General features: G+C 40.8%; 4 protein-coding genes and 1 long non-coding RNA gene across 5 annotated transcripts in view; all 5 read right to left on the minus strand.

Annotated features, from left to right (window-relative positions):
* Positions 1 to 7,444: 7,444 nt before the first annotated feature.
* Positions 7,445 to 11,283, minus strand: LOC307007868 (uncharacterized protein). Its single transcript, XM_079630265.1, has 8 exons — positions 11,204 to 11,283; positions 11,008 to 11,074; positions 10,664 to 10,822; positions 10,463 to 10,550; positions 9,660 to 9,824; positions 8,069 to 8,231; positions 7,817 to 7,896; positions 7,445 to 7,683 (listed from the first exon to the last, which is right to left on the minus strand). The coding sequence occupies exons 1-8, from the start codon at positions 11,238 to 11,240 to the stop codon at positions 7,651 to 7,653; spliced, it is 792 nt and encodes a 263-aa protein (XP_079486391.1). The 5' UTR covers positions 11,241 to 11,283; the 3' UTR covers positions 7,445 to 7,650.
* A 3,472-nt stretch (positions 11,284 to 14,755) lies between these two features.
* On the minus strand, positions 14,756 to 18,160 carry LOC307007869. The gene is made up of 3 exons (XR_013799707.1): positions 17,351 to 18,160; positions 16,417 to 16,585; positions 14,756 to 14,884 (listed from the first exon to the last, which is right to left on the minus strand). It is a non-coding gene; the product is annotated as an uncharacterized lncRNA (long non-coding RNA).
* A 1,718-nt stretch (positions 18,161 to 19,878) lies between these two features.
* On the minus strand, positions 19,879 to 23,895 carry LOC307008379 (ladderlectin-like). The gene is made up of 6 exons (XM_079631131.1): positions 23,798 to 23,895; positions 23,605 to 23,687; positions 22,153 to 22,282; positions 21,624 to 21,743; positions 20,644 to 20,755; positions 19,879 to 20,484 (listed from the first exon to the last, which is right to left on the minus strand). Exons 2-6 carry the CDS (start codon positions 23,667 to 23,669, stop codon positions 20,417 to 20,419), a joined length of 495 nt encoding a protein of 164 aa, XP_079487257.1. The 5' UTR covers positions 23,670 to 23,687; positions 23,798 to 23,895; the 3' UTR covers positions 19,879 to 20,416.
* A 21,769-nt stretch (positions 23,896 to 45,664) lies between these two features.
* On the minus strand, positions 45,665 to 49,583 carry LOC307008360 (ladderlectin-like). Its single transcript, XM_079631108.1, has 6 exons — positions 49,505 to 49,583; positions 49,312 to 49,394; positions 47,862 to 47,991; positions 47,327 to 47,446; positions 46,344 to 46,455; positions 45,665 to 46,185 (listed from the first exon to the last, which is right to left on the minus strand). Exons 2-6 carry the CDS (start codon positions 49,374 to 49,376, stop codon positions 46,118 to 46,120), a joined length of 495 nt encoding a protein of 164 aa, XP_079487234.1. The 5' UTR covers positions 49,377 to 49,394; positions 49,505 to 49,583; the 3' UTR covers positions 45,665 to 46,117.
* A 22,302-nt stretch (positions 49,584 to 71,885) lies between these two features.
* The window catches only part of LOC307008488 (sterile alpha motif domain-containing protein 3-like), a 3,799-nt gene continuing 3,595 nt past the window's right edge, over positions 71,886 to 72,089 (minus strand). The window contains exon 8 of the mRNA XM_079631284.1: positions 71,886 to 72,089. This exon is cut by the window's right edge and continues 35 nt beyond it. The gene's annotated coding sequence lies outside the window, so the exon portion shown is untranslated.

The raw sequence follows: 72,089 nt of genomic DNA on the forward strand, positions 1-72,089 counted from the left end.
TTGCTTACTGCTCCGCGCTTTGCTCTATCGCTTTTATATTTTTTATATTTTTTATCTTCTTTTATCAACTAATTTTAACCTCAGCAAATCAGCACAGTGCTCAAACGCTTGGATTACTACAAAAAAAGCTGAATTATTTTATTCGACCAGCCTCCCACTGAAAGCTTACATTCCGGGGAAGAGAAAACACAACTGCATAAGGATAAGAGAAAATGCCTCTTCTGGAATCTACTTGCTGCAGTAACTGCCACAGACTTTTACAAAGGATTGCAGTTCTTGAAACAAAGTTATTTGCGGGACTACCAAACCAGACGGAACACACAACAGAGCTCCGTCATGGACGCCCTCAGCATACCGGTGAGTGCCATGAATCTACTGCTCCTCCACAGGCCATACTGAGTGTAGAGAAACAAGCCGATCGACTTACAAATCGATGGCACACACAGGGAGCGAGACCCAAAGGCACCCGAGACATCAGATTGTCACGAATATCACATATTGCCGCAGTAGCATCCTCTACCCCAGATATGGCTCTGACAAGGATTGCAAACACTGGTCTCCTACCACCGCCTATACATCTTGAGAACAGATTTGAAGTATTAATGAATGTAAATGAGGAATCTCCAAACGTGATGAATGTGATCGAACACAGACTGGATAAGCCAGTAGCTAACACTGATGCTAACTGGCGCTCAAGGTCGAGCAGACAGCGGCACACAGCTCAGAGCCTAGCCGGGCACACGACTCTGATAGTGGGCGACTCCATTATCCGAAACACTAGTAGCAGGGATACAACTACGTGCTGCCTTCCACAAGCAACAATTTCTGATGTAAACAGGGAACTTGAGAACATTCTGATGAAACATAAGACTGCAAATCGACTCATCATTCATGTGGGGAGAAATGATATTCATAAAGAGCAGTCAGAACTCCTCAAGAAGGATTTCAATGAAGTCTTTGAAACACTTAAAAGACTGAAAGTACAAACATTCATCAGTGGACCACTCCCAGCAAGAGGAACAAACAGGTTTTCACGGTTGCTTGGGCTTAATACATGGCTCCAAAAAACCTGCAATATAAAAGGAGTGAACTTCATTGACAACTTCAATCTTTTCTGGAGTCAGAGGCAACTGTTCCAACAGGACGGCCTCCACCCAAACAAACTTGGTTCAAGAGTGCTAAAGGACAATATCTACTTCTCCCTCAATCATCCTTCTGCAGTGTGTGCCAATCCACTCAACCTGAATGGCACACACACACCTGGACACAGTATGGATGACCACAGGACTTCACTCCAGCACCTGAATGGACATGCGGTTGACACGTCACCCAAGGACAATGATAACACCACTCAGCCACAACAACTTCTGCTCACGGACACAATCTCAGCTGAGCCCTGCCCACAGAGCTCAACACCACAAACAGACTGTGACATACTAGAACTGCTCCAAGATTCAGCACCCAAGGACGACTTCCTGGAAAACAGCCAGGGAAACCAGAACAGCATATTACAGCCTCCGATAACACCAGAGACCCTCTCACCAGACACGCTATCTCTATCTCCAGCATCTCCACTTCTGTGCTTCTCAGAGAGAATGGAAAAACTGGTCTATGCTGGAACCAAACTATCCCACTCTTTTGCAAGCCCACAGATATCAACCAAAAAACGGCAGGCCCCAAAACCACCAAAGCCTGCTGGCCCCGCTCGCCCTCCCCCTCCTCCTGCAAGAGTTCTTCGGGCTCTGCCACAACGACAGAGCTCACACCCTCATCCTTCTGCTCGAGGTGAACTAAAAACAACTGATACCAGCTCTCATTGATATGTGCCGGGTCCCCGCTATGATAACAGTAACTTTCTCAAATGTTTACAGAACAAGCGGGAACCCTGTGTGCCTGTATCTTTCTCTATTGCTGTTCAATTACATGATAGAAAGTCTAAGGCCTTCAAAAGCCGTACAGCAAACCCATCTAATCTGGTGCCTATTACACGCCAAACTAAGACTGCTGTGCGGACAAAAAGTAAGACTGTTAAGTTAGCACTCTTAAACATCTGCTCACTTAAAAATAAATCACTTCTAGTCAATGACTTAATAACCACATACAACCTGGATTTTATGTTTCTAAATGAAACTTGGCTAGAAGACAACTGCAGTGCAACTGTCCTCAATGAAACATCCCCTCCTAACTTTACTTTCATGAGTGTCTGCAGAGCGGGTAGGAGAGGAGGGGGAGTAGCTGCTCTTTTCAAAGATGTCTATCCATGTAAGCAAATATCATTTGGTAATTACCAGTCTTTCGAATATCTGGGTATTGTGTTAAAAGGTGCTCCACGCATTTTAATTATCAATGTTTACAGGCCTCCAAAATACTCTTCAGCTTTTGCTGAGGACTTTACAGAACTGTTATCAACCATTTCCTCAGAGTTTGACTGTTTTGCTATTGCTGGAGATTTCAACATCCACATAGACAATGCAGAAAACAATATGGCAAAAGAAATCAAAACTGTTTTAAAAACTTTTGATCTGACTCAGCATGTACATGGACCGACACACAATCGTGGACACACTCTAGATTTACTTATCAGTAAGGGTCTAAACATTTCATCGATTGTTATTAAGGATGTAGCACTGTCTGATCATTTCTGTATTTTCTTTGATATATTGATCTCTCCTGCCATTGAAGCTAGATCTGTGTCTGTCAAAAAGAGATGCTTAAATGAGAACACTAGTGTACTATTTATGAAGGCTATATCTTCAACACCAAGCATATCTGCTGACTCTGTTGATTTTCTCCTTGATTCTTTTAACTCAAAAGTTAAAAGTGTAATTGATGATATTGCTCCTGTGAAGGTCAGGAAGAGTGGTAGACAAAAGGCACCTTGGAGAAACTCAACAGCAGTGCAAAATATGAAAAGACAATGCAGAAAAGCAGAGCGCATGTGGCGGAAGTATGTGCATGCTTTCAATATGGAGCTAGGCAAAGCTAGACAGACTTTCTTCTCAAATATTATAAACAGCAACTTAAACAACACACGCACTCTTTTTGCTACTGTAGAGAGACTGACAAACCCCCCGAGCCAGATTCCCAGTGAAATGCTCTCAGACAGAAAGTGCAGTGAGTTCGCTTCTTTCTTCTCTGAGAAAATCAATAATATCAGAAAGGTGATCAGCACATCCTTGAGTTGCACTGGGGTCAGACAGATCAGACCACAACCTGAGAAAGTAGTTACTATGTCTGATTTCAAAGAAATTGATGGCAAAATTTTGGAAGAAACCGTACAGCACCTTAAAACATCAACCTGCGCCCTTGACGCTCTTCCCACATCTTTCTTCAAAAGTGTGTTAAACAGCTTAGAAGCAGATCTCCTAGAAGTGGTAAATGCCTCACTTCTCTCTGGAAGTTTTCCAAACTCCTTGAAAACTGCAGTTGTCAAACCCCTCCTAAATAAGAGTAATCTTGATAAGACTATATTAAGCAATTACAGACCGATCTCAAATCTTCCTTTCATTGGCAAGATCATTGAAAAAGTTGTTTTCAATCAGCTGAACAAATTCTTAAGCTCGAATGGATACTTTGACAATTTTCAATCTGGTTTCCGATCGCATCACAGCACAGAGACAGCGCTCATAAAGATAATTAACGATATTCGCTTAAATACTGATACAGGCAAATTATCAGTGTTGGTACTACTCGACCTCAGTGCTGCATTTGACACTGTCGATCACAACATACTTCTTGACAGGCTGGAAAACTGGGTGGGGCTTTCTGGGATAGTCCTAAAATGGTTCAGGTCATACTTAGAAGCGAGAGGTTATTATGTGAGTATAGGAGACCATAAGTCTGAGTGGACATCCATGACACGCGGAGTTCCTCAAGGCTCAATTCTTGCGCCACTCCTATTCAACCTGTACATGCTTCCAATGAGCCAAATAATGAGAAAGAACCAAATCTCTTACCACAGCTATGCAGACGACACACAGATCTACTTAGCCCTATCGCCTAACGATTACAGCCCCATTGACTCCCTGTTCCAATGCATTGATGAAGTCAACAGTTGGATGTGCCAAAACTTTCTTCAGTTAAACAAAGACAAAACTGAAGTCATTGCGTTTGGAAACAAAGATGAAGTTCTCAAGGTGAATGCATACCTTCACTCCAGAGGTCAAACAACTAAAAATCAAGTCAGGAATCTTGGTGTGTCTCTAGAGTCAGACCTTAGCTTCAGTAGTCATGTCAAATCAATAACTAAATCAGCATACTATCATCTAAAAAATATTGCAAGAATTAGATGCTTTGTTTCCAGTCAAGACTTAGAGAAAATTGTGCATGCTTTCATCACCAGCAGGGTGGATTATTGTAATGGACTCCTTACTGGCCTTCCCAAAAAGACCATAAGACAGTTGCAGCTCGTACAGAACGCTGCCGCCAGGATTCTGAGCAGAACCAGAAAATTTTAACACATCACACCAGTCCTCAGGTCTTTACACTGGCTTCCAGTCACATTTAGGATTGATTTTAAAGTATTATTACTGGTATATAAATCATTTAATGGCCTAGGACCTCAATACATTGCAGATATGCTCACTGAATATAAACCCAACAGATCACTCAGATCATTAGGATCACATCAACTAGAAATACCAAGGGTTCGCTCTAAGCAAGGAGAGTCCGCTTTTAGCTATTATGCCAGCCGCAGCTGGAACCAGCTTCCAGAAGAGATCAGGTGTGCTCCTACAGTAGCCACATTCAAATCCAGACTCAAAACACATCTGTTTAGCTTTGCATTTACTGAATGAGCACTGTGCTACTGTGCGTCCGACTGTTTGCACTGTATTTTATTTTTATTTTTTACTCTAAACTGTTTTAATTATTCTTATTTCTTTTGATTATTTTAATTTCTTCTATGTAAAGCACTTTGAATTACAATTGTGTATGAAATGTGCTATATAAATAAACTTGCCTTGCCTTGCCTTGCCACAGATTGTGGGGAATGGAGTTCATAATGTGGATGACACCGTGGGGAAGAGAACCTCTAGTGGACACCAGGAATATACAAACCAGACACTGTGACAGTCTGCACGTCTGTCACGATCTAAGTTTACAAAAGTTCATTGACTTGGAGCTAGGCTCTGCATTGGTTTTAGCCTGAAATTTATATTAACTGTGAACTTATTCCTCAAATCTAATTGGAATTTTACTCCATGATCAAAAAGGATGTTTATTCAGGGATGTTGCAGCCTACCTGATGAAATAATGTTCACCCATTTACCAAATCCCTTTGCACATAGTCTACTGTTTGCCCTTAATGTACTTTTGCAGTTTTTCTCAGTCACTTTGGTACATTTCTTGAATCATCCTTAATATATTCAAACCAGTAAATGCATTTCTCAAAATAATTCATACTAGCAGCACCACACAATGGAAGTAAGCCTGTAACCTGCTCAAAATCCTTAGTTCATCTCTCAAAAGTCAGTATTTATGTGAATGAACATACTAGTGCCATCAGAATTAATAGTACTTGTGTCATTGGTCACAACAGTCAAAATGATTAGTCATGTTGTCAATATAAAAGTGTAAAGTATTTTCAGATTTAAACTATGGCTTCGATTTATATTTATATTCTTTAAATCACAATGACATACATATACATTCATATACATATATATATAATATATATACAGTGTAAAATGCTAATTAGTACTGTATACAGTATGTATACAGTATTACAGTACAGAAAATAATGTCTGATTACACACCTGTTCTGTCTACAAACGTTTGAATGACTGAAGACACTGTTGTTCTCCCAACATCCGGCTGCACCTTTTCACCCACCTCAGTCATTGTAAGGTCATGATTGAGAACATGGTCTGCAATAGTGGCATTTCATTATAAACATGTCCACAATCTTGATCTCTTCCACTATTTTGCCTCCGTACCCTTCCACCACACATCCTTACTCCTCTTCTTCTCCCCGGCTGTTGACCCTGTTTGTTTCCGTCTTGTTCTTCCATTATATACAAGTGTAACACTGAGTTGTGCTCTGTAAATATATGCTTGTCAAATGAAGCTTCATGAGATGCACTCTACACTCTCAGAAATAAAGGTACAGAAAAGACAAAAAAAAGGTACAAATGCTCGTCGCTGGGGTAGTACCCCCAAGGGCAACAAACTTGTACCATATTAATGGGTACAAATAAGTACCCCTACAGTTTGTGCCTTTTAGGTACAAATATGTACCTTTGAGGGTGCAAATGGCTCGTCGCTGGGGTGGTACCCCCGAGGTACAGCAATGGTACCCTTACCATAGGTACAGAGTTGTACCCTTTTATACGGTACCTTTTGAGAGACAATTTGGTACCTAAGCAATACATTTGTACCTTAATCCACTGGTACAAAAAGGTACCCAATTAGATGGTACCAATTTGTTTTCGTTAGGGGTACCACCCCAGCGACGATGCCATTGTACCTATAAAGTGGCAAACATGTCCTTGATAAATAGAAAAGAATGAGAGCAAAAGAAAGCAATGTTTTGTTTTCCCACAATCAATGATTTAAAAGAAGTTAAACTGTACAAATGAAAATACTGGAAAGAGAATAACTACCACACATCAGTCTTCGTTTGCAATACATTTTAATGAACAAAGTTTTTCACATTTAAACAACTCACTTTATGAATGCATTACTTCCTGCAGAATCACTTTATGAATGCATTACTTTGCAGTGTAAGAACAGAACATAATGCTTTTTACAGACTAAAAGCTAAAACAGAGTGTTCATTGTATGCTTAAAGGATTAGTTCACCCCAAAATTAATTTCCTAATAAATGTACTCACCCCAATGCCATCCAAAATATCCATGTCTTTCTTTCCTCAGTGGGAGAGAAATAGTTTGAGGAAAACATTTCTGGATTTTTCGTCTAACAATGGACTTCATTGGTTACCATCGTTTTTTAAAGTCCAAATCAATGCAGTTTCAAAAGTCTTTGAAGTGTTTAAACGGGCTGTACGCGATCACAGCTGAAGAAGAGGTTGTTATCTAGCGAAGCGATAGCTCATTAAAAAAAAAGAAGATAATTTATACTTTTTACCTTCAATAGGTCGGATTGAGCTGATCAACAAACGGACAGGGAACTATATCACGTTGAAAGGTCAAGCCGGCAGAAGTACCGCCCCACTGTTCACAATGCGACCGTACGTTTTCTATTATATATATATTAGTAATAGTATTCAGTGAATATGAATAGTATATGAATAACATTCTGATGAATATGAATAGTAGTTTAAATAGTATTGCCGGTGTGACCTTTCAACGTGATGACATAGTTCCCTGTCCATTTGTTGATCAGCTCAATCCGAACTTTTTTTTTTTTTATGAGCTATCGTTTCGCTAGATAACAACCTCTTCTTCAGCAGTGATCGCGTACAGCCCGTTTAAACACTTCAAAGACTTTTGAAACCGCATTGATTTGGACTCAAAAACGATGGTAACCAATTAAGTCCATTGTTAGAAGAAAAATCCAGAAATGTTTTCCTCAAAAAACAATTTCTCTCCCACTGAGGAAAGAAATGCATGGATATCTTGGACCCTGTCTACCTTCAGGGAACAGGAGCTTCGTCCCTCAAATGTGGACTTCCAGTCTTCTTGGGTGACCTAGACAATTGGGTATGGTGTGTTGTGCTCACCCTGAAGAATACAGCAAAGTAGATAGGGATGAAAACATATGTTTGGTCCAAAAAAAAAAAAAGAGATAGTGGATGGACCCCCCCACCCCCACCAAAAAAATAAATAAAAACACTAGAGTGCTAGAGATGCATACCTCTCCCATCATAATGTGATGATCCACACTCTCTTTAAAAATGATTGGCAGGAGGATTAGCGCCGCTCTGAAGTCCATTCCTAGAAGGGAATCAAGAAAAATCGATACTTTATTCATCCTGAAGGAAATTGTAGGCATCCAGTAGCTTATACACACACACAGTCACACACAATCTGATTATCATCTCAGAATGCACTTTGAATTGTCTACTGATTTGTGCGAGTACACTCATAATAAGCTATTTGTAAGTACCTGGTAGATCCTCGGTGAGCGCTTCTTCTCTGGCCTCCAAGTACTGTTTGGCTAGTGGAGATTTTCCTTGAGCCAGGGCAAGCACTTTATGAACAATCTGGTTGAAGCCATCAGTGAAGCTAATGCTCGCTGTGGAGTGGATACGACCCACCTCCTCCAACAGCTGCAGAAAGACAAAGACAATTAAGCACCTGACCATGAGGGAAAGGGGATTACAGAGTATTTTAACACGCTATGGGGAGTTGTGAGAACGCAAAGTGGAGTATAGTTCTAGACTATACTAGCTCTGTTTAAACAAACCATGTTTACAAAATCCAGACTTATTTATTTGGTCTATATAAGGTCTAGTTGTTCAGCCCGATGTTGTTCTAGGGTACATCTAACTTTTAACACTTACTCCTGAGGGTGTCTTTAAGAAAGGATATTACTTCACAGTGTCCTCAACACTCATTCCTTCAGCGATCTCCTTTTGCCTCCATGCTAAAGTTCTCTGCATTAGGTCGCGTACAATCGCAGTGTCTGGCTGCGCCTTGCTGTATTGTGTTTGTAGAATTTTAACATGACCAGCAATTGAAAATGCATCTTCCCCAAGAACATCAAGTTCCTATTGACCAAAATAGTAACAGAACAGAAAAAAAAAAAAAAAAGGATCAGGCCAAGGGAGTGTAATGTGGGACAGAGACAGAGATTTGACTATTCTGTATTCTAAGAGAAAGAGGAATAAATGGCGATAAAACCGCATATCGCGCTATTGAGCCACTCAAAATTTGATTATGAATATGTAAAATATTGCAATGAGACATTTTAATTGTTTATTATTAATTAACAAGTGTTTTCGGTGTCGGCTGCCTGCAAAGATGAAGTTGACTATACTGACGTGACTTGCGATCTTCGCAGTAGTGAACGCGCCGGAGAGAAATGCACATTTCATACGGATTACATAGTTTAATTTTGTTTTGAATGGTTCTGTTTAAAAGTAGAGATTTCAAGCTTTCTGTAAATAATAGATATATTTCATATTTTTTTAAGTCTGTGAGGCGAGTATACATTATACGCTGAGTTTCTGTTCATAGATGAAAAGCTTAAGCTCCAGTTCAGGCGCAGGCGTCTCCGTGTTGTGATTATCTGCTATATTTACTTTGTATTTATTAAATCCAGGAAATTGGTTAATGAAACATTGATTAAAATTAAGATACAATTAATACAAAATGAAATAAAGACCTTAAAGAAAGGTTTTGTGCTTTCTGTTTGAGGTCACTGTGAAAGCTTTAGTCTTTTAGTGCCGCTTTCAGAGCGGTCACGTCCGTAATGGAGAACTGTCACGTCCATAACATTGTTTTTTCCACATAAACGCGAACACCAAAAATAAAAGACAAAATACTTTTTAAAAAAGACAAACCATAAGATTATGGAAAAAGTGGATGGATTTATAACGTTTTGAAAAAAAGAAGAATGGATTAAAAAAAGAAAAGAAATCCTTACCGACCTCAACTGACAACCAACCTTCTTTTTTTTTTAGGCCTAATCATCATCACCCTCCGCCCCGCCCGTTTGACAATCAAACAACAAAAATTGTTTAAATCCAACTCACTGATCGTGGCTTGGTTCTCAGAGAGTTGTTTGGACTCTCAGCGTCAGGTAGCTTGGACTTCGTTCCATGGGCAAACTTCTCTTTGATCAGTTTCACTTCATCATTTTGGACAAGCGGAGCACGTTCGGTCTTGAATTTACGTTTCAGTGACATGTGCCAGGTATGCTTATTTCAACAAAAAAAATCCAATTTACTCAAAACCACTCACTTTGGATGAACAAAGCTAGTCCCATGCTTCGTCCTTATTTATGTGTATTAGGTCTCAGGAGTTACAATGGAAGCATCCATACACCAAACGACCGTTTCACAGTTTATATGTGAAATATGACCACTCACCTGCAGCAGGTCGCGGAATTAAGGCACAAATGTGTGTCCATATACAGTAGCCTATAGGCTATATTCACCAGCTCCACTACTTCCTGAAAGTAAAACTGCATCTACCATTTACTGTCCTATACTATTGGATTAAGTGACCAGGGCAGACCTGATTAATCAATTGTACAATTGACTGGATATTAACTAATTAATTATCCCACCTCATTGGTGGAGGTCTGGAGGAAGCTTTGAGGTAAACATTTGTGCTTTCACTCAGTGACCTGCTGCAGGAAAGGGGTCACATTGTTCCAATAAACTGGGAAACGATTGGCATATGGACGCTTCCATTGTCACTCCTGAGACTTAATACACACCTATTAGGATGAAGGATAGGACTACAACAAAGCAAGCTAGAAAACAATGACAATCAAGGGCTCATTCACATGGTTTAATATTTATCATGTAGTAAATTAAGCAAAGCTACTTACATAGCCATTTCCCGTAACATCCTTCAGGAATGGGTATTTTCGGATTAATGCCTGGGCTACCTTGACATATTCTGCGTGAGTGGGATACCTACCATAGAACAGAAACAAGTAAAAGTAAATGCAGAATCGACACTGAACCTGTCGCCAATCATAATTACAAGCTATGGAAACAATACAAAGAATACAGCCAGTAGCACTTACATAGTATACATGGCAACAGTCTCATGCAATACTCTTATTATTTTGTGCCTGTATTGTGGCACTCTCTGGACCTCCTCTTTGGCATCTAGCTTTGCTTGAAGCTCTTTAGGGAATGATGGGAGGACATAAACATCGGGCAGTCTCCCAAAGGACTGAGAACTAGTTTTACAAGAAAAAATAGACAATTTACGTCTGTTAGTAAGTACTACGGTAGCCGAGAGGCCCTCACGGCCACCGTAAAGTACAATGATTTGTTTCGATTTCTTTAAAACAGGTAAGTATGAGAGCTTAATAAAAGGGAGTTGGTGTTGCAGTGTTACAGTTGAATGAAACTCAACACTTGCCTCGTAGCAGCATCAACATCTAGCACTTGGAATGTAATAGTGTGCATCTCCTCTGTGTCCATGTCCTCTGGAAGAATAAATAATAATATTTATAATAATTGCGGGGGGGAAGGGGGGGGGGGGAGAAGGGGGGGGGGGGGGGGAAGGGGGGGGGGGGGAGAACAAGATGGAAGGAAGGTGGGAGACCTAGGGCTACCTGTGCTGTGAGTAGCCGTTACACAGCCTCTACCCATTTTGGGTTGTGTGTTGCTTTGAGCGGGACAGGCCTCTCCGTGTCCAGGCCAGAGTATGTGAGCGGTGCGGAGTGGGAGCGGAGCGAGGAGCGGAGTTGCGTGATTTTGCCAGGAGCGAGGAGCGGATTTTTTTTTATGTCGGAGCGTTGATTTTCTCTCGCTCCGAAACCGCTCCACTATCGCTCAATTACGAATCACGAGCCAGGAGGACCATACCACTGTGAGGCAACGGAGGGGGAATCAAAATGTTTATAATCATATTTTGCATTTGTTTGCATTTGTATTGTTTTCCTAGTACTTTCACAAACATTTAAATAAAGTATTATCATGAAATTCATTTTACACATGCTTTTAATGATATTTTGATCGACCCCCTCGCAATTTTCGCCTGTGCAACTCCATTATATGATGGACGATTTTATAAGTTGTTAAGCACAGTAAAGAAAGACAGAAAGATGGAGTTTTTGAAATATTACCGTGACAAAGGAGAACGCGAGTGCGGGGAGGTGATTACAACATCAAAAAATACCTTGGAATGCCCAGATTGAACACCGATCACGTCCTTCGCTTCTGGAAAGACAACTCTAATGTACTGCCACAACTTTCACAAATTGCAAGACGCGTATTTAGCATTCCCAGTGGTTCGGCCAGCGTGGAAAGGGTGTTTTCTATTGCTGGTCTGATGTCCAGCAATAATCGCATGTGCTTGGCACCTGCCACTCTGCAAAAGCTAGTTTTTCTGAAAGTAAACGCAGCACTGGAGAAGATATAGCTAGCTTTGCTAATAAAAAATATGTTCAACCAGCCAGCATTTTTTCTGTTCATAGAATTAAAATTAATATAAAAATTGGCATAAAGAGATCTATATTTTTTCGTTTGGCAATTTGTTTAACTTCATATTTTAGTTTGTGATTTATTTATTTAATTGAATGTAATGTTTTTCGTTTGATAATTTATTTAATATAATGTTTTTCGTTTGATAATTTATTTAATTTAGCCTCATTCAACTCTTATTTTTTATTTTGCTTTGTTTAAAAGTGAGCTAAAGGAATTTATTGGTTTGGGGCTGTTCAAAAATCCAATAAAGCATGAATGTTCTTCTCTTAGTACTGCGTATTCGTTTTACAGTGAGTACATGCATGCATCTTCTGATCAGAAGTTGGTGTTATTTAAAAAAATATATATATAAATTTACCGTGGAGCGAAAACGGAGCGAGACATATTAAAGGGATACTCCACTTTTTTAGGAAATAGGCTCATTTTACAGCTCCCCCAGAGTTAAACAGTTGAGTTTTACCGTTTTCGAATCCATTCAGCCGATCTCCGGGTCTGACGGTACCAGTTTTAGCATAGCTTAGCATAGATCATTGATTCTGATGGGACCATTAGCATTTCTTTCCAAATGACCAACGAGTTTCAATATTTTTCCTATTTAAAACTTGACTCTTCTGTAGTTAAACCGTGTACTAAGATCGACGGAAAATGAAAAGTTGCGATTTTACAAGCCTATATGGCTAGGAACTACTCTCATTCCGGCGTAAGAATCAAGGAGCTGTGCGGCCGTACCATGGGTGCGGGCGTAATGATATGACGAAGCACCTGAAAATAGTCCCCAGCTCGGTAACTTCCAACATGACCGGGACTAAGTTTGTGTAGTTTTTAGGCGGCAAATTAGGTTTCCTGTGCGATTATTAGCCATGGTTCTGTGCGTAGTAAAGGGCTGTGATAGTAAGGCGAAGGTATATTCTACCGTAATGTTACACCGAATACCAACGAACAAAAATAAACTAAAAAAATCAATGGTGCTCTGAACATTGATCTAAAAACACTGATAGAATCTATCAAAAAATGGCGTGTTTGCTGAAAGCATTTTGGACCAGATGACTATAAAGAAAACACGGACAGTATGGTACAGCGTCTAAGGATACAGCCATCCCAACAATCTTCAATGTACAGACAGGTCCAAGTGCATCATCATTATCACCCATGGCTGTAAGTATACAGTGATGCGCGGGTCAATGTATAAACAACCCGCACCCGACCGACGTTTTCAACTAACCCGCCCGCAACTCGGACCGCAAAATAAAGAAAGAAAATATTGTACCTGACCCGCGTTTTTTTTTTAAGTAGCTAGTAAATGCTCATCGTAGCGTCATTGGGCCATAGACGGAAGGGTGCGCATTTGAATGCTGTATGATCGCCTAGTGTTTTTTAATAAAGGCTGATTTATTCATTTATTTCGTTTCATTTTCTTAACAATTAAGATGCTGCATGTGTTTATCCAGTCTAATCAAAGTGTGCGTCTCTCCCCCGACTTTCCCAACAAAAACCCCGCCCCCTCTCAGCAAATACATAAAACTGTCATTATATGCGTTTAAAAGTAGCCTATTAAAATGGCACAAAGGCATTGCTCAGTTCAACGCGTTGGGAAATCGGGCATTTTGTCCCGCGTCAGCTTTTATTCAAAAGTTAATAACGCGCTCAACATTCAGGTAAATAAGGATTTCCCACTGTCATCTCTGCTGCAGACTGAGCTCGTGCGTCATCCTCGCGCAGTTATTCAGCCAATAAAGTGTAGACCTGTGTATTTCATAGAACGTTGAGTCTAGTACTATATAAATTACAAAGGTTTAATTGGCATATTTCAAACGACCCGACCGACCGCGACCCGAATATCATTACAAATATTTTTGGATAACTCGTAACTCATTTTGGATCAACCCGCGCATCACTGGAAGTACTGTATAACAATTTAACTTTTTGTAAAAGCACTGCCGTTGTTATCTTCCTGTGAAATGCAATCAGTGAGTGCTAGGTTTCCTCGATCATTCGTCTTGTACAGTATATAACGTTAGTAGTTTTGTTGTAGAGTTCTGGTGAGGTAGCGTATACCCTTGTATGGTGTTCGGGTCTGTTTAGATGTTCTCTAAATCGTCTCTCACAAATGTCTCCATGCTACAAGGCACGCTCCCTGTGCAAGCAGGTTGTCACGTTGGTTTGTTGACGGCAAGTGCTTCGTCATATCATTACGCCCGCACCCATGGTACGGCCGCACAGTTCCTTGATTCTTACGCCGGAATGAGAGTAGTTCCTAGCCATATAGGCTTGTAAAATCGCAACTTTTCATTTTCCGTCGATCTTAGTACACGGTTTAACTACAGAAGAGTCAAGTTTTAAATAGGAAAAATATCGAAACTCGTTGGTCATTTGGAAAGAAATGCTAATGGTCCCATCAGAATCAATGATCTATGCTAAGCTATGCTAAAAGTGGTACCGTCAGAACCGGAGATCGGCTGAATGGATTCGAAAACGGTAAAACTCAACTGTTTAACTCTGGGGGAGCTGTAAAATGAGCCTATTTCCAAAAAAAGTGGAGTATCCCTTTAAGGACGGAGTGGGGAGCGAGCGAGGAGCGGGAAATTGTACACCCGGAGCGGAGCTTGAGCGGAGTAATTATGAAATGCTTTGAGCGTGGAGCGCAAATTCCTTCCGCTCCGCTCCGCTCACATACTCTGGTCCAGGCTCTTGCATCTGTCGTACTATTTGAAGGAACTTGGCCTGCTTTTTGAACGAGCCTTTAAATAGATGGTCTAGCATTGAGTCAGTTAAGCCCAAGTGTACCGTCTCTCCATCCACTTCATTTTCTACGGAATAAATAGCACATTTGAATTTGATCATTACTCATGCATGGGTATATACACAGTAACTGGTTGTCCACATTTCAGAAATACCCAGATTTCATTTGTACCGTAGAGCAGTGTTTCTCAAATATTGGTACATGTACCCCTAGGGATACTTTGGAGTATGTGAATATTTTGCAAAAAATACTAATTTAAAAATATATCATGCATAATACCTACAATAATTATACTATGATAATGAATTAAGTGATGGATTCTACATTTGAAATATAGCATTTAAATTTTTTTTGTTTAACCCTCTGGGCTTCTTCATTTATGTGTTACACTTGGCTATTCAATAATATTTTCTTATTATTATTTAGAATTTCTTAAAGATTATGATACTTTGCATTAATTATATAATTATGAGCTATATTTTCCATTAGAATTAATATATATATATATATATATATATATATATATATACAAACAGTTTTGTTACTCAATATTTGATAATTAAAAAAGCGAACAAAATAAGGGATGGATAGTGATAATTCAAAACACTTTATACAGACATTTAACAATTAATTGGTATTTTATTCATTTAAATTCTATAAATGGTAATAAATCTTCAAAAAACGTTTTGACTGGGGTTGGTGTGTTACTGCACTCTTGATGTTTTAGAGCGCCACCCCTTCATTGCTGTACACTTTTTTCGTATTTCCCATTCATTTCCTATGGTCGGTCATTTTTGCACGAAGGAAGCTAAGTGTGACTATTTTTTTACGACTCTTTAACATATCTGAATCATCTCCTTGATTTTTTTTGTGTTCACATAGGTAATATAACAAAAGTCACCAAGTTTCATCCCCCTCTGATGAAGCAAAAAAATAATTTCAAAACGTAAACGTTTTCGTGCACAAAGAAGCCCAGAGGGTTAAAAAAACTGTTTAGTAAATATTCTTCCTCTTTATATATATAAAAAAATTCTACCAAAAATGTTTTGCACTAGATATGGGGATACTTGGCTTAAAAAAGCAATTCAAAGGGGGTACAATGTTGAAAAAGGTTTGAGAAACACTGCTGTAGAGAAGACCCAGGAATTTTAACGTACACAACATAGCCGCCATCTTCTAATGTTAAACTGTGTTACACAGTTCCACGTGCACAAATGGAATCGAACATCATCCAACGTCTTCAACTTATAAATATACAATACCCGTACACTAAACACTTACATAATTGATTATCTACATAGCTGCATCACTATTTAACTTTTCAGTTGAGTTTGTTGGCTGTATGATGGACTCGAGCTAGCTAACGATAGCTGTAGCCAACTCTAAGCTAACTGGTATAGCTAAGGTCAGCTAACGTTATGCTTTTTTCTTTACAATATTTACAACTAGCTACATGTAACGAACGTTAGTGGTAACTTAGAAATAAGTCCCGATATAATGTTAGTTTGATCTAACTGTAGCTAACGTGCAGCCAACTTTAATCAGCGGGCCGCAAGTGTCACTTTCAAATGTACGTTAGCTAACGACAGTATTACTCACCTCTGAATTTCTGCACTTCAACTTCGGTCATAGTTAAGCCACCTTCTAATAATATTTGGATCAGCTCATCTGAGGATAAAGTTGGCAAGGCCATTGTTGAGCTGTCAAGCGTCAGCCTCCAGCGACTGCCGTGCCGAGTCGAGTGAAAGAAAGAGGCGTGACCACTGACCTAGAAGGCGCGAATAACGGCGCGAAAAAACACCCAGTCATAATATTAGACAGACCAACAACAGGACAATTTTAACTATTTTCGCCATCTTATTCATCACTAAATTCACTTATGAGAACATTTTAGTCGAGAAAATAACTGTTTAGATTTCGAATATAGGCAGTCTTGTGAAAATGTATGCCGAATTGACAATTTGCTTCAAAGTTTTCGGAGTTGAGAAGCTCCATGTGAGGCGACAGCCAGCAGGCACCTGCCCCGGCCGCTAGCTCGTCGCTCGGCCAGTCCTGCTCAGAGACCCCGCTGTGAGCTGGAGGTCTCTCAAACCGGTCTCGTAAATAAGAGGCTTTTATTTCGTTTGTTTCGCTTGTTTACATGCTGTTCATGTAAACACTCAAATTCCATTCATGCCATTGATGTACATCCAAGTTCACTCGACTATACTCATGACGTCACATACATAACGTACTCACTATCAGTGAAACAGCACGAAATAAACTCATAACACAGAATTAATGAATAAAGGAAAACAAAACATGCAGAATAACACTATACTCGGTACTTTATCTCCGCATTTTATCTCTGCATAACTCGCGGCGCGCTAATCACACCACCTTTGCTAACAATGTGCGCAGCACAGATCGTAACAGTAACACTATAAACAGTTTACAGACTCAACAGTCTCATATACATAGGAAACAATACAGTTAACAGTCCTTCTTATGAAGATCTAAAACAATGATGGTGTGCATGTTATACATTCGTTACCTGTAAAGGATGATAATGAAAAAGTTCAAGCGATGTGACGTGACTGAGCGTTGCTTTATCCTGAATGAAACGTATCGCGAGAACTCCTTCTCTAAAAGCACGCAATGACGCGCCCACGCCCGCACAACCAAGCACACACATCATCCATCTGAACTATAATACTTATTGAATTAATTCGAACCAATAGTGCTTATTATAGAACCCAAAATATATGCAACAATTATTTAAATGAAAACAATCATGATAATAATTATAACAATCGAGTAGAAATCTATAAATAATCCCTTAGCAGAAACAAATGAAAATACTAACTAAAACTGATAGTGATCATAATTATGCACTTATCACAGAGGATTATTCAGCATACCACATTTACAAATTAGGACAAAGGCTCTATCAGTCTTAGAAAAGGCACGCAAGTAGCTGCTACCCCAGAGGATTGTGTACCCTGTAAAGTACTTCTTAGTACCCCACAGGAAGTGTACCCTTTGACTTGAATAAGGTACTTTTTTGTACCCTACAGGATTTGTACCCGAAAGGTACTTCTAAGTACCCCATGGGAACACAATAGGACCTTTAATGGTACATTTGTGAATGTTGTACCTTAACTATTACTTTATATGACAATGTACCTTTTCAAATGGTACATATATGTACCTTTCACCATGCATATTTCATTGTGTACCCCTTTTCTTTGGAAAGGTACTTTTTGGTACTCAGCTGGATACATGTTTGTTCCTTTGCAGGCACATTTGTGAAATTTGTACCTTAAAGTACTTAATTGTACCGTCACTGTACCTTTATTTCCGAGAGTGTGTGTGAGTTTTTTCTAGTGATCATACACTATGTGTGCTCCGGGCGCGCGCCCTTGGGTCTCTGGTGTCGGATCTCAGCATGCACGGCGTTTTGCACTGGGTTCCCGTAGCGTCTTCGACGCAGTACGAGAGAACTCTCGTAAGAGAACGTACTCGGTTATTAACGTAACCTCGGTTCTCTCTAGAAGAGGAACGAGTACTGTGTCTCTGTGCCTTAAAGTCCTTGTGAACCGGAAGTTGCACGGCCGGATGAAAACGCTAAATTATCAAAATTGACAGAGTGTGTTAAAGATATAAAAGATTGGATGATGCGTAATTTTCTTCTATTAAATCCAGACTAGACAGGGGTACTACTTATCGGTTCAAAAAACCGCCCACAAAACCTCTCACAATACAACTTTAACATAGTAGGATGTCCTGCTACTTTATCCTCTACAGTAAAAGACCTGGGTGTCATACTAGACAGACACTGCAACCTGTCTTTTAAAAATCATATTTCATATGTTACAAAAACTGCCTTTTTCCACCGTAGAAACATTGCTAAGCTACGTAACATGCTATCAGTTTCTGATGCAGAAAAGTTAGTTCATGCATTTATGACCTCGAGACTAGATTACTGTAATGCTTTATTAGCTGGTTGTCCTGCATCCTCAATAAACAAGCTACAATTAGTCCAAAATGCAGCCGCTAGAGTTCTTACTAGATCAAGAAAATATGATCGTATAACACCGATCTTATCATCACTACATTGGTTACCTATAAAGTTCCGTATTAATTATAAGGTATTGTTATTGACTTATAAATCCCTTAACGGCTTAGCTCCAGTCTATTTAACGGATCTTCTATCGCCCTATAATCCATCGCGCTCTTTAAGATCGCTAAATTCGAGGCTTTTGGTTATACCTAGGATATCTAAGTCCACCAAAGGAGGGAGAGCATTTTCACATTTAGCTCCAAAACTCTGGAATAGCCTTCCTGATACTGTTCGTTGCTCAGACTCGCTCTCCCAGTTCAAAACTAGATTAAAAACGCATCTCTTCAGCCAGGCATTCATATAAATGTTTTAATCTTACAGTTAAATCCGGCCTCTAGTTCATAACCGCCAGAGGAGAACTGGCCCCCGACTGAGCCTGGGTTCTCCAAAGTTTTTTTTTTTCTCCATTAGGTCAGCTGATGGAGTTTTAGGTCACCATTAGGTCAGCTGATGGAGTTTTAGGTCACCATTGGGTCATCTGATGGAGTTTTAGGTCACCATTAGGTCACCTGATGGAGTTTTTAATTTCCTTGCCACTGTTGCCTTTGGCTTGCTCAGTTGGGGATATTCAATTTAATGAATCAATCAATAATACTATTGATTAGCATTACCAAACATGGACGTTTTATTATTATTTTAATTTAATACTGTGAAGCTGCTTTGGTACAATCTGTATTGTGAAAAGCGCTATTCAAATATTCTTGACTTGACTCAGTGTTGTGACGTATTTCCGAGAGAAACGGAATACTAAATGAGGAAAAATAGTGGGCGTGGCTTTTTTTTCCAACTAGCACCTGATTGGATCTAGAAAAGTAGGTTTCATTCAGCCTGTCTACTGTCAGTTGGAGGGGCATGGTTACGGATGTTAAGCAGACACCAAAACCGTCAAACCTACGTCATCAGGGAAGGTCCTCCAATGCAGAGGAGAGGCATTTTCAGATTTTGATTAAAGATTACGAAGCCAAAAAAAATTGTGGGGATTGACTTGCATGGATGAATTGTTCACCACAAAACGATAAATTTAGGCAAACAAAGTAAATATGGATAATTTTGATTTCATGTGGACTTTAAAAAAGATGACCCATTTTTTTATTTATTGGGAAAACGATCAGTTACTCGCCATAGGAACGCGTTAACACAAGCACATGTAGGCACGGGTTACATATGACTATGAAAATTATCAATTTAGTTTTGTCTCATTGTTTGTGGCAGACATGAAAAAAAAAAAAAAAAAAACTTAATTACAAATGATAGTATATTCAGCTACTAACCAAATCCTTAAACCTTGCTAAGCAATATACGTTTATTTGATTGTCCACAATGCACTTGCTTTGATTCAATGCTTTTATTCATTTGAGGACTGTTTCAGAAAAAGTATTGAGAAGAGATTCAAATTCAGAAGAGATTGGACTTCACAATAACATTTTTGTAAAGATAAGATCAGAAAGAGTAAATGTAGCACAAAGTTAATGTGGAGCAGGATGACAGAATATGATCTCACGCGTCCAAAACACAAATATAGTCCATTGAGGTTGAACAGGGTGCATCGTTCCAGCAATGGTTCGCTGTAGGGTGGAATAAAGAAATCAGTTACTCGGATCGTTACAGTGTTCAACTGAAGGCACTTGGTGAAATCCAAACAATTCATTTAACGTTACCGTATGATATGAAATTATAGGATTGCAAATTATAATAAAATTAAAAAAAAAAAAAAGTGCACTCACAGGTCCAGTTGATCTCCAAACAGTTCTCAGGAATACCAGCATTGTTCGGTTCTCCAGAGCACCAGTTGGTATAACCATACACAGTTCCATCACTCCACAACCAATCTCCGTCCTAATAAGTGAAGAGAATGAATCCAAAAAGCAGAGGTGGACAGTAACAAAATACAATAACTTGAGTACACTTTGAGTATCTGTACTTGAGTATTATTTTCTCTGGAAAATTTTACTTTAAAGTCACTACATTTGAAAGATAAATATATTTTTATCCACTACATTTCTGGTCAAGGAAATGGAGTAGAAATTATATAGTAACGACCAACTGATGTTGGATTCTGACAGCAACCGGATTTTCATTTTCAATGTTGGATTTTGTCTTCTAAATGTGAATTTTGTCATTGTTTTGGAGCACACTAGCTTATAGATAACAGTAAGGTTAACACTTAAAGCCAAAAAACCTTAAATAGGGCACTATTTGAGGGAACAGCCATTTGGGTGTCCGAAACCATTGTGGACGTTATCGAGTGCACTTATTCAATCTCACATTCAATCTCACGACTGGAACGGTGTTCTAGAAATAAATGTGATATTGATATGAGGGTAGGTAGGCAGGCAGAGATTCAGAGGCATAAGGTACTGGAAGTATTACATACAACAATAATAAAACAATGGATTGACATTTACTTTTGATACTCAAATAATTAAGTAAAAGTACATAAGTACTAATTTAAGTAAACATAAGTCTTTGCAACTTTTACTTGTAACAGTAATATTTGACCAGTAGTATCTGTACTTTCACTCAAGGAAGGATGTTGTGTACTTTGTCCACCTCTGCCAAAAAGTGCACTACTGTAGTCAGACTTAAGCTAATGAAGTTCATCTTTAAAGTCAAACTATCTTCATTAGAAACTTTGCCTTTGATTAAAGCAGATATTTCAGTTGAGACAAACAAATAGGTTCATTTAGGGCACCATTTAACTTACTATTTCACCATCATGAGCACCAACCCAAGATCTTGTGGAAGGCAACAGACTGAGCAGGAAATCATTCTCTTGTTGATCATGCACAGATGCGAGATTCGCCTCAAGACTTTGACAGTTTCTCTGAAGAGACAGATTTTTTGTCATTTCAAAATCTAATATTTTTTTAGGAGAAAGCATAAATGACTTTAAACAACATTTTAGTCATATGCAAACAAAGTCTGCTCTGATTGATTATTTGCAGAAGAGCATTTCACTTAAAAAAAAGCAACATTCCCACTTATTAAGGGTCTTTAATCTGTAGCCTACATAAAAAAAAAAAAAAAAAAAAGCCAAGAAATTACTAGAGGTGTAATTAGATCTAGGATTACTCTGTTGACCCAGTGTTAACCCACCCGTAAACCTAACCATAGCATCAAACCTGTCCCACACAAACACACAATAAATACATTGTACCAAACTATTTATTTAGATGTAAAGACACCTAATATAAAGTGTTGTCCAAATAACTTTGTTGTAACTAATACATTACCTCTGCTGTGATCCAGTTAACCGATTGAGAGAAGTACTTGTAGCACCGGAGTCCAAAACTTGTCCATCCATATGGACATCCTAAATCAAGTGTGGATCCGGTGGGGGTGGGTGCTCGAGCAGGCCCTGCCCTATTTCAAAATTAATCAAAAGTGCCGGTCTCAAACATATATTAAATGATAATATTGTGGTCAATAAAACAAAATGCATTTGCTTATAATTAACATGACAATGTGTACAAAACGAAAGTAGCCTACATTCACGTTAATTTTTACGTTTCTGTCAGTCTGAGGAGTTGTTGCTATAACGCGTTGCGTCACTTGTCAAGTTGTGCGTGTGTCTTGCTTCGGTCTTGACTGACGGTCTCCGTTTTCGAGGGTCTAAAACTCCGGAGTAGTGTGTGGACGGCAGGCATAACCGTAGCAAAAGTTAGACGTTTTAAAATGAAAATGCACTTGTGTAAACGTATCCCACAGTCTGCTCGGGAACCGATCGCTCTCGAGCCTCTTTTTAGTGAGTATATGGCTCGACGGCAGGAAAAAAATAAACCAAACAATTGTTACATTTTTTTATAATAAAAGGTTGTGTCGATTCAAATCCACATAACACATTTTAAAAGATTACTTAATTCACTGAAGCCTGTTTGTCATGTATAATACACCGACCAATCGTCATCTGGCACAAGAAGTTAATTTTATTGGACAATGTGAAGTGGAGCGTAATTTTTTCCGGTCATTTATAAATAAATCGTTTGAAAATTTCATGGACAGACCAATTTACATAGAAGCGATCTGAATCTCCGTCGTTGAACTAATGGATGTTAAAATGACTAAAGCACTGCACAAAACCAGCACCAAAAGCAGCATTAATGGTAAGTATTCAAGTCACTTGTAATGTATTTAGTCTATATTGATACACCGTATACCATTAGGAAACTATAATAGTTTGTTAAATGAAGCCCAGGCCTATTATGTGAAGTGTAGGCTGACAACAACACACAAAATGGTGACTATTAATGTTAGATTTTTGCACACACATTATTTTTTTTTTAAGTCTTATGCGCTTCAAGCTTGCATTTAGGCTATTTGATAATAAAAAAACAGAAAAAAATATTACAATTTAAAATAATGGTTTCCTATTTTAATATACTTCTATATATGCCCCTTTTTACATTTGAGCCCCTGCCCCTGAGGAACTCTCTGCACGTCCCGGATCCAGTAGGCCTACATAAATGTTATGGGGATTTTTAGTGTTTACAGCAAAAAAGGTTTTTTTTATTTTATATACATGTAGCTTATCTCAAGTTTGTGTGTTTATATGCCAAAAACTGTGTAGGCTACTTTGACACTGAAAATCCTTCATTAATCATGCAAATATTAGTAAACGGAATCTTGTACATTCCCAAAATGCATTTAAACTAGCAAGGGTTTTGACAATTAAATGTTTTGGTTACCGCCTGGCTGCATTCCCCATGGAGAAGATAACAGAAAGAAGCAGAAGACTTCTCAGCATTGCCATGATGATCCTTAAATGAACCTAAAAATGAATAAGAAAGTTAAATGTCTGCCCTCAAATGCTGTGGATTCTCGATGTATTTCAAAGACAAAGCAAATGTTATTCAGTAGGTTTCTGTTCCAAAAACTCACCTTGCTTTTCAGATTGTTGCCTTAGAATCTCAGAGGAAGTTTATGTGAAGTTCCAGAAAGATCCCTGCGTTTATAGCCTACTTTACTTAGATCCGAGCGCAGAAATCATCTTACGACAGGGTTCACGTGTGATTCATGAAACAATCGAATACAGCCAATCATCGTGCGAGTGATCGGACGTGGATAAATGTGGCGGCTGAAAACAATCGTCATTTGAATATCACCTAAAAATGCACGGGCCGTTTCTCAATACCAAGTACGCAAACTTCGGACTTGCGTCCTTGGTAGTTCAGACTTGCCAAGTTCGACTTAGGAGAACGAACTCCCGAGGACGAGAGGACGCAAGTCCGGTTATTCTGCAAATGGGACAGCGGCGTTCTTGATCGCGTCACTCAGCACGCTCTGGCTACGGTTATCTCTTTATGTATATTTAATCAACAATAAAACGAAATATGGTATAAAACAACACTCTGCCTCTTTTCATTTAAAAAAAAAAATCTTAAACACAAATGTGGTTCAGGCAACGTGTACATTGATTATCTTCACTGCATAACAACACGAAATAAAACGCAACCCTGCTTCTTTTTGCTTTCATTAAAAAAAATATTAAACATTATTGAACATTAAAACTGACATTTAAAAAACAGACGGGGTTGTGTCATTTTATTTTATTATACATGTACAGTGAAGAGAATGTATAATAAAATTAATATAAAAAATATTATATATATTTTAAAATATATAGCCTAAAATAAAATTACACAACCCTGACTCTTTTTGTTAAATGTCCGTTTTAATGATCTGATATCCAGTATAAAAGTATAAGTAAATAAAAATAAATAAAGTATAGATAGCTCAAGTTAAATAGCCTAAATATATAAAATTATGAAACTTCACTTTGCCCTCAGCCAAAACGATTTGCCATGGAACAAATTATAGATTAATGAGACCAAAGATCGCCCGTTAGATATACACAAGACAAATAATATCTCACGTTTAACCGCTAGACTAGAGACATCAGAGCCAGCGGCAAACATCAGAAGCACTAGCCGAGGAAAAGCTGGTCCAGTCGGGGTTATTGAGCGCTGAGCGCCCGGTGATTGCCTGGATCTCACAACTCCGAAAACGTCAGATACATTTTTCAAATAGGCGCTATCTTTATAAATAAACCACAGATTTGACCTTTAAACAACTACATTCTCGACTGAAACACTCTTAGATTTACATTTCGTGACACGATAACAGTAGTATTTTGATATTACGCGGGTTTTCTCCTCTGCCATTGACGCTTGCTGGTGGGACAAGATGCATTCTGGGATACCTGTCTGTCTCAAGTCTGCACAAGTCACCTCTACATGCATCCTCGGTAAAAGGGGCGGATCAAGAACACATCCGGGGATTTGAACTGGACTTGGCTAGATGTGAACTTTTGAATTGGGACAGTACTTGGGCAGCGACTGATGACGTTTCACAAGTCCACAAGAACACAAGTACAGACAAGAACGCATATTGAGAAACGGCCACGGTTTAGAAGCCGTAACTTCCTCATTATCTTCACCTGGATCATGTTCCCATGACAACGCAGCACGGTATCCATCAGCTGTTCTTAAGACAGAAATGTATTATTACTGCTGTTAACGCAACTGTTGCAAATAAATAATACATTTAATTTTTATATATAAAAAGTTTTTAAAATGTGCTTTATGGGCTTTGTGTGTGTGTGTGTGTGTGTGTTTAATAGTAAACACATCAAAATGATAGTATTGAGAAACACATCAACATGATAATAATGATGTTAAGAAGGTTTCATCCAATCAGAGCGTTGTTTAATAAATGACGTCAGTCAGTGCCTAGTCAGTCAGTATGAGACGAACAAATATGAATGCTCCGATGCAGAAGATTAATATCTTATCTTTCCTTCAGTAGTGGTCTTATGTGAGCGAGTTAGTGACAATAATGTAAGTTGTTTGTTTACTTTTATCCTGTGATGTTATATATGCGTGTAAAGCAGATTTGTGTACTTTATTGAGTTAACACGAGCTCGTTATGTTCGCCATCGCGGCAGATCGCGCTAGCGCCTAAGCGCCAAAGTTCACCCTTTATGTTGATATAAGTAATGCCTAAGTACGTTCATAGTGTGAGATATCTCTGGATGGTGATTTATATGGTCATTTGCCTATACTTGTGTGATATTGTGTTATGTGCTGTTTCCTATATCGGCTGTTACTGCCTGTAATGACACTATAATGGCGTCTCACATAACAACTAACTCCATGTGCGTCCCTTGAACGCCACCTTGTGGATTAACTAAGAACTGCAATAACTTTAATAATCTAACTGGTTTATTGCCTGTGTGAATGTTATTGATTTAGCTGTATATCTCTAATATTATTGTTATTCTTTACTATTTCAGACCACTCACTGTTACTATTCAACCTGAATCAAGAGTACACTACAAACTCTGAGTCTTATGTGTTCTTGCCGACACACCAGTGCGGATACAAATCCACCTGCTCCAGCAAATACAGTCCTTAATTAATCCTCCAAACAAATGATTTCTTAAAATATGATAATGACATTTTATTAATTGATAAAACATAAGCAAGACATATTTTTCTTTAGATCTAAAGAAAAACATATTTTTCTTTAGACCGCCAGGGCCTTACGCTGATTTCCTAAAAGAGTTTGCAGATTTTCTCTCAGATCTGTTGGTCAATGTCGATAAGGCAATAATTGTTGGAGATTTCAACATACACGTTGATAACACAAATGATGCGTTAGGGGCTGCGTTTACAGATTTATTAAACTCCTTTGGGGTCAAGCAAAACGTTAGTGGTCCCACTCATCGTCTTAAAGGATTAGTTCACTTTTTAAAAAACTTTTGCTGATATGTGCAGTAATATGTGTATATGTTCCTCCTTCCACACATTGGTAAACACTGACTCTGTACCGTTACTTCCGGCTACGTCAACCGTGACCTTTTGAACGTAATTGCGTATTACGTGACGTTACTAACGTGCATTACACAACAGAGCAAGGCGAGCATTTGTGCTTATAAAACTTAAACTTTTTTATTTATTTTTGAAATGAGCGATCGTTTCGCAAGATAAGACCCTTATGTATCGTCTGGTGTCGTTTAAAGCCATTTGAAGCTGCACTAAAACTGTCATTTTGACCTTGAACCGTTTGGTACCCAATACATTACATTGCATGGAGAAAAATCCTAGAATGTTTTCATCAAAAACCTTAATTTCTTTTCGACTGAAGAAAGAAAGACATGGACATCTTAGATGACATGGGGGTGAGTAAATTATCAGCAAAAGTTTTTTAAAAAGTGAACTAATCCTTTAATCATACTTTAGATTTAATTATATCATATGGAACCGATCCAACCGATATAGATATTATACCGCAAAGTGATGATGTCACTGATCATTACATGGTAACTTGCATACTACGTACGGCTGAAATGTGTCATGTTGCGCCGCGTTATCGACCAGGTAGAACAATCCTTCCAACCACTATAGATAGATTCTTGAATAGCTTACCTGATCTATCTCAGCTTCTCAGTGAACCCAAACTAACAGATGAGCTAGAGGAAATGACTAGCAGTATGAGCACCATTCTCTCTAGTACATTAGAAATTGTTGCACCAATTAGATTAAAAAAGGTTAGAGAGAAAACTAAAGCACCATGGTACAACAGTGCTACGCATGTTATCAAGAGAGAAACTCGTAACTTAGAGCGCAAATGGAAACAAACAAATTTAGAGGTCTTTAGAATCACGTGGAAAGACAGTATGTCACGTTATAAAAAGGCTCTAAAAGCGGCAAGGGCTGAGCATCTCCGCAAACTAATAGAAAATAACCAAAACAATCCAAGGTTTTTATTTAACACTGTGGCTAGATTAACAAATAAACAGACATCACCTGAACAAAATATTCCGTTACATTTTAATAGTAATGATTTCATGAATTTCTTCACTGAGAAAATAGAAAGCATCAGAAACACAATTGTAAATGTACAATCTTTGACAGCGTCTTATGATTCAGCCTCAATTATCGTCCCTCAAGAACAACTACAGCGCTTTACAACTATAGGACAGGAAGAGCTAAATAAACTTATCACTGCATCTAAACCAACAACATGTTTATTAGATCCAATACCCACTAAACTACTGAAAGAAGTGTTACCTGTAGTGGAAGAGCCTCTTCTCAATATCATTAACTCGTCTCTATCTTTAGGACATGTTCCAAAAACGTTCAAGCTGGCAGTTATAAAACCACTCATTAAGAAACCACAATTAGATCCAAATAACCTAGCAAATTACAGACCCATTTCAAATCTTCCATTTATGTCTAAAATACTAGAAAAAGTTGTGTCCGCTCAATTGTGCTCTTTCTTGCAAGAAAACGATATCTATGAAAAATTTCAGTCAGGATTCAGGCCACATCATAGCACAGAAACTGCACTGGTTAAAATTACAAATGATTTACTTTTAGCTTCTGACCAAGGCTGTATCTCAATACTAGTTTTACTCGATCTTAGTGCTGCGTTTGACACTATAGATCATAAAATACTCTTAGATCGACTTCAAAATTACACTGGTGTTCAGGGACAGGCATTAAGCTGGTTTAGATCGTACCTATCAGACCGTTACCATTTTGTCCATTTAAATGGGGAAAAATCAAAGATAACGTCAGTAAATTATGGAGTGCCGCAAGGATCTGTATTAGGCTCCCTGCTATTCTCAATTTATATGCTGCCACTTGGTAATATTATAAGAAAACATGGAATAAGTTTCCACTGTTATGCTGATGACACTCAATTATATATTTCATCAAGACCAGATGATAACACTAAATTATCTAAAATGACAGAGTGTGTTAAAGATATAAAATATTGGATGACGTGTAATTTTCTTCTATTAAATTAAGATAAAACGGAGGTATTACTGATTGGTCCAAAAAACTGCCCACAAAACCTCTTACAATACAACCTTAATCTAGATGGATGTCCTGTTACTTTATCCTCTACAGTAAAAGACCTGGGTGTTATTTCAAATGTCACAAGAACAGCCTTTTTCCACCTTAGAAACATTGCTAAGCTACGTAATATGCTATCAGTTTCTGATGCAGAAAAGTTAGTTCATGCATTCATGACCTCGAGACTAGATTACTGTAATGCTTTATTAGCTGGTTGTCCTGCATCCTCCGTAAACAAGCTACAGTTAGTCCAAAATGCAGCTGCTAGAGTTCTTACTAGGTCAAGAAAATATGATCATATAACGCCAATTTTATCATCTCTACACTGGTTACCTATTAAGTTCCGTAACAATTACAAAGTATTGTTACTGACCTATAAAGCCCTAAATGGTTTAGCTCCTGTGTATTTAAGAGATCTTCTATCGCCATATAATCCATCGCGCTCTTTAAGATCGCTAAATTCGAGGCTTCTGGTCGTACCTAGGATAACTAAGTCCACTAAAGGAGGGAGGGCGTTTTCACATTTAGCTCCTAAACTCTGGAATAGCCTTCCTGATATTGTCCGAGGCTCAGACTCGCTCTCCCAGTTTAAAACTAGATTAAAGACGCATCTCTTTAGCCAAGCATTCACATGATGCATCTCATACCTTTTATACTACAGTTAAATCAGATCAAATGCATTCATATTATGAACAGCAGCTACGCTAATTATTTCCCATCTGCCTTTTTTGTTAACTCAAATAGAGTTTGTCAGCTCCAGTTATGTATCCAGCCTCTCATGGAGACTTCAGATGCCCCAACGCCTGTGATGAGACGACTCGACGCCTGTGAAGAGACTACCCAACGCCGGCGATATGTTATGCCCTAAATTTTATGATTAACTAACTGTATTTTTGTATGTATATTTTTGAAATGCATTTTCTGTAAAGCTGCTTTGAAACAATATGTATTGTGAAAAGCGCTATACAAATAAACTTGAATTGAATTGAATTTATCTGATTCATCAGAAACAAATCTCTGAATTGCCTTTACAAAGACTTTAAACAAACCTATTTATTCATGGATTCCGTGGTAAATTCCTGGATAATTTCATCTTTTAATGGTGGAAGAATCTAAAGAGGATCTTAACCCCACTAATCAGGGACGGACTGGGGCTAAAAAAACAGCCCTGGACTTTCTCCCAAATAGGCCCATCATCCGGTCATTCGCCTCTAGCCGTACGCGACAGACACTAGCCAGGATGTCCTGATACTATGCCAGATAATGCCACAATACTGTAGCCTATCAGACAAGGTATTCACAGCAAGTAACATCTCAAAACCAATGATGCAAATTGGGGTTGTGTTTATTAATGAAGCTTCAGCCTTCAAATAAAAACAAAAAATGTGCAATGCCATTACATCTGCTTTGAAAATAAAATACATATAATGAAATGTCACTGGCTACAGAAAGCCCAAATTACACAAACTTGTAATTATAAAACATATAGTTACTATATACTACTATTTGTGCAGTTATTAATGCAATTATGAGAGAGAGAGAAAGAAGCATGTGCGTCAATTTTATTATTTATTTATTAATACGGCTTGGGGCTGCTTTCACTGATTTTCATCTCTTCAGCGAGCTCTACGCATCGCTGGACTCCGAGAGAAGCCAGCGACCAGCAAGCCTAGGAACGCGTTTGAGGAAGGCGGCCGTCTTCACCACCTTCAGCCATCCGTGCCTTCTATGCTATCCGGCGACACTCCAGTATCCTTCTTTTAAAAAAGCTCTCTCCGTGAGTTCGCCGCTGTGACTCACGCGTCTAAAAGAGCGAGGCGTTTGTTGTAAAATGCCTCGAATTTCCTGTGGCTCGTGCAGAGCTGCGCTCAGCAACGGAGACCGCCACGTGATCTGTGCTCTCTGCCTGGGCCGTGACCATGCAGCCCTTGCTCTCTCTGCGGGAGGCTGCACCTATTGCGAACAACGGGCAATGTCGACCCTGCGGGCTTGACTTGCCCTGTTCGACGCCGAAGCTGTCGCTCCGCCTCTCTCCAGTGGCCCGCGGAAGAAGCGCCGTGCCCAGAGACCCCCGGAGCCCTCCGTTTGCGAACGCTCGCCGGATAATTCCCTCCGAGCTTCGTTCCCCCTCACCGCCCCCTCTTCCCGACGCGCAGTTGCCGGCTTCGGCCCTCACTGCCATCGCCCTAGGAGACGAGGCGGAGGACGCCATCGACGACAGCTGTTCTCTCCTGGCGTCAGACAGTGAAGAGTTGTCCGGATCCCTCCGCTCCGCCTCCTCTTCAACGCAGGAATCTGGCCGGGCCCGGTCTAATGTGAACGCGGAATTGCTCCGCCTCCTCACCATGGCCGTCGAACAACGAGGCCTTGAATGGTCTTGGCCCGAGGCGCCCGTGCCTAACAGGCTCGACGGGTGTTTTCTACCTAGCCGCCACCAAGCGCCTGCTTCTAGGTCAGTACCCTTCCTGCCAGAGCTCCACGCTGAGCTTTCGAAATCGTGGAACGCTCCATTCTCCATGAGACTCCGCTCTCCTGCCTCTTCGACTCTCTCCCACGTGGACGGGGCCGTTGAGAGAGGTTACAGCCGGATTCCCCCAGTGGAAGAGGCGGTCGCAGTGCATCTTTGCCCGCCATCTACAAAATGGCGCTAAAAGTCTGCTTTCGCGTCTAAAGCCTGCAGGACCACCTCAGCCCTTGTCAGCCGCGCCTTCACCACCGCTGGACAGGCTGCTTCCGCCCTGCACTCGATGGCAGTCCTCCAAATCATCCAGGCCGACCTCCTCCGCCGTATGGACGAGAAGGGCCCGGTTCAGGACGTCGTCACGGACCTGCGCAGCGCGACGGACCTTTCCCTCCGCGCCACTAAGTCCGCAGTACAGGCTATAGGAAGATGCATGGCTTCGCTCACCGTTACGGAGAGGCACCTCGCGCCGACATGAGCGAATCTGAACGTGCCGTGTTCCTCAACGCCCCGCTCTCTCACGCTGGCCTCTTCGGCCCAGCGGTAAGCGGGATCGTGGACCGTTTTTCGGAGGTTCAGAAAACATCACAGGCCATGAATTTGTTCCTTCCACGGCATTCTAATTCCTCTGCAGGCCGCTCTCAACAGCCTCCTGCACGAAGCTCCACACAGCGCCCGTCTCAGCCTCCGCCATCTTCACAGCGACCCACAGCGGGGAGTGACAATGGGAGTTGTCTCGTACCGAAAAGTTATTTCCGACGGACGCATCCAATTTAGGTTGGGGCGGTCTTTTCGAGGGCAGACCGGTCTTTGGCCTCTGGTCAGACCCGGAGAAGCGCCTCCACATAAACTGTCTAGAGATGATAGCGGTCGAGAACACTTTGAAATATTTCCTCGGGGGGTGTGCATTGGCACTGCCCTCACAATTCGATTCGATTACGATTCACCAGGTAACGATTCGATTCAATTCGATTCTACGATGCATTGCGATGCATCAAAATTCTACTGCACACAACAAGGCAAATTTTTCATCAGTCATTAGGCAATACAAGCAGTCATATATTGAACAACAGATTTTATTGGCTGCTATGCGTGTATTATCACTCTCCTGTATCTTTGACATAAATGTCATTAAACAAAATAAAATTGAATGGTACAGGGTATATGGCATTTTCAAACCTGAAAAAGAAAACATGAATCACTGCTTTCTAGGGCTCTAATCTCCCAGTCGATTGTTGGTCGATACGTTCTGGCTTGACCAAAATTCTAATTGGTCGATTTTTTTTTTTGCCGCGTTCTTCATTTCATCAGTTTTGCCGCGTTCATTTCATCAGTTTTGCCGCGTTCATTTCATTCGTTTTGCCGCGTTCATGTCATCAGGTGGAAAGCACTAGTTGCTAATGGGGGTGTTTTCAGAGCACCCCTGTTTCACAGGTAACAGTCTGTCTTCAGAACACCCCCCTTGTTTTCACTTCTTTTGGATTAGCCCAACCCACCGGAGAAGAGAGACAGATTGAGGAAAGTAGGCTACTAGAAGGTTTGCTGAATATTATTTATTTAATTGAGAGACCGTTTAATTCATAGTCAGTCCTCTTCTACCATGTCAACAAAGACATCGGCAATGTAAGTTTTTTTTTAGAAGACGAGGAAAAATTATTGTAGCCCAATGCGCAGTGCCACTGTTTGTATTAGTTTTGAGCCTACGCTTTATTTTTCAGTAATGCACTTTATTTAGTTTTTGCTCTTGATCTGGTTTGTTTAATAAATATATTTTTTTATTCAAATGGACGTGCCTTTTGTGTTTAAGAGTAAAAGCTTTGTTAATAGTCTATTCGTGTCTCAGCCGCGAAGCTGCGCTCCTGTGTTCAGTCTCGTCTTGTCTAACTTAGTTTCCCATTAACTTCGTAGAATCCGAAATGTGCCCAGATGTCCGCTTTTCCAAGCTTTAGGTGCGTCTATCGCGGTCATCTCCCTCCGCCTCAGCCATATTGATTGTTGTTGATGTTATGCCCACGGAAGTAATTGAAACTTCACAACTTCATTGTCCAACTCAAGGCCAGAAAATAAACGGTGACATAATCGATTATGGCACTTTGCCGCATCGATGCTGAATCGTGCATATCCCGCATTGCGATGAATCGCCGAATCGATTATTGTTGACACCACTAATTTCCTCCCATCTCTGCGGGGACACCACGTACTGGTTCGCACGGACAACATGTCGGTGGTGTCATACGTGAACCACCAGGGCGGTGTCAGATCCAGAGCCCTCTGCGATCTGGCGGAATGCCTGCTCGTTTGGGCTCAGCACTCATTGCGCTCGCTCAGAGCCGTGCATGTGCCAGGACGCCTGAACGACGGCCCGGACAGACTGTCCAGAGACAACGTTCCCTCGGGGGAATGGTCCCTGCACCCGCATTCAGTCCAATTACTGTGGCGCCTTTTAGGCAGGGCGAAAGTCGACCTATTTGCGTCTAAAGACAACGCCCACTGGCCAAGGTTCTTTTCGAAGAACGAGGACGCCCTGGCCCAGACATGGCCCAGATGCCTGTTGTATGTGTTCCCCCCGGTCTCAATGTTACCACAGGTAATCAGGAGAATCAGGGAAACGCGCCATTCGATGCTCCTCATAGCCTCCCGATGGGAGAACCAGACTTGGTTCTCGGAGTTGGTGCGGCTGTCAGACTCAGCCTCATGTCCGATCCTGGTGAGGAGAGATCCCTCTACTAGGCGGCTCTATGCGTCCAAATGGTCTGTGTTTACTAAATGGTGCACTGACAAAGGCTTAGAACCACAAACTTGTGGGGTTTCAGGGGTGCTTTGCTTCCTTCAAGAGCTGTTGGACATGGGCAGGTCCCCCTCCACGCTCAAAGTATATGTTGCGGCCATTGCAGCGTTCACTGAGTCGACGCGCGGCCAGGCAATAGGAAGGAATGAGCTCGTCATCCGCTTCTTAAGAGGAGCCAGAAGGATGAATCCCCCATGGCCCCCATCGGTTCCTATCTGGGATCTTTCCTTGGTCTTGGAGGCCCTGAAAGCACATCCCTTTGAACCGTTGCACTCTGTGAATCTGAAGCACCTTGCGCTCAACCTAATTTCTGATCGCCCTGGCATCAGTTAAACGTGTGGGTGACTTTCACGCGTTATCTGTTAACGCCGCGTGTCTCGAGTTCGGACCCAATGACTCTAAAGTCGTCCATAAACCGAGACCTGGATATGTCCCCAAACTGATGGGCACCCCCTTCAGAGCGCAGATCATTTCACTATCAGCTTTGCCTACATCCGGCAGCGAGGTCGACGCGAACCTCCTTTGCCCTGTCAGAGCGCTGAGAATTTACATCACGTGCTCCGCCGCCTTCAGGCGCTCGGAGCAGCTTTTTGTTTCGTTTGGTGGGCGCACCAAGGGTCTCGCCGCCTCGAAACACAGTCTATCCAGATGGATAGTGGACGCTATTGCTGCGGCTTATGCGTCTAAAAACCTGCAATGCCCTCTGGGCGTCAGGGCTCATTCCACCAGAGGCATGGCATCCTCGTGGGCTTGGTCCAGCGGGATTTCTATTCATGACATTTGTACGGCGGCAGGCTGGGCCTCCCCCTCTACATTTGTTAGGTTTTAAAACCTGGAAGTTCCCTCCCTGCAGGCTTAGACTACATTCAGTCTAAAGTCTCTTTCGACTGCTGGTTGAGCTGCACTATAGGGTCGATGAGTTCAGTATAGACCGGCGGTGCCGCTCTTTATATGTATCCCCTTCGGTGTTCTTATGTACATGTGCGAGCCCACTATGTTGGCCGCCTGTTTCTCACTTATCTGTGTCCCCCGGGGCGTTCCCCCCTGGGATTCATGTAGTGAAAGCTTGGCGCGCACGCAGGGCCGGCCCTGGGCATAGGCGGAATAGGCAAATGCTAAGGGCGCCGCCCACCCCTTGGGGCGTCCGGGCGCCCAAATTATAATTTTTATGAATATATTTTAATTTTTTATTTAAAAAAAATGAGTGCGACGTCCGACTGAGTGACGCATCAATCTCCCCCGCCCTGCTGAAAAACAAAAAAAACATCCGTTGTGTGTGATTCTATACTGTCTATGGTGTGATTGTGAGTGACACAGATGGCCGAATTCACTGACACTGATAAGTTGTCATTATGTCAAAAAGACCGAAGCCATCTGGTGCCCAGGGATGAAAAAAAAGAAGAGAAGAGGAAGAAAAACGCGAAAAGGACAGAGGTAGGTAATGATGATCAGTTTATCTAACTGTTATGTTGCATTAAGTTAGTTCAATGATGCCTGTAACGTTCGCTAATTTGAATTAGCTTACGACATAGTTAGTTGAACTTGTGCAGTATTTTATGGTATTTTTATTTGAATTGGCTAAATTAGTAATGTTTATGTTATATGTATTATTTTTTCAGGAGATATTTTACTTTAACTTCGCTACTTCGATACTATTTGAAAGACAAATATCGTACTTTTTACTCCACTACAATTCTGTCAAGGTCCTTGAGTAGAAAGTAGTGACATAAATCTTTATTTAAAATGAGTTCTGCATAAAATGTTGTTATATATATGTATTATATGGATTTATTAAAAAAAGCAACATTAAAATTCAATTTAAATAAAGATTTACGTTTCTCCTCTGTTTCATGGTTATAACATCATAAAGTGTACTTAGTAGGACATTGCTGCCATGCCAGATATACTGGAAAACAAACACTTTCAAAATTAATTTTGAAAATGTAACTACTGTATGCTAGAGAAGTGCTCAATGAATAGAATTTTGTGCATGAATACCAGATGTAATATTCTTGCTGTTTGTGTGTTTAAGCTATAATGTGGTTTAGGTGCTGCCATATTTTTATAGTTTCACTATCATCAGCTTTTTAATAATAAAATGTAACACCCAATGGTCACATATAATCCTCCTCTTCTCTCTTCAGATGCCCTTTTGAAATATCTGAACCCCGTCCCTGCAAATCCTGGGCCACCTGTTGCAGACATCTTCATCTCAACACCGCCCAGCGATTCAGCATCAAGCACATCTCTTCCCTCCACTTCAGCAATGTTTCTGTAATATAGTTTTTTCTGCACTAACATAATATAATATTAAACATATTTATATTGTATCTATAATAGGCCTACGTTGTGTGTGTGTTTCCAAAATATTTTCAAAATAAAGAAAAACAAGACAAAGCTGTGCAGTTTGTTTCTGTGTAAGTTTATGAACAAAATTCCAGGGGCACCAGGTGAAATCTTGCCTAGGGCAGCAAATTGGCCAGGGCCGGCCCTGCGCGCACGGCGTTGACAAGGGGTTCCCGGTGCGTAATTTCATTACGCAGTACGAGAGAACTTCTCGTTAGAGAACGTACTCAGTTACTAACGTAACCTCGGTTCTCTTTAGAAGAGGGAACGAGTACTGCGTTCCCTGCCGTGATCGCGCCCCGAGCTCACTTCGCCTCAGGCGATGAAAACCAGTGAAAGCAGCCCCAAGCCGATCTTAAATACGCTAAGCCACTCCCATTTTGGCCAGCTATGACGCGTGAGGGCGTGAAGCCCTCGGTGGTAGGCTGCTGCAGTTGCCGCGAGGCAGCCAATGGGCATGCAAGTCAGCCTGCTCTAGGTCTGCCTGCTGCTGCACTGAGTTGACAATATATATACAAATTTAAGGATAAATTTTAGCTTCATATCTCGAGCAAAGATGACTTTACCCGTTGCGTAATTTCATTACGCAGTACTCGTTCCCTCTTCTAGAGGTTACGTTAGTAACAGAGTACGTTTCATTTTCTATTCATTATATATAGGACTATATACTTTATTTATTCAAATTAAACTGCATGTTTCCATTGATTGTGAACATTGAAAATTGCAGATCAAGCGCATGGGGCTGCATGGTTTTTCTTGTTATGAATTGTATCCTATTTTCCGTTATTACAGTTAACTACGCGAAGTGATATGGAACTGTAATGCGGTCAAGACCTGCCTGGAACTACTTTAGCCGTGCGTTTCCCTGAAAATAATGTACACCTTAGAACGTTCGTCAACCAATCAGATTCAAGCATTTAACTGCCCTGTAGTATAATTAAAGGAACACTCCGACTTTTTGGGACTTTAGCCTATTCACCTTATCCCCCAGAGTTAGATAAGTCCATACATACCTTTTTCATCTCCGTGCGTGCTATAAGTCTGTTTGACGCACCCACCGCTAGCCTAGCTTAGCACAAAGACTGGATGTAAATGGTTGCAGCTAGCATACTAATCCAAATAAGTGACAAAATAACGCAAACATTTTCCTATTTACATGTTGTGATTTGTATAGTCACAGAGTGTACAAAAAAACAGTCACATGAGAGTCACATATTTTAACCGTATAAATACTGGGAACTATATTCTCTGAAGGCGAAGCACTGCTTGGGCGGAGTGATAACCGCAACACCTGAGACGCGCTCTGAACGAACTCTCTGCTCCTCACCACGGCGCGTCTCAGGTGCTGCGGTTATCACTCCGCCCAAGTAGCAGTGCTTCGCCTTCAGAGAATATAGTTCTCAGTATTTATACGGTTAAAATATGTCTGTGTCTCATGTGACTTTGTTTTTTGTACACTCTGTGACTATACAAATCACGACACGTAAATAGGAAAATGTTTGCGTTATTTTGTCACTTATTTGGATTAGTCTGCTAGCTGCAACCATTTACATCCCGTCTTTGTGCTAAGCTAGGCTAGCGGTGGGTGCGTCAAACAGACTTATAGCACGCACGGAGATGAAAAAGGTATGTATGGACTTATCTAACTCTGGGGGATAAGGTGAATAGGCTAAAGTCCCAAAAAGTCGGAGTGTTCCTTTAAATATAATGTAAGCAAATGAGACAACGGTCTATTTGTGCAGATATATTCATCTATATCCGTCATTCAAAAAGGGAAACCGACGCTGCAAGCAGTGTGTGCTTACCGTTTTGAATATCAATTTTGCTAAACACTTTCTTTATTCCACTCTGCTCATGTTAATATTGAAATATTCGCCAAGGAACACGCATTAGAACAGCCTTCTATCTGTACCGTTTTCACTTCTTGCGCAGCGGCCGATTGTCCGCTTGGTGTGTCCCGGGCTTTAGACTTTTTTTTGTGCCGACGGCCCTCCGTTCACCTCTTCCACCAGCTCTGCCCTGGACTCCAGTTCCACTGCCTCCGCTCTGGTTTTCAAGTCCTCTGGCTAAGCCTGGGTCACCTGCTCCCCAGCTCCGGCCAGGGTTTTGATTCCTCTGGCTTCTCCCCATTCTCCAACAAAGATCTCAGCCCAAGAGTCCCGGTCTGGGACAATCTTTGCCCTGTCCCTCTTCCCTCTGTTCCTTTGTCTGAGTTTTATTGTCTTATGCCTGCAACAGACTGTGAGATTTCAGTAATCCTGTAAGATCATCAAAAATGTTGCTCAAACAGTAGAGCGTTGGTGTTTGCATGAACCCAAGGTCATGGGTTCGATTCCCATGGAAAGCAAAAACTGATAAGAATGTAAAATGTGTACCTAGAAATGCAGTGTAAGTTGCTTTGGATAAAAGCATCTGCCAAATGCAGAAATTAAATGAATGAATGAAATTAATTTCAAAATAGTTAGATTTCAGTACAGTGTATTTTCAGTCAGGACCACTTTTGAGAATAATAAAATTTCTTGACAATTCTTGGATTTGGCGAAAGGCTTAGGCTCAGCTGCCATATTAGACAGTTTGAGATACATTTGTGTGGCATAAATCACCCTACACAATAACGTAGTTCAAAGTCAATGAGTCAGGATTAACCCCTTAAAATCAACAGAGGCAGCAGCGTACCTCAAAAGGGGAAGGGAACGCGATTCCCTGAGCTAGTCTTCAGAGTCTGATCATGCATGAATAGATGAACTATAGAAGCAAGACTCTACTTAAATACGTAGGTTAAGTCTGAAAGTTATCAATCCCCCAAAAAACTGAGTAAGTGGTACATTAGGATTGATTCGCGAGTTCTGTTCATGGTAAATGGTAAATGGACTGCATTTATATAGCGCTTTCACAGACCCAATGGCCACCAAAGCGCTTTACATTGCCTCACATTCACCCATTCACTCACTCATTCATACACCGACGGCGATTTTCATAACAGAGGTTGAGTCTATAAAGTGTGGTGGCTCATGGTTTTCTGGGCTTGCAAATGTCGTTAGTTCATGGGTGAATGTAGCATTGGAAAGCAGATGTCCATCGTCCCATTCTTTTGAGCATAGGAGAAGGGATGATAGAAGATGCTGTTCTGGCTGCTCCGATTCGGAAGGACTGGGCTGTGTAGAAGTTAGAGGTTAGCGAGACCACAATATTGGCAAAGGAGATGTAGGTGATGTGTGCATCTTGTCATGATGTCTTCTCAACAGTGGCTTGTTGGAATGTGAATGAGCATGGTAGTTTAGGTGCTGGACAGTGGAAGAGAGAGGACCAAATTCTAAATTAGTACGAGATATGGTTACAAACACACCTTTCTTTTCTTTATCTGACTTAGATGAATACGCCATTTCATGCTGCATTTGTATTGGCTAGTCAGAAGATGTAGGTCGTAGCAGCAAACACGCTGTGAGATGATCATGCTAAATTTCTTACACTGTCAGAAAATGATCACAGGCTATCTTTGGTCACAATACCATGACAACGGCCGTCTTTGAACCTCTCTCACTGTAAATAGCGCAGTTCACAGAGCTCCTCCACATAGCTCTTCTCCAGACCTCTGGAGTTGTTTCATCTACAGGAGTAAACATGCAATGCAACCCAGCTGCAGGATCTTTATTGACAGTAGCGGGAAACAGGCAGTAAACAGGTTTATGTCTATTATCTATTTAATGGTCGCGGGTGCGGGCGGGGTGGGTTGTAAAAAAAAAGATACAGTGGTGCGGGGCGGGATGGGGCGGGCCAAATAATTTCATAAATGCGGGACCCATGGGTTGGGAAAAAAAACGACCCGCGCATCACTAGTAGACTCTATCTCTCTAGCCTACACTTCCATGGGCCTTCAAAGCCCCATATGTGTTAGAGCCCATTCTACTAGAGGCATGGCCTCATCATGGGCGTGGTCCAGTGGCGTACCACTTGAAGACATCTGTCCGGTCCTGGGGGGTATTTTGTCTTTCAAACTTTACTATTAGCCTCTTGCCGCATAGCCCCAGGTAATGGTTCAGGGTGAAGTCACCAGCCAATAGCATGGCGTTTTAAAATGGCTTCCCACTGCGTATAGCTATGCAATACGAAGTGAACGTTCTCGAAAGGGAACATACTCGGTTACTAACGTAACCTCGGTTCCCTGAGAGTAAGGAACGAGTATTGTGTAGCCTGCCGTGCTATTATGCTTGGCTCAGGTGCTGTCGATTTAACCTGATTCTATGGCGAAATGGTCTGCTTATATAGGCATAACCCACGCCCATTCTGGCTCTGACCCGCTATGGGCGCCAAGCAACCCGATTGCGTCTCAGCCGCTTCACTATAGGTTTGTGCAGTTGCCGCAACACAGCCAATGCTAAGGCGCTTTGTGCTCGCTGTGCAGCTGCATTGCGTTTTAAAATAATGGCTTCAATATTCTCAAAAAAAAAGGAGTTTTCCCACTGCGTATAGCTACGCAATTCTCGTTCTCTACTCTCAGGGAACCAAGGTTATGTTAGTAACGCCCTCGTTTTCTTCAATGCGTTTTATCATTGTCGGGAACATATAGTAGCTTGAGGTTTTGAGTCACAGCTGCCAGAGTTCGAGTGATTTATGGAAAGCCTGAACTTAAGAATTCGCAATGTCTGAAAATGTTGTCCTCCCGTCCTTGTAGTTTTAGATTCAGTTCGTTTAGAACAGATGTCAGCAAGATAAGACAGGGTTAAAAGTCATTTCTCATCACTGAATGAGCTTGCGAGAGGTGACAGTTTATCACTAAGTAAAGCATGCATTTCATCCCTCAATTCGTACACTCGGCTGAGCAGCCTGCCCTTCGACAGCCATCTCACGTCTGTATGAAAGAGTAAATGTTTGTGCTCGGCTCCCTTTTTAATACACAGGGCCTCGAAAAGTCGGCTATTAAGAGCACTGCCTTTACTGTAGTTCACAACTTTGACAGTGTCTCACATCACTACTTCAAGTTCAGGTGGGATTCCTTTTGATACCAAAGCTACAAGATGAATAAAACAATGATACCAAACAATGTTCTGTCCTGCTGCATCCTTAATCCTTCTGACAAATCCACTATTTTTGCCAGTGAGGTTGCTGGTTGCTAGTGATTGCAATTAGCCCAATATAGACCGCATTTTGTTATGAAAGCATAATTGTTAAAAAAATATGTGCACCTGACGTGCTAGAAGGCAATGTTAGAAATTCACCTTGCCAAATGTACCGAACATAAACCAGTAACATAGTGCTTGATGCAACGTCTCATCCAGCTGAATAGCTAAATTCCTCGCTGACTTTAGTCTCACTATGAGCTGTTCTTCTCAATTCTGGGCAATATCCACAATTCAACGTGACACCATATTGTCACTAAGAGGAATTAGTTTTAGCCTTTCAGATGCCTTTTCATCCAGAAATCGAGCGCAGCGTTACTTCAGACAGGCCACGTAGGCATAGGCCACAATCAGCTGACGCGGTCAGCTGTCAATCACTACCATTCTCCTATCAGACCAGGAGGATATATATATACACACACACGTGGTACTACTGCCCGGGAAATATGCTTAAACTGGCGCTCAAAATTATCCATTCGGCGACGAGACTGACAAGCACGAAAGATAACACACGTGTATACGTGCATATACGTCTCTGTTTGTTTTATATGGAGACGTACACGCAAATCACGTCAGGTAGACACCTCAATAACGTGTAGCTGTTGATCTATACAGACGTCACTACGGCGTCACGTTAGAAGATAACGTGTGGATTACGTCTGTAAATAGGAACGTCTGAAGAACGTGCGTCTGCCATGCGTGTGGAGAACGTGTGTCACGAACCACACACGGGAAACAGGGGTTAGATCCATACGCAGTTTAATAGGGTAATCCGTAATCATAAACAGTCCAGGCAGGGGCAATACAAAACAATACAAAACAGGGAAAAAAAAGCTGTACTCGGAAGTGGTGTGATAATAGACAAGGACTCTGTAACAAACACTGAAACAACCAGGGTATATATACACACAGAACTAACAATGAAACAGGGAACAGCTGGGAACAATGATGACCGGGAACAGCTGAGTGCAATGAACAGTGATTGGTACAGATTGTGGGGAATGCAGTTCATAATGTGGATGACACCGTGGGGAAGAGAACCTCTAGTGGACACCAGGAATATACAAACCAGACACTGTGACAGTCTGCACGTCTGTCACGATCTAAGTTTACAAAAGTTCATTGACTTGGAGCTAGGCTCTGCATTGGTTTTAGCCTGAAATTGATATTAACTGTGAACTTATTCCTCAAATCTAATTGGAATTTTACTCCATGATCAAAAAGGATGTTTATTCAGGGATGTTGCAGCCTACCTGATGAAATCATGTTCACCCATTTACTAAATCCCTTTGCACATAGTCTACTGTTTGCCCTTAATGTACTTTTGCAGTTTTTCTCAGTCACTTTGGTACATTTCTTGAATCATCCTTAATATTTTCAAACCTGTAAATGCATTTCTCAAAATAATTCATACTAGCAGCACCACACAATGGAAGTAAGCCTGTAACCTGCTCAAAATCCTTAGTTCATCTCTCAAAAGTCAGTATTTATGTGAATGAACGTACTAGTGCCATCAGAATTAATAGTACTTGTGTCATTGTTCACAACAGTCAAAATGATTAGTCATGTTGTCAATATAAAAGTGTAAAGTATTTTCAGATTTAAACTATGGCTTCGATTTATATTTATATTCTTTAAATCACAATGACATACATATACATTCATATACATATATATACAGTATAATATATATACAGTGTAAAATGCAAATTAGTACTGTATACAGTATTACAGTACAGAAAATAATGTTTGATTACACACCTGTTCTGTCTACAAACGTTTGAATGACTGAAGACACTGTTGTTCTCCCAACATCCGGCTGCACCTTTTCACCCACCTCAGTCATTGTAAGGTCATGATTGAGAACATGGTCTGGAATAGTGGCATTTCATTATAAACATGTCCACAATCTTGATCTCTTCCACTATTTTGCCTCCGTACCCTTCCATCACACATCCTTACTCCTCTTCTACTCCCCGGCTGTTGACCCTGTTTGTTTCCGTCTTGTTCTTCCATTATATACAAGTGTAACACTGAGTTGTGCTCTGTAAATATATGCTTGTCAAATGAAGCTTCATGAGATGCACTCTATGTGAGTTTTTTCTGGTGATCATACACTATGTGTGCTCCGGGCGCGCGCCCTTGGGTCTCTGGTGTCGGATCTCAGCATGCACGTGTTTTGCACTGGGTTCCCGTAGCGTCTTCGACGCAGTACGAGAGAACTCTCGTAAGAGAACGTACTCGGTTATTAACGTAACCTCGGTTCTCTCTAGAAGAGGAACGAGTACTGTGTCTCTGTGCCTTAAAGTCCTTGTGAACCGGAAGTTGCACGGCCGGATGAAAACGCTAAATTATCAAAATTGACAGAGTGTGTTAAAGATATAAAAGATTGGATGATGCGTAATTTTCTTCTATTAAATCCAGACTAGACAGGGGTACTACTTATCGGTTCAAAAAACCGCCCACAAAACCTCTCACAATACAACTTTAACATAGTAGGATGTCCTGCTACTTTATCCTCTACAGTAAAAGACCTGGGTGTCATACTAGACACTGCAACCTGTCTTTTAAAAATCATATTTCATATGTTACAAAAACTGCCTTTTTCCACCTTAGAAACATTGCTAAGCTACGTAATATGCTATCAGTTTCTGATGCAGAAAAGTTAGTTCATGCATTTATGACCTCGAGACTAGATTACTGTAATGCTCTATTAGCTGGTTGTCCTGCATCCTCAATAAACAAGCTACAGTTAGTCCAAAATGCAGCCGCTAGAGTTCTTACTAGATCAAGAAAATATGATCGTATAACACCGATCTTATCATCACTACATTGGTTACCTATAAAGTTCCGTATTAATTATAAGGTATTGTTATTGACTTATAAAGCCCTAAACCGCTTAGCTCCAGTCTATTTAACGGATCTTCTATCGCCCTATAATCCATCGCGCTCTTTAAGATCGCTAAATTCAAGGCTTTTGGTTATACCTAGGATATCTAAGTCCACCAAAGGAGGGAGAGCATTTTCACATTTAGCTCCAAAACTCTGGAATAGCCTTCCTGATACTGTTTGTTGCTCAGAGTCGCTCTCCCAGTTCAAAGCTAGATTAAAGACGCATCTCTTCAGCCAGGCATTCATATAAATGTTTTAATCTTACAGTTAAATCCGGCCTCTAGTTCATAACCGCCATAGGAGAACTGGCCCCCGACTGAGCCTGGGTTCTCCCAAGTTTTTTTTTTTCTCCATTAGGTCACCTGATGGAGTTTTAGGTCACCATTAGGTCAGCTGATGGAGTTTTAGGTCACCATTAGGTCACCTGATGGAGTTTTAGGTCACCATTAGGTCAGCTGATGGAGTTTTAGGTCACCATTAGGTCACCTGATGGAGTTTTAGGTCACCATTAGGTCAGCTGATGGAGTTTTAGGTCACCATTAGGTCATCTGATGGAGTTTTAGGTCACCATTAGGTCATCTGATGGAGTTTTAGGTCACCATTAGGTCACCTGATGGAGTTTTAGGTCACCATTAGGTCACCTGATGGAGTTTTAGGTCACCATTAGGTCATCTGATGGAGTTTTAGGTCACCATTGGGTCACCTGATGGAGTTTTAGGTCACCATTGGGTCACCTGATGGAGTTTTTCATTTCATTTTCGTTGCCTTTGGCTTGCTCAGTTGGGGATATTCAATTTAATGAATCAATCAATAATACTATTGATTAGCATTACCAAACATGGACGTTTTATTATTTTAATTGAATACTGTGAAGCTGCTTTGGTACAATCTGTATTGTGAAAAGCGCTATACAAATATTCTTGACTTGACTCAGTGTTGTGACGTATTTCCGAGAGAAACGGAATACTAAATGAGGAAAAATAGTGGGCGTGGCTTTTTTTTCCAACTAGCACCTGATTGGATCTAGAAAAGTAGGTTTCATTCAGCCTGTCTACTGTCAGTTGGAGGGGCGTGGTTACGGATGTTAAGCAGACACCAAAACCGTCAAACCTACGTCATCAGGGAAGGTCCTCCAATGCAGAGGAGGGGTAATTTCAGATTTTGATTAAAGATTATGAAGCCAAAAAAAATTTTGTGGGGATTGACTTGCATGGATGAATTGTTCACCACAAAACGATACATTTAGGCAAACAAAGTAAATATGGATAATTTTGATTTCATGTGGACTTTAAAAAAGGTGACCCATTTTTTTATTTATTGGGAAAACGATCAGTTACTCACTTCCGACCGGTCGCCATAGGAACGCGTTAACACAAGCACATGTAGGCACGGGTTACATATGACTATGAAAATTATCAATTTAGTTTTGGCTCATTGTTTGTGGCAGACATGGGAAAGAAAAAAAAAATACTTAATTACAAATGATAGTATATTCAGCTACTAACCAAATCCTTAAACCTTGCTAAGCAATATACGTTTATTTGATTGTCCACAATGCACTTGCTTTGATTCAATGCTTTTATTAATTTGAGGACTGTTTCAGAAAAAGTATTGAGAAGAGATTCAAATTCAGAAGAGATTGGACTTCACAATAACATTTTTGTAAAGATAAGATCAGAAAGAGTAAATGTAGCACAAAGTTAATGTGGAGCAGGATGACAGAATATGATCTCACGCGTCCAAAACACAAATATAGTCCATTGAGGTTGAACAGGGTGCATCGTTCCAGCAATGGTTCGCTGTAGGGTGGAATAAAGAAATCAGTTACTCGGATCGTTACAGTGTTCAACTTAAGGCACTTGGTGAAATCCAAACAATTCATTTAACGTTACTGTATGATATGAAATTATAGGATTGCAAATTATAATAAAATTTAAAAAAAAAAAAGTGCACTCACAGGTCCAGTTGATCTCCAAACAGTTCTCAGGAACACCAGCATTGTTCGGTTCTCCAGAGCACCAGTTGGTATAACCATACACAGTTCCATCACTCCACAACCAATCTCCATCCTAATAAGTGAAGAGAATGAATCCAAAAAGCAGAGGTGGACAGTAACAAAATACAATAACTTGAGTACACTTTGAGTATCTGTACTGGAGTATTATTTTCTCTGGAAAATTTTACTTTAAAAAGTCACTACATTTGAAAGATAAATATCGTACTTTTTATCCACTACATTTCTGTCAAGTAAATGGAGTAGAAAGTATATAGTAACGACCAACTGATGTTGGATTCTGACAGCAACCGGATTTTCATTTTCAATGTTGGGTTTTGTCTTCTAAATGTGAATTTTGTCATTGTTTTGGAGCACACTAGCTTATAGATAACAGTAAGTTTAACACTTAAAGCCAAAAACTTTAAATAGGGCACTATTTGAGGGAACGGCCATTTGGGTGTCCGAAACCATTGTGGACGTTATCGAGTGCACTTGTTCAATCTCACATTCAATCTCACGACTGGAACTGTGTTCTAGAAATAAATGTGATATTGATATGAGGGTAGGTAGGCAGGCAGAGATTCAGAGGCATAAGGTACTGGAAGTATTACATACAACAATAATAAAACAATGGATTGACATTTACTTTTGATACTCAAGTAATTAAGTAAAAGTACATAAGTACTCATTTAAGTAAACATAAGTCTTTGCAACTTTTACTTGTAACAGTAATATTTGACCAGTAGTATCTGTACTTTCACTCAAGGAAGGAAGTGTACTTTGTCCATCTCTGCCAAAAAGTGCACTACTGTAGTCAGACTTAAGCTAATGAAGTTCATCTTTAAAGTCAAACTATCTTCATTAGAAACTTTGCCTTTGATTAAAGCAGATATTTCAGTTTAGACAAACAAATAGGTTTATTTAGGGCACACCATTTAACTTACTATTTCACCATCATGAGCACCAACCCAAGATCTTGTGGAAGGCAACAGACTGAGCAGGAAATCATTCTCTGGTTGATCATGCACAGATGCGAGATTCGCCTCAAGACTTTGACAGTTTCTCTGAAGAGACAGATTTTTTGTCATTTCAAAATCTAATATTTTTTTTAGGAGAAAGCATAAATGACTTTAAACAACATTTTAGTCATATGCAAACAAAGTCTGCTCTGATTGATTATTTGCAGAAGAGCATTTCACTTAAAAAAAAAAAGCAACATTCCCACTTATTAAGGGTCTTTAATCTGTAGCCTACATTAAAAAAAAAAAAAAAAAAAAAGCCAAGAAATTACTAGAGGTGTAATTAGATCTAGGATTACTCTGTTGACCCAGTGTTAACCCACCCGTAAACCTAACCATAGCATCAAACCTGTCCCACACAAACACACAATAAATACATTGTACCAAACTATTTATTTAGATGTAAAGACACCTAATATAAAGTGTTGTCCAAATAACTTTGTTGTAACTAATACATTACCTCTGCTGTGATCCAGTTAACCGATTGAGAGAAGTACTTGTAGCACCGGAGTCCAAAACTTGTCCATCCATATGGACATCCTAAATCAAGTGTGGATCCGGTGGGGGTGGGTGCTCGAGCAGGCCCTGCCCTATTTCAAAATTAATCAAAAGTGCCGGTCTCAAACATATATTAAATGATAATATTGTGGTCAATAAAACAAAATGCATTTGCTTATAATTAACATGACAATGTGTACAAAACGAAAGTAGCCTAAATTCACACGTTTCTGTCAGTCTGAGGTGTTGTTGCTATAATGCGTTGCTATGGGTTGCGTCACTTGTCAAGTTGTGCTTGTGTCTTGCTTCGGTCTTGACTGACGGTCTCCGTTTTCGAGGGTCTAAAACTCCGGAGTAGTGTGTGGACGGCAGGCATAACCGTAGCAAAAGTTAGACGTTTTAAAATGAAAATGCACTTGTGTAAACGTATCCCACAGTCTGCTCGGGAACCGATCGCTCTCGAGCCTCTTTTTAGTGAGTATATGGCTCGACGGCAGGAAAAAAATAAACCAAACAATTGTTACATTTTTTTATAATAAAAGGTTGTGTCGATTCAAATCCACAACACATTTTAAAATATTACTTAATTCACTGAAGCCTGTTTGTCATGTATAATACACCGACCAATCGTCATCTGGCACAAGAAGTTAAAATTTTATTGGACAATGTGAAGTGGAGCGTAATTTTTTCCGGTCATTTATAAATAAATCCTTTGAAAATGTCATGGACAGACCAATTTACATTGAAGCGATCTGAATCTCCGTCGTTGAACTAATGGATGTTAAAATGACTAAAGCACTGCACAAAACCAGCACCAAAAGCAGCATTAATGGTAAGTATTCAAGTCACTTGTAATGTATTTAGTCTATATTGATACACCGTATACCATTAGGAAACTATCATAGTTTGTTAAATGAAGCCCAGGCCTACAGGCATATTATGTGAAGTGTAGGCTGACAACAACACACGAAATGGTGACTATTAATGTTACATTTTTGCACACACTAGTTTTATTTTATTTTATAAGTCTTATGCGCTTCAAGCTTGCATTTAGGCTATTTGATAATAAAAAAAACTGAAAAAAAATATTACAATTTAAAATAATGGTTTTCTATTTTAATATATAAATATATGCCCCTTTTTACATTTGAGCCCCTGCCCCTGAGGAACTCTCTGCACGTCCCTGATCCAGTACATAAATGTTATGGGGATTTTTAGTGTTTACAGCAAAAAAGGTTTTTTATTTTATATACATGTAGCTTATCTCAAGTTTGTGTGTTTATATGCCAAAAACTATGTGTACTTAGACACTGCAAATCCTTCATTAATCATGCAAATATTAGTAAACGGAATCTTGTACATTCCCAAAATGTATTTAAACTAGCAAGGGTTTTCACAAGGGTTTTGGTTACCGCCTGGCTGCATTCCCCATGGAGAAGATAACAGAAAGAAGCAGAAGACTTCTCAGCATTGCCATGATGATCCTGAAATGAACCTAAAAATGAATAAGAAAGTTAAATGTCTGCCCTCAAATGCTGTGGATTCTCGATGTATTTCAAAGACAAAGCAAATGTTATTCAGTAGGTTTCTGTTCCAAAACCTCACCTTGCTTTTCAGATTGTTGCCTTAGAATCTCAGAGGAAGTTTATGTGAAGTTCCAGAAAGAGCCCTGCGTTTATAGCCTACTTTACTTAGATCTGAGCGCAGAAATCATCTACGACAGGGTTCACGTGTGATTCAGGAAACATTCGAATACAGCCAATCATCGTGCGAGTGATCGGACGTGGATAATGTGGCGGCTGAAAACAATCGTCATTTGAATATCACCTAAAAATGCACGGTTTAGAAGCCGTAACTTCCTCATTATCTTCACCACCTGGGATCCGTTCTTCGTACGTCGCTAACTCACTTAGCTGGATTTGATTGTTGGCGATTTGGCATGATCTTGGATTGTTTGGTTCTTCGACGCTCATCCTGGACTTGCTGTCATAGCAACAGGTGCGCAATCTTAAACCTGCTCGCGAGCAGGCTTATTTCATGTTAACAGGATTAGATCCCGGCTTTATAAGCGGAGGTGATCCGGGAAGTCCTTTAGCGCAGCGCGATAGCGTACTTTTAGAGGGATAGTTTTTCTCGTGACTCGTGAGTGTCATTTGTTCATTCATTTGTTGAACAACACATTTAATGTCGGAGTCGGGCTTTAACAACAGCACAAACTGTGTGCATTTCCCTGAGATTCTTTGCGAGTGATACGGTGAACTTGGTGAAAAGTGCTGCCCGTCGTGCCATTCACAAAGTTTACCTCGCGCTCAAGCTTTTTTTTAGGGGTTTTTATGGTTTTTCCAGACCCAAGGTTGTAAAGCAGTTTTTTTTTTTTTTTTTTGCCAATGCAGGTACATTATATTTTTTTATGAACATCATGCAATCATGACTTAGCCAATAAGTATGATTTACAGTAGCCTTGGTGTCAGGCTTCACTAACGTGATTCACTAACGAGACTGTACACACGTTCCCATCAAGGCCTCAATGAAGAGGATTTTGTGAACAGTGTAAATGTGCAGGTAAGTTACTAGGCCTATTACAATTCTAAATATATCATAATAGTAATATTATTATATGAAAAAAAAATGTGTGTGACACTATACCATATCAGTCACATTGTCACATGTAGCACATTATTTGAACATGGAAACGGAAAATATAAATATCAAGCACACTGTATTACATAGACTACACGTATTCTGAGCCTAACATAACTATATTTTTTTCATTATGTAGGTGATTACAACATGCTTGGAGACACAGGGGCTATACCTGCAGGCAGTATTTTATGACCCCATTCCCTGACCCACAACCCGGACAAGGGAGCTCTAGCCAGGACAAGGGCACAGTTTTAAATTGAGCATTTGCAACTAAAGGGAAAATTTCAGTGTCTGAAAAGTCTGAGGGTTGCACCTGACAGGGACTGTGACATTATTGTTACATGTGCCGTATTACACATCATTACACATCAGGAAGGAGAGGATCCCTGTGGTGGAGGTGCAGCCTGATGATGACCTCCACCAGTGTACTTGGACGGACCTAGTGGCAAAGCGGCATGGGACAGAATTGTGGGACACCATTTTTAAAATTCACTAAATGTTTAATAAAAGACAAGACAAATATGCTTAGTTCCTTTTTTATTTCAATTATTCTTTGTAAAGAAAAGCCAGTGATCAAGCCATCTTTTGCCTGCAATAAGAGATATTATGCAAGGTCAGCAATAGTACCCGTGTGTTCTTTTAGAGAGATATTTTTACATTAGCCTACATGCAGTGTTTACTTTCATAAAGTAAAGCAATTCAGGCTTTAGACCAGCCATTTGGATAATAGGCCTACTTAATTTAATGCAGCAACAAATTATTTTACAGTGTACTAAGATAATTAAAAGCTCATTTACCAGTAATGAAGCTGTTGCTGCTACTGGTCACTGCCGTGGGTCTAAGGAAGAGCTGCCCCCCACAATAGGGTCAATTCACATTCAACCCAAGGGCCAGCCCTTCTGTCGGGGAGTAAGTGACCACCACCTGTTTTTTATTAAAAATTGTATATCCTTTTTCTTGGTTGCTGCACATGAACAACACATGCACATCATTTAACGGTGTATTTTTAAAAGAGACCAAGAACAGTATAAGTAGCTTAGTAAAGATTAGCCTACCATTTTCACTTTTACTTGTTCCAATGTTCTAGTGGGTGGTGGCTCTGACATTACAATGAACAAAGTAATTATGAAATTAAATTAAAATACAAAAATGTATATACTGTAACAAGTGATGGAAACATTTAACATGGTCCCCACTATTGAATTTAATTTGTTTGCTACTATTTGCCAGCCCCATCTCCTGGCTTTTACAGACTTTGATGTGTTCCCTGGCGTTTTCATTTAACATTAAAATTCCACATAAACTTCGACTACTAGCTTTTGCTCTGCTGCGGAGAAAAACTGTGCGTGCTCTTTGGCCACGGTGAGCAGCCAATAGCAGCGTTGCTGATCAATGTTTCTACTATCGATACATATCCCCTTTTAAACCAGCGCATGCACGCGCATTTATCTCAGATAACTCAATCCAGCTATACTAATCATAACCGGCTGGTGTGTTCGAAGAACCCAATTAGCCAGATCATGATTAGGCCGATTATATCATCTTGGATGTCTCGTTTGATCTCGGATGTTTTAAGCAACGTACGAAGAACGGACCCCTGGATCATGTTCCCATGACAACGCAGCACGGTATCCATCAGCTGTTCATCAACAGTTACTATATACTATATACTACTATTTGTGCAGTTATTAATGCAGTTATGAGAGAGAGAGAGAGAGAGAGAGAGAGAGAGAGAGAGAGAGAGAGAGAGAGAGAGAAGCATGTGCGTCAATTTTATTATTTATTTATTAATTCAATTCGTTTTAATTAATTCGTTCATTCTTTTATTCTATTACTGACAGTAGACTAGCCTAATAAATGAAATACAAAGCCCGTTTAACAAATAGCCTATAGGCCTATCAATAATTATTTATTTGTTATATTATCTGCAATAATTACGAAAACTAGTGTAGCAGGACCTGGGGTCCGTTCTTCGTACGTCGCTAACTCACTTAGCTGGATTTGATTGTTGGCGATTTGGCATGATCTTGGATTGTTTGGTTCTTCGACGCTCATCCTGGACTTGCTGTCATAGCAACAGGTGCGCAATCTTAAACCTGCTCGCGAGCAGGCTTATTTCATGTTAACAGGATTAGATCCCGGCTTTATAAGCGGAGGTGATCCGGGAAGTCCTTTAGCGCAGCGCGATAGCGTACTTTTAGAGAGATATCGTTTTTCTCGTGACTCGTGAGTGTCATTTGTATCATTAATTTGTTGGCACAACACATTTAATGTCGGAGTCGGGCTTTAACAACAGCACAAACTGTGTGCATTTCCCTGAGATTCTTTGCGAGTGATACGGTGAACTTGGTGAAAAGTGCTGCCCGTCGTGCCATTCACAAAGTTTACCTCGCGCTCAAGCTTTTTTTTTTTTATGTTTTTTATGTTTTTTTTCAGACCCAAGGTTGTAAAGCAGATTAATTTTTTTATTTTGCCAATGCATTTACATGATATTTTTTTAATGAAGATCATGCAATCATGACTTGGCCAATAAGTATGATTTACAGTAGCCTTTGTGTCAGGCTTCACTAACGTGATTCACTAACGAGACTGTACACACGTTCCCATCAAGGCCTCAATGAAGAGGATTTTGTGAACAGTGTAAATGTGCAGGTAAGTTACTAGTACAATTCTAAATGTATCATATTTGTAATATTATTATATAAAAAAAAAAAAAAAAGGAATGGAATAAAAAAGTATGCAGTTGACTGACTAAAATGTCTTGGCGGTTTGTGACACTATATATCAGTCACATAGTCACATGTAGCACATTATTTGAACATGGAAACGGAAAATATAAATATCAAGCACACTGTATTACACAGGCTACACGTATTCTGAGCCTAACATAACTATATTTTTTCATTATGTAGGTGATTACAACATGCTTGGAGACACAGGGGCTATACCTGCAGGCAGTATTTTATGACCCCATTCCCTGACCCACAACCCGGACAATGGAGCTCTAGCCAGGACACGGGCACAGTTTTAAATTGAGCATGGGCAACTAAAGGGAAAATTTCAGTGTCTGAAAAGGCTGAGGGTTGCACCTGACAGGGACTGTGACATTATTGTTACATGTGCCGTATTACACATCATTACACATCAGAAAGGAGAGGATCCCTGTGGTGGAGGTGCAGCCTGATGATGACCTCCAGCCTGATGATGACCTCCAGCCTGATGATGACCTCCAGCCTGATGGTGACCTCCAGCCTGATGATGACCTCCACCCTGATGATGACCTCCAGCCTGATGATGACCTCCAGCCTGATGATGACCTCCAGCCTGATGATGACCTCCAGCCTGATGATGACCTCCAGCCTGATGGTGACCTCGGGCGGACCTAGTAGCAGAGCGGCACCATTTGTGGGACACCATTTTTAAAATTCACTAAATGTTTAATAAAAGTCAAGACAAATAAGCTTAGTTCCTTTTTTATTTCAATTATTCTTTGTAAAGAAAAGCCAGTGATCAAACAATCTTTTGCCTGCAATAAGATATATTATGCAAGGTCAGCAATAGTACTCTGTGTGAAATAATATATTAGCAATTACTCTGAAGTTCCTTTAAAGCAACTCTATAGTGCCAGTTTTATTACATAGGAACGGATAGCACCCTGTCGTTATTTGGTGTGTGTGTGTGTGTGTGTGGGTGGGGGGGGGGGGGGGTGCTTTACTTTCATAAAGTAAAGCAATTCAGGCTTTAGACCAGCCATTTGGATAATAGGCCTACTTAATTTAATGCAGCAACAAATTATTTTACAGTGTACTAAGATAATTAAAAGCTCATTTACCAGTAATGAAGCTGTTGCTGCTACTGGTCCCTGCCGTGGGTCTAAGGAAGAGATGCCCCCCACAATAGGGTCAATTCACATTCAACCCAAGGGCCAGCCCTTCTGTCGGGGAGTAAGTGGGGGTGCAGGACCACCACCTGTTTTTTATTAAAATTTGTATAGCCTTTTTCTTGGTTGCTGCACATGAACAACACATGCACATCATTTAATGGTGTATTTTTAAAAGAGACCAGTATAAGTAGCTTAGTAAAGATTACCATTTTCACTTTTACTTGTTCCAATGTTCTAGTGGGTGGTGGCTCTGACATTACAATGAACAAAGTAATTATGAAATTAAATTAAAATACAAAAATGTATATACTGTAACAAGTGATGGAAACATTTAACATGGTCCCCACTATTGAATTTAATTTGTTTGCTACTATTTGCCAGCCCCATCTCCTGGCTTTTACAGACTTTGATGTGTTCCCTGGCGTTTTCATTTAACATTAAAATTCCGCATAAACTTCGACTACTAGCTTTTGCTCTCCTGCGGAGAAAAACTGTGCATGCTCTTTGGCCACGGTGAGCAGCCAATAGCAGCGTTGCTGATCAATGTTTCTACTATCGATACATATCCCCTTTTAAACCAGCGCATGCACGCGCAATTATCTCAGATAACTCAATCCAGCTATACTAATCATAACCGGCTGGTGTGTTCGAAAAACCCAATTAGCCAGATCATGATTAGGCCGATTATATCATCTGGATGTCTCGTTTGATCTCGGATGTTTTAAGCAACGTACGAAGAACTGACCCCTGATGCGAACGTGCTCTGTTTATATTGTTGTTAGTGAGCGGCCAGCCTCGGGGGCTCCAGTGCGTCATCAAGTAGGGGCGTGTCCAGGAGCTCAGGGGCTCCAGTGCGCCATCGAGCCCCCGTTTTAGACCCGCCCAAAAAATCCGGAAAATAGCAATGGTGAAAAACTGTTTAACGGTCTAACTCCACAATTCAGTACTTCGCAGTTCACAGTCTTTGTAATATGTTTTAGCAATACATTTCTAACATATAGCCTAATGTGTTTAGATTTTTTTTTTAGAATTGCCTTTACAGGGACTTTAAGGATAAATTTTAGCTTCATATCTCGAGCAAAGATGACTTTACCCGGTGCGTAATTATATTACGCAGTACGAGAGAACCTCTCGTGAGAGAAATGAATATTTAAATAAATGGATAGTCGGCACATGTAACAATAATGTCACAGTCCCTGTCAGGTGCAACCCTCAGCCTTTTCAGACACTGAAATTTTCCCTTTAGTTGCCCATGCTCAATTTAAAACTGTGCCCTTGTCCTGGCTAGAGCTCCATTGTCCGGGTTGTGGGTCAGGGAATGGGGTCATAAAATACTGCCTGCAGGTATAGCCCCTGTGTCTCCAAGCATGTTGTAATCACCTACATAATGAAAAAAATATAGTTATGTTAGGCTCAGAATACGTGTAGCCTATATACAGTGTGCTTGATATTTATATTTTCCGTTTCCATGTTCAAATAATGTGCTACATGTGACTATGTGACTGATATGGTATAGTGTCACACACCGCCAAGACATTTTAGTCAGTCAACTGCATACTTTTTGATTCCATTCCTTTTTTTTTTTTTTATATATATATATAATAATATTACTAATATGATATATTTAGAATTGTAATAGTAACTTACCTGCACATTTACACTGTTCACAAAATCCTCTTCATTGAGGCCTTGATGGGAACGTGTGTACAGTCTCGTTAGTGAATCACGTTAGTGAAGCCTGACACAAAGGCTACTGTAAATCATACTTATTGGCTAAGTCATGATTGCATGATCTTCATAAAAAAAAAAAATGTACCTGCATTGGCAAAAAAAAAAAAAAAAAAAAAAAAAAAAATCTGCTTTACAACCTTGGGTCTGGAAAAACCATAAAAACACCTAAAAAAAGCTTGAGCGCGAGGTAAACTTTGTGAATGGCACGACGGGCAGCCATCGTAAAGTTCACCGTATCACTCGCAAAGAATCTCAGGGAAATGCACACAGTTTGTGCTGTTGTTAAAGCCCGACTCCGACATTAAATGTGTTGTTCAACAAATTAATGATACAAATGACACTCACGAGTCACGAGAAAAACGATATCTCTCTAAAAGTACGCTATCGCGCTGCGCTAAAGGACTTCCCGGATCACCTCCGCTTATAAAGCCGGGATCTAATCCTGTTAACATGAAATAAGCCTGCTCGCGAGCAGGTTTAAGATTGCGCACCTGTTGCTATGACAGCAAGTCCAGGATGAGCGTCGAAGAACCAAACAATCCAAGATCATGCCAAATCGCCAACAATCAAATCCAGCTAAGTGAGTTAGCGACGTACGAAGAACGGACCCCAGTTTGGCGCTCAATCGCGAGTTACTGTCAGTAGTACTATTATTAGTTACAGCCTGTTTGCTAGTTATGCCTTCGTCACGGAAATGCGTACTACCTGGATGCGATCATGTAACGTTACGAAACAGAACGGTGTCTTTATTTAAATTTCCTAAAAACGATCACATCAAGAAGAGGTGGATTAATTTTGTGAAGAGCCACCTTGATGGAGAGCTGAGGATCACCACCAAAACCCGCCTCTAGTGATAGTTTTATAAACTTTCGTCGGAGACAACTGGGATGCTCTGATAATCCGCTGTTACTGGTGAATGGGGCCGAACCGACTATCTCCCGCCTCGGCCTTCATCCTCCCGTCGCGCCGAGACCCGGTGCCATCCTCGGCAGTGCGTGCCCACCAATGAGTGTAAGCTGCCTTGTGTGCTTATGTTATAATTATAGTAGGTAGTCCACAGTAACTACTAAATTCTGCAACCCTCTAACGTGATTTTTTTTGTTTATTTATATGAGGCTGGCCGCTCCCTAACAATATAAATAGAGCACATAGAGCGTGGTTTCAGCGCAGCCAGCGGACACGCCCCCAGCGTTTGAGAGCAGAGACCACTGCTCATTTTTTCAAGACTTTGATAGCTTATTTTATGTACTTGCCGGCTTTTTTTATCATTCAAATTTGGCTGGGTGGCTAATAACACATTTTTCTGTGATATGACAAACTCAGAACACATACTTAATTTTGACTTTACAGGGACTTTAAATTTGTATATATTGTCAACGTAGTGCAGCAGCAGGCAGACCTAAAGCAGGCTGACTTGCAACCTACCACCGAGCCAGGCGTGACGTCACGCGCCCTCACGCGTCATAGCCCGCCAAAATGGGAGTGGCTTAGCGTATATAAGATAGACTTGGGGCTGCTTTCACTGATTCATCTCTTCAGCGAGCTCTACGCATCGCTGGACTCCGAGAGAAGCCAGCGACCAGCAAGCCTAGGAAAGCGTTTGAGGAAGCCGGCCATCTTTGCCACCTTCAGCCATCCGTGCCTTCTATGCTATCCGGCGACAATCCAGTATCCTTCTTTTAAAAAAAGCTCTCTTCGTGAGTTCACCGCTGCGACTCACGCGTCTAAAAGAGCGAGGCGTTTGTTGCAAAATGCCTCGAATTTCTTGTGGCTCGTACAGAGCTGCGCTCAGCGACGGAGACCGCCACGTGATCTGCGCTCTCTGTCTGGGCCGTGACCATAAAGCCCTTGCTCTCTCTGCGGGAGGCTGCACCTATTGCGAAGAACTGGCAATGTCGACCCTGCGGGCTTGACTTGCCCTGTTCGACGCCGAAGCTGTCGCTCCGCCTCTCTCCAGTGGCCCGCGGAAGAAGAAGCGCCATGCCCAGAGACCCCCGGAGCCCTCCGTTTGCGAACGCTCGCCGGATAATTCCCTTCGCTTCCTTCAAGAGCTGTTTGACATGAGCAGGTACCCCTCCACGCTCAAAGTATATGTTGCGGCCATCGCAGCGTTCGCTGAGTCGACGCGCGGCCAGGCAATAGGAAGGAATGAGCTCGTCATCCGCTTCCTAAGAGGAGCCAGAAGGATGAATCTCCCATGGCCCCCATCGGTTCCTATCTGGGATCTTTCCTTGGTCTTGGAGGCCCTGAAAGCACATCCCTTTGAACCGTTGCACTCTGTGGATCTGAAGCACCTTGCGCTCAAAACCGCATTTCTGATCGCCCTGGCATCAGTTAAACGTGTGGGTGACTTTCACGCGTTATCTGTTAACGCCGCGTGTCTCGAGTTCGCCGCCGCCTTCAGGCGCTCGGAGCAGCTTTTTGTTTCGTTTGGTGGGCGCACCAAGGGTCTCGCCGCCTCGAAACACAGTCTATCCAGATGGATAGTGGACGCTATTGCTGCGGCTTATGCGTCTAAAGACATGCAATGCCCTCTGGGCGTCAGGGCTCATTCCACCAGAGGCATGGCATCCTCGTGGGCTTGGTCCAGCAGGATTTCTATTCATGACATTTGTACGGCGGCAGGCTGGGCCTCCCCCTCTACATTTGTTAGGTTTTAAAACCTGGAAGTTCCCTCCCTGCAGGCTAGACTACTTTCAGTCTAAAGTCTCTTTCGACTGCTGGTTGAGCTGCACTATAGGGTCGATGAGTTCAGTATAGACCGGCGGTGCCGCTCTGTATATGTATCCCCTTCGGTGTTCTTATGTACATGTGCGAGCCCACTATGGTGGTGTGTCCCGGGCTTTAGACTTTTTTTTGTGCCGACGGCCCTCGGTTCACCTCTTCCACCAGCTCTGCCCTGGACTCCAGTTCCACTGCCTCCGCTCTGGTTTTCAAGTCCTTTGGCTAAGCCTGGGTCACCTGCTCCCCAGCTCCGGCCAGGGTTTTGATTCCTCTGGCTTCTCCCCATTCTCCAACAAAGATCTCTGCCCAAGAGTCCCGGTCTGGGACAATCTTTGCCCTGTCCCTCTTCCCTCTGTTCCTTTGAGTTTTATTGTCTTATGCCTGCAACAGACTGTGAGATTTTAGTAATCCTGTAAGATCATCAAAAATGTTGCTCAAACAGTAGAGCGTTGGTGTTTGCAATGCCAAGGTCATGGGTTCGATTCCCATGGAAAGCAAAAACTGATAAGAATGTAAAATGTGTACCTAGAAATGCAGTGTAAGTTGCTTTGGATAAAAGCGTCTGCCAAATGCAGAAATTAAATGAATGAATGAAATTAATTTCAAAATATTTAGATTTCAGTACAGTGTATTTTCAGTCAGGACCACTTTTGAGAATAATACAATTTCTTGACAATTCTTGGATTTGGCGAAAGGCTTAGGCTCAGCTGCCATATTAGACAGTTTGAGATACATTTGTGTGGCATAAATCACCCAACACAATAACGTAGTTCAAAGTCAATGAGTCAGGATTAACCCCTTAAAATTAACAGAGGCAGCGTACCTCAAGAGGGTAGGGAACGCGATTCCCTGAGCTAGTCTTCAGAGTCTGATCATGATCTGAATAGATGAACTATAGAAGCAAGACTCTACTTAAATACGTAGGTTAACTCTGAAATTTATTATCAATCCCCCAAAAAACTGAGTAAGTGGTACATTAGGATGGATTCGCGAGTTCTGTTCATAACAGAGGTTGAGTCTATAAAGTGTGGTGGCTCATGGTTTTCTGGGCTTGCATATGTCGTTAGTTCATGGGCAAATGTAGCATTGGAAAGCAGATGTCTATCGTCCCATTCTTTTGAGCATAGGAGAAGGGATGATAGAAGATGCTGTTCTGGCTGCTCCGAATCGGAAGGACTGGGCTGTGTAGAAGTTAGAGGTTAGCGAGACCACAATATTGGCAAAGGAGATGTAGGTGATGTGTGCATCTTGTCATGATGTCTTCTCAACAGTGGCTTGTTGGAATGTGAATGAGCGTGGTAGTTCAGGTGCTGGACAGTGGAAGAGAGAGGACCACATTCTGAATTAGTACGAGATATGGTTACAAACACACCTTTCTTTTCTTTATCTGACTTAGATGAATATGCCATTTCATGCTGCATTTGTATTGGCTAGTCAGAAGATGTAGGTCGTAGCAGCAAACACGCTGTGAGATGATCATGCTAAATTTCTTACACTGTCAGAAAATGATCACAGGCTATCTTTGGTCACAATACCATGACAACGGCCGTCTTTGAACCTCTCTCACTGTAAATAGCGCAGTTCACAGAGCTCCTCCACATAGCTCTTCTCCAGACCTCTGGAGTTGTTTCATCTACAGGAGTAAACATGCAATGCAACCCAGCTGCAGGATCTTTATTGACAGTAGTGGGAAACAGGCAGTAAACAGGTTTATGTCTATTATCTATTTAATGGTCGCGGGTGCGGGGCGGGGCGGGTTGTAAAAATAGATACAGTGGTGCGGGGTGGGATGGGGCGGGCCAAATAATTTAATAAATGCGGGACCCATGGGTTGGGAAAAAAACCGACCCGCGCATCACTAGTAGACTCTATCTCTCTAGCCTACACTTCCATGGGCCTTCAAAGCCCCATAGGTGTTAGAGCCCATTCTACTAGAGGCATGGCCTCATCATGGGTGTGGTCCAGTGGCGTACCATTTGAAGACATCTGTGCGGCGGCAGGCTGGTCCTCACCGTGCACATTTGTGAGATTTTACAAACTAGAAGTCCCTGCTTGGCAGGCACGGGTACTCTCTATCTAAAGGCTCGCCCCCGAGGGCTCCGAGCCTCAGAGACATTTATACCTTTATAATGGGCCCGACTTTGTCCGGTCCTGGGGGGTATTTTGTCTTTCAAACTTTACTATTAGCCTCTTGCCGCATAGCCCCAGGTAATGGTTCAGGGTGAAGTCACCAGCCAAAAGCATGGCGTTTTAAAATGGGTTCCCACTGCGTATAGCTATGCAATACGAAGTGAACGTTCTCGAAAGGGAACATACTCGGTTACTAACGTAACCTCGGTTCCCTGAGAGTAAGGAACGAGTATTGTGTAGCCTGCCGTGCTATTATGCTTGGCTCAGGTGCTGTCGATTTAACCTGATTCTATGGCGAAATGGTCTGCTTTTATAGGCATAACCCACGCCCATTCTGGCTCTGACCCGCTATGGGCACCAAGCGACCCGATTGCGTCTCAGCCGCTTCACTATAGGTTTGTGCAGTTGCCGTGTTACGACCCTTCTTTGGCTCTTACTAATCTAGGGATTAAGAAGGGGAACACTAAACCAGTCAGCCACCTGTCAACCAATATCACTGAACAAAACTGAGAAACAACGAGAGACACGAGATAGTCAAATTAACTTAATTTTAATAAATGTAAAGTGATAAATATTTTGCATAGAAATAAAGGAAAACAATTTATACAAAGATAGATAAACCGATCAAGAAGCAAAAGGTTAGGAACTGAAGAGAACAAAAGGGGAAACCTGGATTGTGCCAAAGAAAATAAAGTAACATAATCAAAACAAAACTAGCTAAACCATTTCCATCTAAGCCTAAACTAAATTAAAACAAAAGATTTAAAGAAAAAGTCTTCAACGTCCACGACGTCGTAACTAAACTACTCTAACTAACCAAACAAAAATACAGAGAGTGGCACAAATCCCTAACCTAGTGTGCATAGACAAAAATCAATCTAAATGTGCAAATGTATGTCACGTGACATGTTTACCTAAACCCCTTCTCCTTCCAGCTTAACCCAGCTTTGAAAGGCTGTTTAAAACTTCCAAAGCCCACACATAGGGAGTTTTTAGGGCAGTCACAATAGGCAACGTTCACATGACAAAACACTTAACAAAACTATATCAAAACAAAACACATCACAAAGCAAAAACAAAACAAAAGGTCTCTCTCTCTCGAAGTGGCAGTAGCATCTCTCTTAAGTAGCGCTTCCCCAGGTGTAAAGCATCAGGATGATGAGGGGCACGCCCTCACAGGGCACAGCCACGCGTCACGGATGATTGACAGGAAAACAGCAAATCAGCAACAGCCTGTTAGAGTGACAGTAATAAAGAGGCAAAAAGACATCGAAAGAAGAAACACACAAAACACAGTTTACCACTAAGTAAAGCATGCATTTCATCCCTCAATTCATACACTCGGCTGAGCAGCCTGCCCTTCGATAGCCATCTCACGTCTGTATGAAAGAGTAAATGTTTGTGCTCGGCTCCCTTTTTAATACACAGGGCCTCGAAAAGTCGGCTATTAAGAGCACTGCCTTTACTGTAGTTCACAACTTTGACAGTGTCTCACATCACTACTTCAAGCTCAGGTGGGATTCCTTTTGATACCAAAGCTACACGATGAATAAAACAATGATACCAAACAATGTTCTGTCCTGCTGCATCCTTAATCCTTCTGACAAATCCACTATTTTTGCCAGTGAGGTTGCTAGTGATTGCAATTAGCCCAATATAGACCGCATTTTGTTATGACATAATTGTTCAAAAATATGTGCACCTGACGTGCTAGAAGGCAATGTTAGAAATTCACCTTGCCAAATGTACCGAACATAAACCAGTAACATAGCGCTTGATGCAACGTCAGTGGTCTCATCCAGCTGAATAGCTAAATCCCTCGCTGACTTTAGTCTCACTATGAGCTGTTCTTCTCAATTCTGGGCAATATCCACAATTCGACGTGACACCATATTGTCACTAAGAGGAATTAGTTTTAGCCTTTCAGATGCCTTTTCATCCAGAAATCGAGCGCAGCGTTACTTCAGACAGGCCACGTAGGCATAGGCCACAATCAGCTGACGCGGTCAGCTGTCAATCACTACCATTCTCCTATCAGACCAGGAGGATATATATATACACACACACTTGGTACTACTGCCCGGGAAATATGCTTAAACTGGCGCTCAAAATTATACGTGTGTACGTGTATACGTGCATATACGTCTCTGTTTGTTTTATATGGAGACATACACGCAAATCACGTCAGGTAGACACCTCAATAACGTGTAGCTGTTGATCTATACAGACGTCACTACGGCGTCACGTTAGAAGATAACGTTCATGTTCATGTGGAAAAGCTTGTAAAAAAAATGAAACTAAGACTGGGGGTTTTTTTTAGGAATAAGGCTTGTTTCAATTTGTTAGATAGAAAAAAACTTGTGCAGACTACTTTTTTAAGTGTTTTGGACTATGGTGATATTGTTTATATGCATGCTGCCTCTAGTACTCTTCACTTTTTAGATTCTGTGTATCACAGTGCTCTGCGCTTTCTAACTAACTCTGGTTCCCGTACTCATCATTGTACGTTGTATGAACTGATTGGTTGGACGTCACTAAGTCTACGTAGACAATTTCATTTGTATATTTTTCTATACAAGGCCATGTTGGGTAAACTGCCGGCATATTTATGTGATCTTCTTAAGAAGAATTCCAGCAGTTTTCATCTCCATTCCACCAGGTGGCTCTCTTACCAGGTTCCAAGGGTTTTTACTGAGCTGGGGAAGAAAGCCTTCTTTTACTTTGCGCCATGGTCTTGGAATAATTTGCAAAACTTGCTACATTTAAATGATTTAGTCCCATTAAGAGAATTTAAGACCATGTTAAAATGCCATATAACTCAAAAATGTAACTGTCATATGTGACCTGTTCCTTTTTATGTGATGCTTGTTTGGATGTTTTGATTATGTTGTATTTGTATTTAATTTGTGACTGGTGTGCCGTCTTGGCCAGGTCTCCCTCGGAAAAGAGATTCTGTCTCAAGGGACTTCCTGGTTAAATAAAGGTTAAATAAATAAAATAAAAAAATAAACGTGTGGATTACGTCTGTAAATAGGAACGTCTGGAGAACGTGCGTCTGCCATGCGTGTGGAGAACGTCTATGTCACAAACCACACACGGGAAACAGGGGTTAGATCCATACGCAGTTTAATAGGGTAATCCGTAATCATAAACAGTCCAGGCAGTGGTCAAAACCAAAGAAGCAATCCAAAAACATAAAACAATACAAAACAGGGAAAAAAGCAGTACTCGGAAGTGGTGTGATAATAGACAAGGACTCTGTAACAAACACTGAAACAACCAGGGTATATATACACACAGAACTAACAATGAAACAGGGAACAGCTGGGAACAATGATGACCGGGAACAGCTGAGTGCAATGAACAGTGATTGGTACTGTTCATTGCAGGAAGTCTGAGCAGGAAGTCATACTGACTTCCTGCTCAGCTACTGTTCGGACGCTCTTGCTTACTGCTCCGCGCTTTGCTCTATCGCTTTTATATTTTTTATATTTTTTATCTTCTTTTATCAACTAATTTTAACCTCAGCAAATCAGCACAGTGCTCAAACGCTTGGATTACTACAAAAAAAGCTGAATTATTTTATTCGACCAGCCTCCCACTGAAAGCTTACATTCCGGGGAAGAGAAAACACAACTGCATAAGGATAAGAGAAAATGCCTCTTCTGGAATCTACTTGCTGCAGTAACTGCCACAGACTTTTACAAAGGATTGCAGTTCTTGAAACAAAGTTATTTGCGGGACTACCAAACCAGACGGAACACACAACAGAGCTCCGTCATGGACGCCCTCAGCATACCGGTGAGTGCCATGAATCTACTGCTCCTCCACAGGCCATACTGAGTGTAGAGAAACAAGCCGATCGACTTACAAATCGATGGCACACACAGGGAGCGAGACCCAAAGGCACCCGAGACATCAGATTGTCACGAATATCACATATTGCCGCAGTAGCATCCTCTACCCCAGATATGGCTCTGACAAGGATTGCAAACACTGGTCTCCTACCACCGCCTATACATCTTGAGAACAGATTTGAAGTATTAATGAATGTAAATGAGGAATCTCCAAACGTGATGAATGTGATCGAACACAGACTGGATAAGCCAGTAGCTAACACTGATGCTAACTGGCGCTCAAGGTCGAGCAGACAGCGGCACACAGCTCAGAGCCTAGCCGGGCACACGACTCTGATAGTGGGCGACTCCATTATCCGAAACACTAGTAGCAGGGATACAACTACGTGCTGCCTTCCACAAGCAACAATTTCTGATGTAAACAGGGAACTTGAGAACATTCTGATGAAACATAAGACTGCAAATCGACTCATCATTCATGTGGGGAGAAATGATATTCATAAAGAGCAGTCAGAACTCCTCAAGAAGGATTTCAATGAAGTCTTTGAAACACTTAAAAGACTGAAAGTACAAACATTCATCAGTGGACCACTCCCAGCAAGAGGAACAAACAGGTTTTCACGGTTGCTTGGGCTTAATACATGGCTCCAAAAAACCTGCAATATAAAAGGAGTGAACTTCATTGACAACTTCAATCTTTTCTGGAGTCAGAGGCAACTGTTCCAACAGGACGGCCTCCACCCAAACAAACTTGGTTCAAGAGTGCTAAAGGACAATATCTACTTCTCCCTCAATCATCCTTCTGCAGTGTGTGCCAATCCACTCAACCTGAATGGCACACACACACCTGGACACAGTATGGATGACCACAGGACTTCACTCCAGCACCTGAATGGACATGCGGTTGACACGTCACCCAAGGACAATGATAACACCACTCAGCCACAACAACTTCTGCTCACGGACACAATCTCAGCTGAGCCCTGCCCACAGAGCTCAACACCACAAACAGACTGTGACATACTAGAACTGCTCCAAGATTCAGCACCCAAGGACGACTTCCTGGAAAACAGCCAGGGAAACCAGAACAGCATATTACAGCCTCCGATAACACCAGAGACCCTCTCACCAGACACGCTATCTCTATCTCCAGCATCTCCACTTCTGTGCTTCTCAGAGAGAATGGAAAAACTGGTCTATGCTGGAACCAAACTATCCCACTCTTTTGCAAGCCCACAGATATCAACCAAAAAACGGCAGGCCCCAAAACCACCAAAGCCTGCTGGCCCCGCTCGCCCTCCCCCTCCTCCTGCAAGAGTTCTTCGGGCTCTGCCACAACGACAGAGCTCACACCCTCATCCTTCTGCTCGAGGTGAACTAAAAACAACTGATACCAGCTCTCATTGATATGTGCCGGGTCCCCGCTATGATAACAGTAACTTTCTCAAATGTTTACAGAACAAGCGGGAACCCTGTGTGCCTGTATCTTTCTCTATTGCTGTTCAATTACATGATAGAAAGTCTAAGGCCTTCAAAAGCCGTACAGCAAACCCATCTAATCTGGTGCCTATTACACGCCAAACTAAGACTGCTGTGCGGACAAAAAGTAAGACTGTTAAGTTAGCACTCTTAAACATCTGCTCACTTAAAAATAAATCACTTCTAGTCAATGACTTAATAACCACATACAACCTGGATTTTATGTTTCTAAATGAAACTTGGCTAGAAGACAACTGCAGTGCAACTGTCCTCAATGAAACATCCCCTCCTAACTTTACTTTCATGAGTGTCTGCAGAGCGGGTAGGAGAGGAGGGGGAGTAGCTGCTCTTTTCAAAGATGTCTATCCATGTAAGCAAATATCATTTGGTAATTACCAGTCTTTCGAATATCTGGGTATTGTGTTAAAAGGTGCTCCACGCATTTTAATTATCAATGTTTACAGGCCTCCAAAATACTCTTCAGCTTTTGCTGAGGACTTTACAGAACTGTTATCAACCATTTCCTCAGAGTTTGACTGTTTTGCTATTGCTGGAGATTTCAACATCCACATAGACAATGCAGAAAACAATATGGCAAAAGAAATCAAAACTGTTTTAAAAACTTTTGATCTGACTCAGCATGTACATGGACCGACACACAATCGTGGACACACTCTAGATTTACTTATCAGTAAGGGTCTAAACATTTCATCGATTGTTATTAAGGATGTAGCACTGTCTGATCATTTCTGTATTTTCTTTGATATATTGATCTCTCCTGCCATTGAAGCTAGATCTGTGTCTGTCAAAAAGAGATGCTTAAATGAGAACACTAGTGTACTATTTATGAAGGCTATATCTTCAACACCAAGCATATCTGCTGACTCTGTTGATTTTCTCCTTGATTCTTTTAACTCAAAAGTTAAAAGTGTAATTGATGATATTGCTCCTGTGAAGGTCAGGAAGAGTGGTAGACAAAAGGCACCTTGGAGAAACTCAACAGCAGTGCAAAATATGAAAAGACAATGCAGAAAAGCAGAGCGCATGTGGCGGAAGTATGTGCATGCTTTCAATATGGAGCTAGGCAAAGCTAGACAGACTTTCTTCTCAAATATTATAAACAGCAACTTAAACAACACACGCACTCTTTTTGCTACTGTAGAGAGACTGACAAACCCCCCGAGCCAGATTCCCAGTGAAATGCTCTCAGACAGAAAGTGCAGTGAGTTCGCTTCTTTCTTCTCTGAGAAAATCAATAATATCAGAAAGGTGATCAGCACATCCTTGAGTTGCACTGGGGTCAGACAGATCAGACCACAACCTGAGAAAGTAGTTACTATGTCTGATTTCAAAGAAATTGATGGCAAAATTTTGGAAGAAACCGTACAGCACCTTAAAACATCAACCTGCGCCCTTGACGCTCTTCCCACATCTTTCTTCAAAAGTGTGTTAAACAGCTTAGAAGCAGATCTCCTAGAAGTGGTAAATGCCTCACTTCTCTCTGGAAGTTTTCCAAACTCCTTGAAAACTGCAGTTGTCAAACCCCTCCTAAAAAAGAGTAATCTTGATAAGACTATATTAAGCAATTACAGACCGATCTCAAATCTTCCTTTCATTGGCAAGATCATTGAAAAAGTTGTTTTCAATCAGCTGAACAAATTCTTAAGCTCGAATGGATACTTTGACAATTTTCAATCTGGTTTCCGATCGCATCACAGCACAGAGACAGCGCTCATAAAGATAATTAACGATATTCGCTTAAATACTGATACAGGCAAATTATCAGTGTTGGTACTACTCGACCTCAGTGCTGCATTTGACACTGTCGATCACAACATACTTCTTGACAGGCTGGAAAACTGGGTGGGGCTTTCTGGGATAGTCCTAAAATGGTTCAGGTCATACTTAGAAGCGAGAGGTTATTATGTGAGTATAGGAGACCATAAGTCTGAGTGGACATCCATGACACGCGGAGTTCCTCAAGGCTCAATTCTTGCGCCACTCCTATTCAACCTGTACATGCTTCCAATGAGCCAAATAATGAGAAAGAACCAAATCTCTTACCACAGCTATGTAGACGACACACAGATCTACTTAGCCCTATCGCCTAACGATTACAGCCCCATTGACTCCCTGTTCCAATGCATTGATGAAGTCAACAGTTGGATGTGCCAAAACTTTCTTCAGTTAAACAAAGACAAAACTGAAGTCATTGCGTTTGGAAACAAAGATGAAGTTCTCAAGGTGAATGCATACCTTCACTCCAGAGGTCAAACAACTAAAAATCAAGTCAGGAATCTTGGTGTGTCTCTAGAGTCAGACCTTAGCTTCAGTAGTCATGTCAAATCAATAACTAAATCAGCATACTATCATCTAAAAAATATTGCAAGAATTAGATGCTTTGTTTCCAGTCAAGACTTAGAGAAAATTGTGCATGCTTTCATCACCAGCAGGGTGGATTATTGTAATGGACTCCTTACTGGCCTTCCCAAAAAGACCATAAGACAGTTGCAGCTCGTACAGAACGCTGCCGCCAGGATTCTGAGCAGAACCAGAAAATTTTAACACATCACACCAGTCCTCAGGTCTTTACACTGGCTTCCAGTCACATTTAGGATTGATTTTAAAGTATTATTACTGGTATATAAATCATTTAATGGCCTAGGACCTCAATACATTGCAGATATGCTCACTGAATATAAACCCAACAGATCACTCAGATCATTAGGATCACATCAACTAGAAATACCAAGGGTTCGCTCTAAGCAAGGAGAGTCCGCTTTTAGCTATTATGCCAGCCGCAGCTGGAACCAGCTTCCAGAAGAGATCAGGTGTGCTCCTACAGTAGCCACATTCAAATCCAGACTCAAAACACATCTGTTTAGCTTTGCATTTACTGAATGAGCACTGTGCTACTGTGCGTCCGACTGTTTGCACTGTATTTTATTTTTATTTTTTACTCTAAACTGTTTTAATTATTCTTATTTCTTTTGATTATTTTAATTTCTTCTATGTAAAGCACTTTGAATTACAATTGTGTATGAAATGTGCTATATAAATAAACTTGCCTTGCCTTGCCTTGCCACAGATTGTGGGGAATGGAGTTCATAATGTGGATGACACCGTGGGGAAGAGAACCTCTAGTGGACACCAGGAATATACAAACCAGACACTGTGACAGTCTGCACGTCTGTCACGATCTAAGTTTACAAAAGTTCATTGACTTGGAGCTAGGCTCTGCATTGGTTTTAGCCTGAAATTTATATTAACTGTGAACTTATTCCTCAAATCTAATTGGAATTTTACTCCATGATCAAAAAGGATGTTTATTCAGGGATGTTGCAGCCTACCTGATGAAATAATGTTCACCCATTTACCAAATCCCTTTGCACATAGTCTACTGTTTGCCCTTAATGTACTTTTGCAGTTTTTCTCAGTCACTTTGGTACATTTCTTGAATCATCCTTAATATATTCAAACCAGTAAATGCATTTCTCAAAATAATTCATACTAGCAGCACCACACAATGGAAGTAAGCCTGTAACCTGCTCAAAATCCTTAGTTCATCTCTCAAAAGTCAGTATTTATGTGAATGAACATACTAGTGCCATCAGAATTAATAGTACTTGTGTCATTGGTCACAACAGTCAAAATGATTAGTCATGTTGTCAATATAAAAGTGTAAAGTATTTTCAGATTTAAACTATGGCTTCGATTTATATTTATATTCTTTAAATCACAATGACATACATATACATTCATATACATATATATATAATATATATACAGTGTAAAATGCTAATTAGTACTGTATACAGTATGTATACAGTATTACAGTACAGAAAATAATGTCTGATTACACACCTGTTCTGTCTACAAACGTTTGAATGACTGAAGACACTGTTGTTCTCCCAACATCCGGCTGCACCTTTTCACCCACCTCAGTCATTGTAAGGTCATGATTGAGAACATGGTCTGCAATAGTGGCATTTCATTATAAACATGTCCACAATCTTATTTTGCCTCCGTACCCTTCCACCACACATCCTTACTCCTCTTCTTCTCCCCGGCTGTTGACCCTGTTTGTTTCCGTCTTGTTCTTCCATTATATACAAGTGTAACACTGAGTTGTGCTCTGTAAATATATGCTTGTCAAATGAAGCTTCATGAGATGCACTCTACACTCTCAGAAATAAAGGTACAGAAAAGACAAAAAAAAGGTACAAATGCTCGTCGCTGGGGTAGTACCCCCAAGGGCAACAAACTTGTACCATATTAATGGGTACAAATAAGTACCCCTACAGTTTGTGCCTTTTAGGTACAAATATGTACCTTTGAGGGTGCAAATGGCTCGTCGCTGGGGTGGTACCCCCGAGGTACAGCAATGGTACCCTTACCATAGGTACAGAGTTGTACCCTTTTATACGGTACCTTTTGAGAGACAATTTGGTACCTAAGCAATACATTTGTACCTTAATCCACTGGTACAAAAAGGTACCCAATTAGATGGTACCAATTTGTTTTCGTTAGGGGTACCACCCCAGCGACGATGCCATTGTACCTATAAAGTGGCAAACATGTCCTTGATAAATAGAAAAGAATGAGAGCAAAAGAAAGCAATGTTTTGTTTTCCCACAATCAATGATTTAAAAGAAGTTAAACTGTACAAATGAAAATACTGGAAAGAGAATAACTACCACACATCAGTCTTCGTTTGCAATACATTTTAATGAACAAAGTTTTTCACATTTAAACAACTCACTTTATGAATGCATTACTTCCTGCAGAATCACTTTATGAATGCATTACTTTGCAGTGTAAGAACAGAACATAATGCTTTTTACAGACTAAAAGCTAAAACAGAGTGTTCATTGTATGCTTAAAGGATTAGTTCACCCCAAAATTAATTTCCTAATAAATGTACTCACCCCAATGCCATCCAAAATATCCATGTCTTTCTTTCCTCAGTGGGAGAGAAATAGTTTGAGGAAAACATTTCTGGATTTTTCGTCTAACAATGGACTTCATTGGTTACCATCGTTTTTTAAAGTCCAAATCAATGCAGTTTCAAAAGTCTTTGAAGTGTTTAAACGGGCTGTACGCGATCACAGCTGAAGAAGAGGTTGTTATCTAGCGAAGCGATAGCTCATTAAAAAAAAAGAAGATAATTTATACTTTTTACCTTCAATAGGTCGGATTGAGCTGATCAACAAACGGACAGGGAACTATATCACGTTGAAAGGTCAAGCCGGCAGAAGTACCGCCCCACTGTTCACAATGCGACCGTACGTTTTCTATTATATATATATTAGTAATAGTATTCAGTGAATATGAATAGTATATGAATAACATTCTGATGAATATGAATAGTAGTTTAAATAGTATTGCCGGTGTGACCTTTCAACGTGATGACATAGTTCCCTGTCCATTTGTTGATCAGCTCAATCCGAACTTTTTTTTTTTTTATGAGCTATCGTTTCGCTAGATAACAACCTCTTCTTCAGCAGTGATCGCGTACAGCCCGTTTAAACACTTCAAAGACTTTTGAAACCGCATTGATTTGGACTCAAAAACGATGGTAACCAATTAAGTCCATTGTTAGAAGAAAAATCCAGAAATGTTTTCCTCAAAAAACAATTTCTCTCCCACTGAGGAAAGAAATGCATGGATATCTTGGACCCTGTCTACCTTCAGGGAACAGGAGCTTCGTCCCTCAAATGTGGACTTCCAGTCTTCTTGGGTG

The sequence above is a fragment of the Phoxinus phoxinus genome, assembly GCF_949152265.1.
Source record: "Phoxinus phoxinus genome assembly, chromosome: 12".
NCBI lineage: Eukaryota > Metazoa > Chordata > Actinopteri > Cypriniformes > Leuciscidae > Phoxinus > Phoxinus phoxinus.

Bases quoted from the DNA above. Each gene is read 5' to 3' on its own strand.
- LOC307007868 (XM_079630265.1), bottom strand. From the start codon at position 11,240: ATGGGTAGAGGCTGTGTAACGGCTACTCACAGCACAG. The intron at 9,825-10,462 runs GTAAGTAGCTTT...TGTTGAAATAAG, and splicing joins ATGTTACGGGAAATGGCTAT to CATACCTGGCACATGTCACT. The intron at 7,684-7,816 runs GTATGCATCTCT...TGTATTCTTCAG, and splicing joins ATCACATTATGATGGGAGAG to GGTGAGCACAACACACCATA.
- LOC307008379 (XM_079631131.1), bottom strand. From the start codon at position 23,669: ATGGCAATGCTGAGAAGTCTTCTGCTTCTTTCTGTTATCTTCTCCATG. The intron at 20,756-21,623 runs GTAAGTTAAATG...TTCACTTATTAG, and splicing joins GTGCTCATGATGGTGAAATA to GACGGAGATTGGTTGTGGAG. The intron at 20,485-20,643 runs GTGAGTGCACTT...TCCACCCTACAG, and splicing joins TTTGGAGATCAACTGGACCT to CGAACCATTGCTGGAACGAT.
- LOC307008360 (XM_079631108.1), bottom strand. From the start codon at position 49,376: ATGGCAATGCTGAGAAGTCTTCTGCTTCTTTCTGTTATCTTCTCCATG. The intron at 47,447-47,861 runs GTAATGTATTAG...CTGTCTCTTCAG, and splicing joins TTAACTGGATCACAGCAGAG to AGAAACTGTCAAAGTCTTGA. The intron at 46,456-47,326 runs GTAAGTTAAATG...TTCACTTATTAG, and splicing joins GTGCTCATGATGGTGAAATA to GATGGAGATTGGTTGTGGAG.